Source organism: Symphalangus syndactylus, chromosome 2, assembly GCF_028878055.3.
Source record: "Symphalangus syndactylus isolate Jambi chromosome 2, NHGRI_mSymSyn1-v2.1_pri, whole genome shotgun sequence".
Classification (NCBI taxonomy): Eukaryota; Metazoa; Chordata; class Mammalia; order Primates; family Hylobatidae; genus Symphalangus; species Symphalangus syndactylus.
Genome location: NC_072424.2, coordinates 145,424,212 through 145,496,300, shown reverse-complemented (window position 1 = coordinate 145,496,300; position 72,089 = coordinate 145,424,212). Strand labels below are relative to the sequence as shown.

The window sequence follows — 72,089 nt, the reverse complement described above, 5'->3', positions numbered from 1 at the left end:
ACCCCATATTTATGATGCTGGTTTCTAGAAATATTTTATTGATTTTATTTTGTAATAAAGTTAGTGAATATTGGCAAAAACGTTGTAATATATTAAATGCTATGAGAAAAATGACCTACAATCTCATCACTCAGAATTATAAAATGGCAACATTTTGATGTAAGTTGAATGCATGTGTGTGTGTTATCAGGCACACACAGCGGTGCTCATGGCCACATGAAAGTAAATACTCATACATTGACAGTATTGCTAGAGGAAGGTGTACAGCTGAGGCATCCTGGAAAATGCTATTACATCATGACTTTTAATAGCTGTGTAACGAATAGCCCACCCCACGTATCCCAGGTGCAAGGGTAACATGGTCCAATCTGTTATCGTCAGACTTCTGCATTGTTTTTAATATTCCAGATAACTCCAAAATAATTATCATTATTATAAAGTAACAATTCTTTGTGGGAATTACTATAATAGAAAATTATGTTTTCAATGAAGCCTTGACTGTCCTGCCATTGCAGGCAAAGCAGGTGTGAAAACCCCGCCTGCTGCAGAAGGCTGGACTCCGTGAGCCCTTCCAGCTGCCCCCAGCGCTCTGGATTTTGCTAGCATGACATTCACCACACAGGATTGTTAAGATCTGGTAGTTATTTTCTTACTAGACTGTGAGCTTCAGGAGGGCAGGAATCCCATTCCTTTTTTCACTGCTCCCAGTGCCTGTCATGTAGAATCTGAGTAACACATGTTTTGTTTAACTCACAGGTGTGTTTGTCAACTATCCACTGAGGGCACAGCATGTTCTGGGCATTGTGCCAACTGCTGCAAACATGATGGGAAACGAGAGCATCCCTGCATTCTAATAGGGAGAGAGAACATTCACGTGCACAGACATGCACATGTGTATATATGCACATGCACGTGTATCCACACAATTGTGTATATGTTCACACACCTGTGTGTACACACCTGTGCATGTGTGTGCATGCACTCACATGCACACAGATACACGCACATGTACCCACACAGTCGCCTGTGACACACACATGCACGTGTGCCATGCACACTCACATGTGCACACGCATATGTACCCACACATGCATGCAACTCATACCTACACATATGCCCATGCACACTCACATGTGCACACGTGCACATATGTACACACTCACATGACACACACATACATATATCCCATGCACACTCACACGTGCACACACGTACATTCATGTGACACACAGCTTCACATGTGCCCGTGTGCACTCACATGTGCACACATGCATGCACACCTGCTCTGCCAGTGCTATGAGGTAAGATGCAGCACAGCAAGGGAACAGGCAGCAGCAGACCATGGGGCTGCCGTAGTGGGTGCTGAGGGCAGCTTCTCGGGGAGGTGACATTTAAGTGAGACTTAAGGGGAATGAGTGAGTCCGAGGAAGAATGTGCAGAACAGGAGGCAGAGCGTGGTGAAGGCTGGGAGGTGGGAGCATGGTTGGCATGCTGGAGCAGCAGTGAGAAAATCAGTGTGCACAGAGGGCAGGAGGGGCCAGGGTGGGGAAGCAAGCACAGAGAGGCAGGCAGACACCAGGTCATGCTCAGCTTTCTGGGCCATGGTGAGGGCTAAGAACTTATCTGGAGTGATAAGAAGCCATTGGAAAGCTTTAAGTAGATTAACATAACTAAATTTAAAATGTTAAAGGCCACTTGGTTGTTGTGTTGAGAATAGGCTATCAGGGAGTGTATCAGTTATCCACTGCTGCGTAACAAATAACCCCCAAATATAGGGCTTAACACAACAGTAAAAATTTGCTATGGACTGAATGTTCGTGTCCCCCTCCAACCTCACAATCATGCTGAAGTCCTAATCTGCCATAGAGGAGTATTCAGAGAAGGGACCTTTGGGAGGGAATCAGGTTTGGATGAGGCCATGAGTGTGGATCCTCATGACGGGTTCAGGGCCCTTGCAAGAAGAGGAAGAGATCAGCACTGTCTCTTCACCCTGTGAGGACACAGCAAGAAGGAGGCTGTCTCCAAACAAGAAAGAGAGCCCTCACCACACACAGATCTGCTGGCAACTTGATGTTGGCCCTCTCAGCCTCTACAACTGTGAGAAACAAGTGCTGTGGTTTAGGCCCCAGCCTGGTATTTTGTTCCAGCTGCACCCAGCTGACTGAGGTCCGTCGTCACCTTGCACAGCTTCTGTGGGCCAAGAATCCAGGAGCGGCTTAGCCAGACTGTGAGGGCTCAGGGTCTCTCACGTGGTTGCAGAAAAGACATCAGCCTCATCTTAAGGCTCAGCTGAGGCTGCAAGATGCCCTGCCACAGTGGCCCACCCACATGGCTGGTGGGCTGCTCCTGGATCTTGGCAGGAAGCCCCCGTTTCTCCCCACAAGAGCCTCTCCATGGGACTGCTTGAGCATCCTCACAACATGGCACCTGGCTTCCCCCAGGTACAGCAATCCAAGAGACCAAGTCAGCAGCTGCTGCTGTGCCCTGGGACCTGGTCTTGGGAGTCATCTGTCACCTCTGGGAGCTTCTGTGCCCTGGGACCTGGTCTTGGGAGTCACCTCTGCCAAGCTCCATTCATCACACACGAGCTCCAGTTCTGTGTGGGGCAGGCTGCACGTGAAGGAATACCAGAAGGCAGGGGTACTAAGAGCTGTCCAGGAGGCTGACCCCCACAGAGAGGGAAAGCAGGGGTGGGAGACTGGTGAGCAGGTGCATGCAGAGTGTGGCAGCAAGACCCAGGGTGGTGCCGGTGAAGAGGACAGGAGTGGGTAGTCTGAAGTCACCATGTGGAGGTCGAGTTAGCTGTGAAGTGTTGGCTGGGATTGATGTGGTAGTAAGAGAGCATCAGGGATGACGCCAGCATCTTCAGTGGTTGCCCAGTGGAAGGGCTATTTACTGAAAGAGGGAACTCTGGAAGAAAAGCACTTTTTATAAACCATTTATTTTTGTGGAACTATGTCTGTGTCCAGTGGTACTAGTTTTCCACGCAGATAGTTCATAACCAGGTCGAGTCAGGATAAGTATGCATGCTCCTTCTCTGAACACCTTCATCGTGGAAGAATTTGACTTGCTCAGCAGCAGGAAGACCAGGTTCTCACCCCTATGTTGTCCCTGCTTTGCACAAGCAGTTCAACCCCTTGCAGGGCCTCAGTTTTCTCACCAATAAAGTATTTTACTTTATTGTTCATTGCTGATAAGATTGTTATGCTTTGAAACCTATACTTGACATTATATGCATCTGTATACATGGAGCAATTAGATTACTAAGGCAGAAAAATGAAATTAAGCTGCTAAGAAACATTATTTAGATCTTCAAAATATTCTTATCTTTTGTATGAGCCTCTAATTTCAATCAATTGATAACAAAAATATATAGATCAATCCATGACAGTAATGAAATAAAACTCTAAAGAGAGGAACCAAGCTCTGAGATTTGTAGTTTCGGCCCCAGTTAAAGTAGCATCAGCAAAATGGGGGAAGGGGTGGCTCCAAAGTGTCCCCCTTCCCCTCCCAGAAACATCAAAAAACAAGCAGAGGCCTACAGCAACCAAGCAAATGTTGACAAGAAACAGCAACTTGAAAACAGGAAGAAAGCTCTTTGGCTGCTTTTCTCTCCCTGCGCCACCCACTTGAAGAAGAGGCTGTCCATGTTCCCAGTGTGGGAACCCAGCCCTCACTGTGGAGGGAGCAAGTGGGTCTTCTTCACAAATCACTGTTTCTGTGTGTTCTAACCTGTCCAGGGGCTACTGGAAGGATGAACACGGATGTTCTTTGTTTCACCTAAATAGGAACTGAGGCTGGAAAAGTGCAGGCATGAAATCTGGAGCTGAAAAGTGTAACAACTGAAATTAAAAATTCACTAGAGGGCATCAATAGCAGATTCTAGCAGCCAGAAGACATGATCAGTGAACTTCAGAGCCCTCCTCTGAGACGGCGACACCATCAATCCTCAGCCTTTTAGTCCAGGAAAATATGTCCTTAAGGGATCACCTCCCCAGGTGTCTGACGGGGGTTGCAGAGCAGCACCAAGGCCTGTGTGTCCATGGGCAGTGTGGACAAGCGGAAGAATTCTAAACTCCCAGAGGACACCTGGGGCGAGGCGAGCCCTGGGGGTGAGGGAGAAGGCAGCTCGGCCAACTTCTTTACCTCTTTTCCGTGCATCCTCTGCAGGCAGCTCTTGAAGGCAGGAGCTGAAGGCTTAGTGCTTTGCAGGACCAGCTGTGATGGTCACTGGCAGACAGCACCAAGGGACCTGGGCACAGGACTGAGGGAGGCCACTGTGCAGGGCTGAGGGCATCCCATGAGGGCCGCCTGCACAGGGGGTCCCTCACAGACCCCTCAGCCCTTAGAGTCCCAGTAGGAGGGTCTTCCAAAGAAGTGAGGGGAGATGCCAGAGGTGATGGTCAGGACATGCACAGCTCATGAGCCGTCACCACGGAGTGTACCTGCCGTTTTGTGGGAAGGGTGGCCGGTGCTCCAAGTGGGCTCCTCCCTGGCCACGTGTACCTCCATTTCCCCATCTGAAAAATGGGCAAGACAACAACAGCCCCTTCCTCACAGGGTTGTGGCAGGGATTATCCGAAAAGCACACACTGCCACTTGTAACGAGTGAAGGGGCCAACACACCACAAGCCATGGCTCCTCCAGCCAGCTTCCCTTCTGCAGGAAATTCACAGGAAATGAGACAAAGGAATCAACTCAGTCCCTCTCCTGCTTCCCAAGGGCTGCTCTCCCTGAATGCCGGTTATAATAAGATCGGTGAGTCCCCTCAATCACAGAAATATAAGAGACCTTTTGTTGCCATTGCTTTTGGTGTTTTAGACATGAAGTCCTTGCCCACGCCTATGTCCTTAATGGTATTGCCTAGGTTTTCTTGTAGGATTTTAATGGTTTTAGGTCTAACATTTAAGTCTTTAATCCATCTTGAATTAATTTTTGTATAAGGTGTAAGGAAGGGATCCAGTTTCAGCTTTCTACATATGGCTAGCCAGTTTTCCCAGCACCATTTATTAAGTAGGGAGTCCTTTCCCCATTTCTTGTTTTTGTCAGATTTGTCAAAGATCAGATAGTTGTAGATATGCAGCATTATTTCTGAGGGCTCTGTTCTGTTCCATTGATCTATGTCTCTGTTGTGGTACCAGTACCATGCTGTTTTGGTTACTGTAGGCTTGTAGTATAGTTTGAAGTCAGGTAGCATGATGCCTCCAGCTTTGTTCTTTTGGCTTAGGACTGACTTGGTGATGCGGGCTCTATTTTGGTTCCATATGAACTTTAAAGTAGTTTTTTCCAATTCTGTGAAGAAAGTCATTGGTAGCTTGTTGGGGATGGCATTGAATCTATAAATTACCTTGGGCAGTATGGCCATTTTCATGATATTGATTCTTCCAACCCATGAGCATGGAAGGTTCTTCCATTTGTTTGTATCCTCTTTTATTTCACTGAGCAGTGGTTTGTAGTTCTCCTTGAAGAGGTCCTTCAGCAAAGTCTCAGGATACAAAATCAATGTACAAAAATCCCAAGCATTCTTGTACACCAATCACAGACAAACAGAGAGCCAAATCATGAGTGAACTCCCATTCACAATTGCTTCAAAGAGAAAATACCTAGGAATCTAACTTACAAGGGATGTGAAGGACCTCTTCAAGGAGAACTACAAACCATGCAGCCATAAAAAATGATGAGTTCATGTCCTTTGTAGGGACATGGATGAAACTGGAAAACATCATTCTCAGTAAACTATCGCAAGGACAAAAAACCAAACACCGCATGTTCTCACTCATAGGTGGGAATTGAACAATGAGAACACATGGACACAGGAAGGGGAACATCACACTCCGGGGACTGTTGTGGGGTGGGGGGAGGGGGGAAGGACAGCATTAGGAGATATACTTAATGCTAAATGATGAGTCAATGGGTGCAGCAAACCAACACGGCACATGGATACATATGTAACAAACCTGCACATTGTGCACAAGTACCCTAAAACCTAAAGTATAATAATAAAAATTTTAAAAAAAGAAATATAAGAGACCATGGACCCCACAGGGCCGGTTCTCTGCTTTGCAGTCTTGCAGTGGGTAGCAATGCTGAGCACTGCACCGTGGAGCAGGCTGAAGTACATGCACACTGAAGTCAGGAAGAGGCTGATCTGTTCCTGGGATTCCTGGACTGAGCAGGATGAGGAAGGGACCACAGCAGAAGCTCCTTCCCACCCTCCCCACCCCCACAGGCCCTGCTTGGGAGTGAAGGGGTCACCGAGCTGCTGGGGCCCTGCTGGCCCCCAGGCTGGCTGGGCTGTGGCCTCTACTTGTGAGATCTCAGAGAGTGGGTCATTCATGTCACTATGGAGGGTGCAAATCTGCAGTGAATTGTGTGGTCCTCGAGAGCCTCCACCCCCAGATCACAGCGAGAAGCATGTTTGTTTGGTCCACTCACTCAGCTCACTGCAGCCGAATCATCTTCACTGTGTTCAGGTAGCACGGGGTCCTCAGGTAGATGCTCACCGTGTTCAGTAGCACAGGGTCCTCAGGCAGATGCTCAGTGTTCAGTTCCACCTGATGCATGGGGAAGGGGCTTCTAAAAGGCAGAGGGGTGGTATGGACTTGCCGGGGTCTGGTGTCTCTGGTCTCCCGGCAATGTCTTGCCAGCCCTTAAGCTCACCTGGGCATTCACGGTCAAGCACACCTGGAGGCCACATGGCCCATTCCCTGGTCCAGCCTGGGCCTGTGCCCACGGAGCCCCTGGCTGCAACCCCATTCCACTCAGACACTTGCCTCCCTGCTCCTCCCCTGCATCCTTTCTTCTCACAGCAGCTTTTCCTCCTCATGCCACCTCCATGCGGCACCAAACCTGGTGGGAGAGTTCCCAGCATCGCTCTATGCTTGTCTAAAGTCCACTCAGTTCTGAATCTTGAATTCTGAATCCAGAGTTACTACTTGTTTGGTTGCCAGCTGGCCCAGGGCAGGGGAATGCGTTCATGTGTTCGGGGGAGGAGATGGGGTCGCTTCACTCAGCCACAGTATGCGGAGTTCATCTGGGGAAGGAGACAACTTTCTCCTCAGTCTGGGAGTTTTCTGGGGGAAAAATGTTTTGTGCGTATTTTTCTTCGTATTGTAATACAATAGAAAGTCGAATACTTTTTTAACAACGTGAAAACTTCCGTCACGATACTGCAGGTGGATCTCTTGCCCTCTTCCTGCCTTTCGTTTGGGATGGCTCTCAGGAAGTCACGGCCAGCTTCACGTCTTTGTGCTGGGTAAACACGCAGGCTATTTATGTTGGCACCAGCAACCGCACCTGCCACAACCTCAAGTGATCGAAAGCCCTCTGGTTCTTCTGGGCACAATGCACTATTGACTCAAAACTCTACCTAATAGCACATCCTGCCTTGGTAGAAAGGAAAGCTCTAAAAGCCAAATTTACAAGCATGGATTGCTCAACTTCACGGGCTGTTATCTGCCCTGTACGTTAAAGAAGCTGGTGCCATTCAGCAATAGCAAGAACAGGATCCGTTTAAAAATCAAGCTGAAGAGTTTCAGTAAATAAATGACATTTTTAAACTAAAAATTTAGTAATAAAGCTTTTATAAGAACGTGCCCATCACATCACCATGCTTCTTTATCTGCCAGCAATTTAACATCTATGGCAGAACAAGGAAAATAATTAAAATAGTCAGGAGACATGGATTAAAATCTCAGCTTTGACTCTACCAAGCATTTGATCCTGGCCCTACAGTTTCTGTAAAAGGGGGTGATGGTGCCCACTTCCAGGCAGATGTGAGGACTTAAAGAGACGGAAGATGCCAGCCCCCGTCCCAGGGCTCAGCATCTAGAAGGTGCCCAATCTGTGTCTCCTTTTTAAGGTCTTAGCAGACAGAAGCTGTGGTCCCTGAGGAACTTGCATACCCCCAACAGGAATCAGCCTCCAATTCTAACTCACAGAGGAAGACGGGGACCTCAGGGTGACCAGCAGACATGATCCTGGGGGACCTCGGGGTGACCAGCAGACATGATCCTGGGGGACCTCAGGGTGACCAGCAGACATGATCCTGGGGGGACCTCGGGGTGACTGGCAGACGTGATCCTGGGGGGACCTCGGGGTGACCGGCAGACATGATCCTGGGGGGACCTCGGGGTGACCGGCAGATGTGATCCTGGGGGGACCTCGGGGTGACCAGCAGACATGATCCTGGGGGACCTCGGGGTGACCAGCAGACATGATCCTGGGGGACCTCAGGGTGACCAGCAGACATGATCCTGGGGGGACCTCGGGGTGACCGGCAGACATGATCCTGGGGGGACCTCGGGGTGACCGGCAGACGTGATCCTGGGGGGACCTCGGGGTGACCGGCAGACGTGATCCTGGGGGGACCTCGGGGTGACCGGCAGACGTGATCCTGGGGGGCCTCGGGGTGACCGGCAGACGTGATCCTGGGGGGCCTCGGGGTGACCGGCAGACGTGATCCTTGGGGACCTCGGGGTTACCGGCAGACGTGATCCTGGGGGGCCTCGGGGTGACCGGCAGACGTGATCCTGGGCTCGCGGGAGCCACAAAACTGCAGTCCTTATGCTTCTTTGGGAGCCAGAACCCATGGAGAATTTGATGAAAGTGCCAGACTCTATTCCCAGAAAACAATAATAATAATTATGATAATCCACACATCCAGAATGGGGAGCCTTAGAGACCACTCCCCACATGAAGGCTTACCCCTGGAACAAGCTCCAAGCCCTACCTTAGGGGGTTCACAGAAAGGTTCCAGAGACCACGTGGCCCGCCCCACCTCATTTACACGGTAAGCTGGAAGAGTGCTCAGGGCTAGAGAAATATCACGGCAGTCAAGATGAGATTCAGGCCTCCTGCACTTCATCTGTGGAGCAGGGGGAGGAGGAGGGAGGAAAACCATAAGAGAATGTTGTCGGCAAAGCCAAAGAGAGCCTGTTTCTGTTACTGGAAGGAGTGGGGGCCGCCATGGCAGGGCTGCTGGGAGCACTTGCTGAGCTCAGGGTCCACCCTGAGCCTGGCACTGCCCTCGCTGGGAGGCAGGGGAACCACTCAGACGCCGCCCAGCCCGTGTGGAGCAGAGACTGTAGCAAACACGGGACACATCGCCATTTACTAAGTAACTCATTACGCAAGCCGTTTAATAAGCGACATCAAGGAAAAGTTGCAGGAGCTATGAGCGTGTCTAACAGGAGATTCTGACCCCAGGGGGGTTTAGGGCTGGAATCCCCCTTACGTTAACCAACCCTCGGGAGGTCGCTGAGGACCTGGTGGGGAGCAGCTCCAGGGGGCTTCAGGGATGCCACATGGTAGGGTGAGGTCATGGTGGATTTGCAGAGACACTGCATGACAGGGATGGGACGAGGCCATCATGGAGTCGCAAGCCACCAAACATCTCACGTGCAAACACTCTGTGAGGTGTCAGGGGCACGACCGGGAAGAGACCCCAGGGTGCCTGACCCTGTGGTTTACAGGTGGATGTCAGGGGCAGATGTGCCAGGCAACCAAGGAGGAGGCCCAGGAAAGGGGTAGTGAGGAAGGCGGCATGAGCCGACTGCTTGCTCAAGTCGGCTTCCAGGGAAAGGGAGAGGCTGTGCCCGCAAGGGGGACTCATCGGCAGGGACCCTTCCCATCCTGAGGATGCCATGGCGGGTGGGAACCGGGCACTGAGGTGTGGAAAGCTCCTCTGAGGCTCTCGAGCCCCCAGAAGCTGCACCCCCGTTTTTCTGCCTCACCTGCTTGTACCTGGCTGCGGAGGTTCGAATATGTCCCCTCCAAGACCCAGGCATTGCCGATGTGATAGTGCTGGAAGGTGACTTGGCTCCAGGTCTCCTCCCAGTGAAGGGGATCAAGGCCATCACACAAGATGCTTCCTGCAGCCTCCAGCGCCCTCCAGCCTGCAAGACCACAGCCAGGAGGCCCTGGGGACGCCGGCGCCTTGACCTTGCACCCCCAGCCTCCAGAAATGCGAGGAGGAAACTTCTGCTCTTCACCCTCACCCAGGCTCGGGATTCTGCTGCGGCCACACAGCAGACTTGGCCACCAGGGCTCCCCCCAGACCCACTCGACCAGACGTTTCCCGGCTGCAGACTGCCCAGGGCTGCTGCAGAGAACCACGGCCCCTGAGGACACCACTCACGGCAGGGACGTCCAACCTGGCGGGTCCTCAGCCCGGTACACACACAGCGCAGCACGTCCCCAGCCGCCAGGCCTGCCGGCTTCTAACACTGAGGAGTCAGCCTCTGATTCTAATTCACAGAGGACACCTGGGACCCCTCCCTGCAGGGCGGCCTGGAGCTGACGGCGGCAGGGTTTTGGAGTTTCGGGAGGCGGGTCACATTTGAACTTGTGGGAACTGCACGGCCTTGGGAAACGACCTGTCTAGGAGACTTGCTCTCCTCACCCGTCAGATCACAACATCCCCCGTGGGGACTGAAAGAAAATGGGCAGCCCCTGGGCAGTGCCTGGCGGGAACAGCGGTCACCGTGGTGGACGCTCTGACTCCGGCCTCCCCTCTCTCCTCCCTCCAAGGCTCCGGCCCGGCTCCAGGTCCTTCCTTCCTGAACTTTGCACCTCGTCCTCCTCCCACAGCACGGGCCCTCCTTCTTCCCAGCAGCTCTGCCCCCGGTTCCAGGATGCCCTCCTGCCCACCAGGCCCATGTCTTCTGCAGGAGTCCCCCAACTCCGCCTTTCTCTTCAACACCAGCTCCCTGACCGCAGGGATTCGCCTCTTCTCCCGCCACAAACTCTCCCGGGGCAATGCCTGACCGTTTACTGCCCCCGTTCCCAAACCCTGTCTCCAGCCCAGTCCGTCTGCTGGGTTCCGTCCCAGGGCGTCCCCTGGTTGCACCCTGACCCCTCTCAACCACCTGGGGTGCTCGTCTAGGCCACAGCTGCGTTACCCCCTCCCTCGGCTCTGCTGAGGTCCTTATCTGGTCCGTGGCTTCAGAATCACCGCTCTGTTGAAAGTGGGGTCCTCCCGCCTTTCTGCTTCACGTGGAAGGATCAGCGTGTCTGAGCTTCCTGCCTTCGTGTCCTGATGGTCACTCACGGAGACCCTCCTCCCGCTCCTGCCGAAGTTGGACCCACCGAAGTTGGAGGCTGCCCATGTGATTTCCTTATTTTTAAACTTTCAGTGGCTCCCATTTTCTGGCTGAGGGGGGCCTCGCTCTCCGACAGGGCATCTCATCTCAGATGCCTGCGGCACCACTGCCCATCCCACCCGTCCTCTCTCCCATCCCACGGCCAGGCCAGGCACTCATCCCTCCGGCTGTCCTTCCCTTCCCACTCCCGCCGCCTCTCGGAAGCCCCCGGCGCGACCCCACGCGGCGCCCTCAGGAGCTTTCGTATCGCTCTGGACGCACCACCTGGAGAACGTGTGTGCGCGTCTGTTTTCCCGGCGCTGCCGCGAGCACCCAGCATTACGCTGTCACATGTTTTCCAGGCGCTGCCGCGAGCACCCAGCATTACGCTGTCACAGGGCGGGTGTGCTCCTCCACGTCTTCTATGACGTTTTGTTAACTTACATATTTCCCATGACATTAATTAGAGATTTAAACATGCAACAGGGATAAGACATCTACCTTTATAAATTAATGCCGAACTCCTAGATAAACTGCATTGGAATCCATCGCTGCTGTGGCTTTTCAGGGTTCCCCTTGTTTCCTGGGAGTAGGAAACGGTTCAGAGATGCATGGACACCGCTGGGGGCTGCGCCCTGGGCTTTCTGGAAATAGGCAGGTGACACCTCCCTCACACAGCACCGGGGCAGAGGCTCCCATTGTTTTCCATGTGACATTTCAAGTACAAATCTGCTCTTGTGGCTTAGCCTGAGGAAATTAAGTTTGCTCTTGTTAAGAGAAAAATAGACTTTGAGGGTGTTGGCATTTTTTTCCGTGGCCTATAATTAAAGATGCCTTAGGCTAATGCAGCACTCCCAGTGAGAGAGAAGCGCGGTCTTTAGAGGCCTGGGTGCTTAAAAACAAATTTCCGGTGGGATGATCATCTGAGCACTGCTAACAAAAGGCTCATTCTTAGTGGAAGGGAGCGGGAAGAGTAAACTGCAATTAACGATGCCCACGGTGGGGAGGGCGGGGTCCCAGGGAACGGCTTCTTCATGCCCACAGCTGCTGAAGTCCAGCGGTACCCAGCGTGTAACAGATGGCGAAACTCTGGGAAATTAAATACACGTGTAAATATTTTAAAGATAATTTAACAACAACAACAAAAAAAGCCACATAGCACTTCAGCCCCAGAAGTCCTCCAAGGACCAAAAGGTTGTCTTGAGGAGTCGGAAGAGGCACAGCAGCCCCCAAAGTCATTAGCCCCAGGCACTCCCCCCAGGGGTCACAGCCCGTCCCTCCCAACCTGGGACTGTGCAAAACCTGAACTTAGGGTGGGGGTGGGAAGGAGGTGGAATTTGCTTTTTATTCCCAATGGAGAAGAAAAAGTTAGTATGTATTCTAATTTTTTATAATGAAGGGACTATATCCTTCTGAGCAGTATCTAATCATATGGTGTGCCTGGGAAGCCTCAAAAGGCAGATTTCTCACCAGCCAAATGCTGGTATGGGGGTGTCACTGTGGCCCACACTCAGGACACAGCCATGGCCTGTCCGCTTTCAGCTCACAGAACACCTGCTGGGCAGAAACCCCAGGAGGATGGCTGCCCAACTTCTCCTCAAGGCTGTGAGTCCCGAACATCTTATGCTCTCCCCAAGAAGCCTCCCCAGGCACTAAATCACCCGAATTAAAGAAGGCTATTCATTAGGTGAATATATGATTCAAATTTATCCTCATATCGTTCCTATTTCTCCCTCTCTCTCATACACACATACACACACACACACACACACACACTCACCATAGTTTTGGTATCTGAAGGGGCAGAATGCCTGGACCATGCACACCTTGGAATAATCCTCCAGTTAAAAAAAAAACACACACACACAAAAAAAACAAGCGAACCCTCCCCTTTCTCTCCACAAGCCCAGTGATTTTAAACTGAAGAGTTCAGGGCTCCTGAGTCCGTGGCAGGCAGTGGCTTGAGCCCTGCGTGGAGCCTGACCCTGGAGTTCTGCCGAGGACCCGCCCAAGGGCAAGGGGCAGGGGCAGAAAAGCCAACTCGGCACATTTACATGAAGTTTTAAAACCAGCACCTTAAACACAAACTATTTACAATGTGGTGGCTCTTTTCGCTTCATCCTAACAGTTACCCCCCTCGAGCGGGCACAGGGGTAACCATGTGGCTTCCGGAGTCAACGCAGGTGCCGCTGACATCCAGCCCCACCTCCTGCGAGTTGCCTGCATGCCCCCAAGCCACCATGTCTTCCACTGTCACGGGGGACTGTGGAGATAATCCCACCTCCCCGAACCAGCATGAGCCCTCCACGAGAAAGTGACAGTGCCAGGCAAATGCCATGCTCTCGCTAAGTGTTGGCAGCCTTACTCTTGGCATTTACTGAGCACCTACAGCTAACAACATACTAAATGTCTCAAGGCCTGCCTCAACTATCACCTCCTCTAGGGAACCGGCTGTGCCCTGACCTCAAGGTCCGCCAGCCACCTGCCTCCACCCCATCAGTCTCCCTCCTGGATGGTGGCATGACTGCCAGCCTGCCAGATTCCTGAATTCCAAACCTTCCTACCTGCACCCGGCCCGGCCCCCGTGCCGTGGGACTGGAGCTGATTGAACACCTACAATGTGCCTCCCAACACTGGCTGCCAAACATGCAACGTTGAACAGAGCGCAGGACACATGTGGAGGCAGACCCTCACAGGCGGGACGTCAGGTGCACAGCGCAAGACACGTGAGGTGGCCGACACTCGCAAGCAGGGACATCAGGCGCACAGCGCAGGACACATGAGGTGGCCGACCCTCGCAGGCAGGGACGTCAGGTGCACAGCACAGGACATGTGAGGTGGCCGACTCGCAGGCGGGACATCAGGTGCACAGCGCAGGACACGTGAGGCGGCTGACCTTCGCAGGCGGGACGTTAGGTGCACATCACAGGACACATGAGACGGCTGACCTTCGCAGGCGGGACGTTAGGTGCATGGTGCAGGATGAGTGTGGGGTCAGAGCCTCACAGGAGGGACGTCAGGTGCACAGCACAGAAGTATGACCACCAGGAGGGAGTGAGGGCTGAGCGAGGTTCCGGAGCCAGCTATGCAGTGTAACCACAGCCTCGGGGGCTCAGGGAGAATGTCTAGAAGAGCCAGTGTGAAGTCTGGGCAGAACCCCAACCTGCAACACCCTCGCAAAGCTTCTATCACACCCCAGTCCATGGGAAGGGGCTTCTGCCCGGGTTTTATGAAGTGTGTCCAGCTCCATCCTGAGCCCCTAACACCAGGACAAATGCACCTGCCCGGGTTCCTGCCTCCCACCTTCCCAGCAAGTAGCTGGATTCCATGCCCATCCAGACAGCCGTGAAGCACCGCACACATACTCATCATGGGTCCCCACTCCCCAAAATTCCTGCCTGTGACAGCACATCCCCTCAAAGACAGTGCTGGCCCAGGTCAAGGTCAAGCCAAGGTGACATGGCCTTTGGACGTGGCTCCCCTCACCCTGGATGGGCACGCTGGGCCGAGGGCCACCTAACCTCACTGTCCTGCTGAGGTCCCTGGCCACAAGGCATGGCCTTCGAGGGGGGACCTCTGCTGAGTATCCACACCTGTGTGTGCCCCACGCTGCCCTGTCCACACCATACTCTGTAGTTACTTTTCTGTCTGCAGCACCCACTCGTGGGTAGCTGAGAGTGGGGAAGATCTGACCTGTCTTTGGTCCCTGATGCCTGGCAAGCAGCAAGCCAAGGGTGCACCCCATCTGTGTGTCAGCAATGTTGTGAGACTGTTAGCCTGATGTCATTTTGTACCCCCTAGACTAGGACATCCTGGTGCTCCCACCTGTGTACTCAGGAGGCACTAGTGCCTGGGTAAAGGGAGGGGGCACCGCTCAGCCGGGGAAGTCAGAACTGAACTGTGGTCCTGAGTGCGGGCACAGAACTCCAGGGTGGGCTTCCTGACCAGGGAAAGTGACTTCTCCCCTGGAAATGGCTCCCTTACACCAGAAGGACATCTGGCTACTGGGACAGACTGAGGGAGCACCAGAAATGCCAGGGAACTCTGTACCCAGTGAGAAGGCAGAGGAGAAGGGGCAGAGAGGACGGACTGAGGGGCTGCTTCTCCCAGGGCCAAGGCCTCCTTGCCAGGAGCGAGCTGGCATGGACCTTTCTGAGCCATCTTTGTCTATAAGATGCTGCTCGCAGGTGTCTGGAAACCTAAACGCCGTGCAGGACATTTCCAGCTCACACGTCTACACCGAAGAAATCACTTTATTTGGGATGACTTCTGGAACTGTATAAGCCTGGTGTGTAAACAACTTGGACTTTTCCAATGATCCTCAAATTACGGCATTTACTCCTTCAGTTCATGAGGCCATCCTCCACCCTCCCACTGAGGACACTGCCGACATTTTTCCTACGGATATTAATTATATGATTGGTGACCCAGTCCTGTGATTTCCACATCAGTGACTGGAAAAAGCAGCCTGGGGTGTCCACTCCATGCCTCTTCCCAGCAAGCTCTGAGTCTGTTCCTGCGGCTTTTAACATAATCTGACCTTCAGCTGCTCCCCCACCCATCCCCGTCTGCTGGCCATGCCCCGTGGAGGGCGGGGCGGACTCGAGCATGTCATGCCTGTCGCCAGCCTGAGATGCACAGGATTCTTCAGGATTGCACCTGCGTTTCTAGCTCCTCATTATTCTCCCTTCACCTGAAACGGCCTCCCCAGCTCTGCCCCTTCTTCACCAAGAACACCTAACACTGCGGACCTGGACTCATTCTTCAGACCAGCCCAGACGTCCCCCAATGTTCCCACCCCCACCGCAGCTCACATCCTCTGACAACAGCAAGCCCAGCTACCTGATGGCCCAGGAGGCCTGCCAAGCGTGAACCAGAGCAACGGGCTTTCTCAGGATGTTTCTGCAGCCGCAGGGCCCAGGCACAACACCCAGCTCCCAGCAGTCAATCAGCAAGAGTTGCTGAATGCATTTTTAAATTTGTAAATGTAACATAACATCTCATAAATCTTGAAAATAGATCATTTACAATAACCAATCAGGTGATCACCTAAACACAGCTAATATTTCTATAGGTTATTTTAGAATCATAATCTTTATATTAAGATAATTATATATTATCTTATTACATAATTATTATCCCTTTCACATAAAGTCTAGGGATAGATAGGTTTTTATGGGAAGTTGAATAAGAAACAAAAGACATTTCTTTCAAAGATTTTCATTCAAAAAAGAAAAAAAGTAGTGAATGAAATAATGAAACTGCCTCAAAAAGCAAAATAAAAGACTAATAGAAATTCTTGATTTTATAGGATGACAGATTAAAAAAAAAACTTGAGAAACACAAGCCCTCCCTCCACTCATGAGATGAAGGAGCTGGTGAAAATGGGCTGAGCCCAAATGGCCACTGGAGTCTGCGGAGAACACATGTGCTGACATCACAGCCTGAATTTCCACCACGGGTTTCATGCTCACTCCTGTGAATTTGCACATGTGACCGAGGAGGTAACATGAAGAGGTAACTGCCTGATATGGCTAGGCTTTGTGTCCCCAACCAAATCTCATCATGAATTATAGTCCCCATAATCTGCATAACCCCAATGTGTCAAGGGAGAGACCAGGAGGAGGTGATTGAATCATGGGGGCAATTTTCCCCAAGCTGTTCTCACAGCAGTAAGTGAGTTTTCATGAGACTTGATGGTTGTATAAGTGGCTCCTCCCACTTTGCTCAGCACTTCTCCTACCTGCCACCTTGTGAAGGAGGTGCCTGCTTCCTCTTTGACTTTCACCATGATCGTAAGTTTCCTGAGGCCTCCCAAGCCATGTGGAACTGTGAGTCAATTAAGCCTCTTTCCTTTATAAATTACCCAGTCTCAGGAAGTTCTTTATAGCAATGTGAGAACAGAATAGTATAGTAAATTGGTACTGGGAATGGGGTACTGCTATTAAGATCCCTGAAAATATGGAAGTGACTTTGAACCTGGGTAATGGGCAGAGGTTGGAACAGTTTGGAGGGCTCAGAAGAAGACAGGAAAATGTGGGAAAGTTTGGAGCTTCCTAGAGACTTCTTGAATGGTTTTGACCAAAATGCTGATAGTGATATGGACAGTGAAGTCCAGGCTGAGGTGGTCTCAGATAGAGATGAGGAACTTCTTGAGAACTGGAATAAAGGTGACTCTTGCTATGCTTTAGCAAAGAGATGGGCAGCATTTTGCCCAGCCCTAGTGGAACTTTGAACTTAAGAGAGATGGTTTGGGATTGGAACTTATGTTTAAAAGTTAAGCAGAGCATAAAAGTCTAGAAAACTTGCAGCCTGATGATGGGATAGAAAGTAAAAAACATTTTTCTGAGAAGAAATTCAAGCCAGCTACAGAAATTTGCATAAGTAACGAGGAGCCAAATGTTAATTGCCAAGACAATGGGAAAAATGTCTCCAAGACATGTCAGAGGTCTTCATGGCAGCCCCTCCCATCACAGGCTGGGGGGTCTAGGAGGAAAGAATGGTTTTAGGGGCTGGGCCTGGGGCCTTGCTGCTTTGTGCAGTCTTGGGACTTGCTGCCCCGCATCCCAGCTGTGGCTAAAAGGGGGCCAACATACAGCTCAGGCCATTGCTTCAGAGGGTGCAAGTCCCAAGCCTTGGAGGTGTACATGTGGTAGTGGGCCTGCAGGTACACAGAAGTCAAGAACTGAGGTTTGGGAACCTCTACCTAGATTTCAGAGGATGTATGGAAAGGCCTGAATGTCCAGGCAGAACTTTGCTGCAGGGGCAGGGCTTTCATGGAGAACCTCTGCTAGGGCAGTGTGGAAGGGAAATGTTGGGTCAGAGCTCTCACACAGACTCCCTACTGGGTCACTGCCTAGTGGAGCTGTGAGAAGGTGGCCACTGTCCTCCAGACCCCAGAATGGTAGATCCACTGGCAGCTGCACCATGTGCCTGGAAAAGCTATAGAAACTCAATGCCATCCCATGAAAGCAGCTGGGAGGAGGGCTGTACCATACACAGCCACAAGAGCAGAGCTGCCCAAAGCTGTGGGATCCCACCTCTTGTATTAGTGTGACCTGGATGTGAGACATGAAGTCGAAGGAGATCATTTCAGAGCTTTAAGATTTGACTGCTCCACTGGATTTCAGACTTGCATGGGGCCTGTAGTCCCTTCATTTTGGTCAATTTCTCCCATATAGAATGGGTGTATTTATCCAATGCCTATACCCCCATTTTATCTAGGAAGTAACTAACTTGCTTTTGATTTTAGAGGCTCATAGGCGGAAGGGACTTGCCTTGTCTCAGATGAGATTTTGAACGTGGACTTTTGGGTTAATGCTGAAAGGAATTAAGACTTTAGGGGACCGTTGGGAAAGGATGATTGATTTTGAAATGTGAAAGAGGCATGAGATTTGGGTGGGGTCAGGGGCTGAATGATATGGTTATGCTTTGTGCCTCCACCCAAATCTCACCTTGAATTATAATACCCATAATCCCCATATGTTAAGGGAGAGACCAGGTGAAGGTAATTGAATCATGGGGGTGGTTTCCCCCATGACGTTCTTGTGATAGTGAGTTGTCATGAGATCTGGTGGTCTTATAAGGGGCTTTTCCCCTTCACTCAGCACTTCTCTCTCCTGCCACCATGTGAAGAAGCCCCTTGCTTCCCCTTCATCTTTCACCATGATTGTAAGTTTCCTGAGGCCTCCCTAGTCATGCTGAACTGTGAGTCAACTAAACCTCTTTCCTTTATAATTTACCCAGTCTCCAGCAGTTCTTCACAGCAGTGTGGGAATGGACTCATACCCTTTCCAGGCCCAAGGACTTTCCAGACCTCCCCTTTCCTTCTACCAGTCACCTGCTAATCCTGGGATCCACCCAGTGAATCTTTTTTAATAAAATTACTGCCATGAAGCCAGTACAGAGAGGCAGATATGAGCTGGACGACTGTCAATATCAAGCTTTTCTTTTCTGAGAAACCCGGCGTCATAGCATTGGTTTCTAGCATATCATGCAATGAGCCCCTTTTACTAGATACCAATAGTAGGAAACTTACAGGAAGCAAAAGAGCTAATTTCATGGCACAAAATTATATGAAATAATTTGTCAACTAATTCAGTTTGTTTTGTGTACAACAAAACGAAAAGGTCTTGTCCCTTTGACAATCTCACTTGGAAATCCCGTCTTGTCCTATATAGGGAATGTGAGACTGACATCAAGAAACACAAATCCATCACAAGGTGATGTCAGAAACACACCTGCCAGGAGACAGGAGGCCGTGCTCCCATGGATGAGGGGAGGCAAGGCTGAGCTCACTCTTCCTGTCACTGAGAGTGGAAGTGTGGACAAATTGGCTCGGCAGGAACAGGCCACCATGAGCCAGATGCACTGTAGAACAGCTAGTTAGGGAAATGTTCACTTTAATGGAGCATTAATATTAATAGACAGGCCGGGCACCGTGGTTCACACCTGTAATTCCAGCACTTCGGGAGGCCGAGGCAGGTGGTTCACTTGAGGTTAAGAGTTCGAGACCAGCCTGGCCAACATGGTGAAACCCCATCTCTACTAAAAATACAAAAATTAGCTGGGCACGGTGGTGCACACCTGTAATCCCAGCTACTTGGGAGGCTGAGGCAGGAGCATTGTTTGAGCCCAGGAGGCAGAGTTTGCAGTGAGCCCAGATTGCGCCACTGCACTGCAGCCTGGGCAACAGAGCAAGACTCCATCTCAAAAAAAAAAAAGGTAACAGATGACAGAAATATTCCCTAGAGAAATGAATTCCTCCCTCGCAGAATGGGAGGGGGGAAGTGGCAGCAACAGTTTTCATGTTTTATCCTGAGTGAGTTCATTAACAACTCCTCAGCACTGACTGATCTAAACATCCACTTCTTTATCCAGGGGTGTGCAGAGACAATTTGGTGAATAGCCATTGCTTCAACTACGGGGCTGAAACCAGAACATTCTCTTGCATTTTTAGGAGAGGTTGAATAAACTCTGGGCAGGGGTTCATTCAGTTGGGGTGGGCCCCTTGGGTGGTGAGTTCCCCCCAGTCCAGGGCCGGACCTTCATCCTTCTGGTCTCAGAGCCTGAAAAATGAGCCCTGGAGTGGATTTGCCCCTCAAAGGCAGACTGGCATTAGCCCAACACAGAAGCCTGGTGTGGAGAACTGAACTCCAGAGGAATCCTTTGCACTTGGAGAAATAAAGCAGCCGCTCTTCACGGAAGGCAGCCATCAGAGCACGTCGGGCCAGAACACTGCTGGTTGTGCAATGAATCAGAGCTATGTGGAAAGTTCCATGATTTAAACATTTAGAAATAAGAAACACAATTCTCTCAAACTACGCAAAAGGCGGTGAGAAGAGAACGTAGTGCTTGATCCAGCCCATCTCTCCACGCCCACGCTGATGCCTGCTGCCGCCCTGAGCATCCCTGGCAGTCGACTGTGGCCAGAAGTCCTTTTTTTGTGCTTATTCTAACAATGTCATCCTGCCACATCCTCCCCCAAGTCTCTCCAAAAAGACAAAAACAAATACTCTTCCAAAAAGAAACATCTTGAACCATTAAAAAAAAAATGATCAGCAAGTTGGACGTAAAATGTTGGCACATACTTGCAATTAATTTGCCTGAGGGTTGGGTGACAGTGATGTCAGGCTGGGCAGCATTGACCTTTACAGCAGAGCTGTGCCTGGGTGGCGCCCCTGCCAGGGCAGGCTCAGAAGAGCCTCCTCACCCCCACCCTTTCCGTCCTTCCCTGAGTCCTTCCCTCCAGGTGAGCCTGTGCTCCGGGGTCACTCCAGTGCGCTCGGTTAGGTGACGGCCTAGCCTGGACCTCACACATCCCGGAGCCTGTGTGCCTCTTAGGTTGACGCGGCCTAAAGCTTTTCAGGCCCAGTGTCAGTACGTCCTTGAGTCTGACTTTCAAAGGCTATCCGTTTGAAACCCTGCCCCAAAGAGTTAAAGAAACCAACAACTAGAAGAACTTCTTGAGTTTATGGGATGGCAGATAAAAAAGGAAACAACTTACTGAAACGCGGCCACTCCCTCCACGTATGCAATGAAAGAAGTAGCCGAAATCAGCTAGAACCAAACGACCCACTGGAGTCCGCAGGGAATGTACTTGCTGATGTCACAGCCTGAATTTCCACCACAGGCTTCATGCTCACACCCTCGAGTTTGCACGTGCCACCCTTGAGGCAGCGTGAAGAGCTACGGGCCAGGCCCAGGGACTTGCCACCAGTCACCTGCTAATCCCAGGATCCAGCTCCCGAGCCTTTTCTAATAAACTCACTGCCGTGAAGCCAGCACAGGAAGACAGATCTGAGTGGATTCCTGTCTCCCTGGGAGTCGATTTTCAACAGCAAACTTTTCTTTTCTCAAAAATCCAGTGTCATAGTATTGGCTTCCAGTGCGTCAGATAGGGAGCCCTGTTTGCTCTACAAGGTCCTTGATTTCAGGACTTTCAAACGAGGCTCATCCTACAGGGATGTGGGGCCGTGTTCCCCTGAGTTCCCCCACAGTCTAGGTACTGATGGCAACTACTTGGAGGGGATTTTGGGAGCTGGTGGAAAATGTTTCTGTGTTCAATTTCCACATGAGGACGGAAGTATTATCCTACTGACGAGATGAATTTGTTCTCCTGCTGCTCTTTTGTTCCCTTTTTCTTCCATTTCCCCCAAGCACACAGCGTTGGTGATTTGCAGAAACACCCCTGTGCCAGCCTTACTGCCCCTGGTTCCAGTTCCAGCTCCACCATTCGTGTTAGGGCCTGAGGCAACCTCCTCCACCTCTGTAAGCCTCGTTTCCTCAACACAAAGTGAGAAATAACAGGAGTTTGGTTCTAACATGATTCTGAGGAGTAAATAGAAAAATTGCATGTGAACCACTGTGGACTGGAAAAGTCACAGAATCTATAAATTTAGAAGACAGAGCTTTACTTCTAAAGGAGGGTCGCCCAGCCTGTGGACCAGAAGCAAGGCCTCCAACCAAAACCAAAAAGCGAGCACTTCAGGAGAGGGAAGGAGGAGACAGGAATTCGTGCTGAACAGGCTGGCTGGGTGCACAGACTCACCAGGCTGCAGGAAGAGCCATGGATATTCATGAAGGCGGGGTTGCAAGCGTGTGCAGTTGGCTAACACGTAAGTTACATGAGACCCAGGGAAAACCCAGGCTTCAAAGTCCAAAAATCTCCAAGTCATAGCTTGGCCCCTCATATCTGTGTGATCCCAGGCAAGTTAGTCAACCTCTCCGGACCAGTTTCCTTAGCCGTAAAATCCGGGTGATACCAGCATTGTAGGCTGGTAATCAGGATTTAGATGAAGTGGATAAATACACCAATAAATGAATGAGCGCTCATCAAACTGTAGCTGGTCACTATTATCGGCAAGAGAAATGTGCGGGGCTCACAGGAAAGCTGGCCGCGCAGACCGTTAGCGCAGAGGCATCTTAGAAGCCATGACCCCAGCACGTTCTCCAGAGCATGACTATGGATCGCCTTCCACAAAGGCGCACCTCTAACCATCCTGCCAAGGCGAGGCCCGCTTTGTCCCAGGCACAGGCTAGAGGCCTAAGGCACGTCTCGGTGGAGGGACTTCCCTGGACTTGGGCCGGGGGCATGTGTGGCTCAGGCTGTCATGCCCGTAGGATTTACGTGACGCCAGCTCAAGTCCAGAAATGACTCACCTGCTTGCTGGGCAAATTCTGATTCTGTCCAAGTGGCCTCAGCCCTGATTGCAAGATACCAGTTTTAATCTGCACCTGCCCGTTGAACGGAGACAAAGCGTCGGCCAGGGGCTATTTTAGGGCCTCAACCGGGAGCTATTTTAGGATATCCACCGGGACCCACAGCCCACTGAAACCTGGGTCTCCCTGCAGGCAGGAGGCAGCCCCGTTTGTAGGACTCTTCTTTTGTGAATAGTTTCTCAGCAGGCATTCTGATTACGAAAGAAATCCCTTTAAAAGCAGAAAAAATCACATGCTAGAATTTCTAGGTATTCTCATCAACTCTGCTGGAGCAAATAGTTACAATAATTTACATATATTTAAATAGATTTAAGTTAAATACAGTTTAACAATTTTTAGGATTAGATTGGCCAACTCAGCTTAAAAGGCTGAATAGATGGAAACTATTAACAGTTGAAAATATTCTTAAATAATCGCTTAGCTGCTGTTGGGACTCAGAAGACAATCCCCCAAAATGCAGGCTTCAGCAGCGGCCTCAGAAGCAAACGCTTTCCCCCAACCTTCTCCTGCCCTCCCTGCCTCTCAGCCCCATTCTCCCCTGAGGCACCACAGAAACAAGAATCCCTGTTCCTCCAGGAGAGTCATAGGAACCAGGACCCCTCTCCCCAAAGCCAGCCATAAAACCTGGAAATAGGACTCCCACTTTCCTCCGCCTTTCTCTGTAAAAACTGGCCATGAGGAAATTATCGGACCTACCTTGTTTGACTGCAGGTCATGAGACCCCCGTTCCAGAGAGGGCCCCACCCCACAAAGGGAAGGGATGCTCCCCAGAGAGGCCAGGAGGAACCTGGACAGATGGGCCTTGCCGCCCCCTCGGCCTGCCTGCGTCAGGCCCTGCCGCCCCCTGAGCCCACCTGCGTTAGGTCAGGCCCTTTCTGTCCAGGCACGTTCCTACACGGCCGTCCACACTGCCTCGAGCGCAAGTATAGAGATAGCCAATTCCCCCGTGTCTTTGGGTCTTCAGTCTGAAGGCCTCTGTGTACAAGTTAATCAATGTGTATGCCTGTTCTCCAAGTCACCTGCCTTTTGACAGTTGATTTTCCAGTGAACCTTCAGAGGGTGAAAGGAGAGCTTTCCTTTCACTCCACACCTCAAAAGGTCCTTTTTTCCCCCAGGCCTGTTCTCTAGCTCTGATGCTGGGACTCAGAGGCTCTTTGTTTGACCCAGCAGGGCACGTTCCTCCAGGAGGAGGGAAGCTGGCACCGCACCATCCCCCTGGCCAGGTGGCCCCACAGGTGGTCCTCGCTTCAGCTGTGACTCCTCTCGAGGGTCCCTCCCCTGTCAGTTCAGTGGCAGTGGAGGGGTACATTCTCCCACAGTCAGGGGAAGCTGCTCATCAAAAATTCCCTCTGGCGTCAACCACAGGATATTTATCCACCACAGAAGGGAACAGAAATCAACCCCAGAACTAGGTACTGTGGGGGCCCAGGACGGCCTGACAGAGCTTCGGTGTGGAGGGAGAGTAGGGCAAAGCCCAGAAAAGTTCATAGGTAGAATTCAAATTCGTTGGCGATTAATTGGATGTAAAAGTTAAGAAGAGGAGAAGGTCCAAGCTAATTTTCAAATTGAGACTTCGGGCAAGGGGGAGAATTGTTCTGTGACCAAGCAATAAGCTATAGAAAGAGAAACGGGTTTAGATGGACAGTGGGCCAGGGAGAGGCGAGAAGGGTGATTTCCATTTGTAGGCAACACTGGTTTTGAGCTGCTTAAGGAACATCTGGATGAAGACGCACTGGAAGCCACTGGATTTGTGGATATTGAGCTCAGGAATGAGGCTGACCCAGATATACTGCAAATCTGCTGCACAAATATTTACTACACCGCAGGCCGGCGCTGCATTAGAAACACAAGAGCAGGCAAGCAGACGTTACTCTATGGGTCAGATAAAAGAATAACAACAACCACCGTTTCATTTACAGGGCGCTTATAATCTTCCCCCACTGGGCAGACTGCCTCATTATTTCACGGAAATCCTCCCAGGAACTAGCTGAGGTCCAAGACTGCTTTACAGTCGAGGAGACAGAGAATTGAAGTCATCTGCCCAGCACACAGTGAGTAAGTGGTAGAATGGGAAGCAGGTTCCCGATGGCCTGACCCCAGAGATGTGCACAGCGCTTGTGGTCAGCACCGTTGGATGCTCACGAGGAGTCCAAGCAGACAGAGACCGAAAGCTGCTGAGCTTCTCCACGTGGATCTGCTGTGGCCCCCAGGGGAGGGTCGGGGGGAAAGTTACTTATGGTGTGAAACCATCAGCTTCTCCTGGTTTGCGATTTGAATGGGCCCACAGGTCAGGGCATACTTAGAAAAAGTTGGGCCCGGCATAGTGGCTCACACCTGTAATCCCAGCACTTTGGGAGTCCAAGGCTGGCAGATCACTTAAGGTTAGGAGTTCGAGACCAGCCTGGCCAACATGGCGAAACCCCATCTCTACTAAAAATACAAAAATTAGATGGGCATGGTTGTGCGCATCTGTAGTCCCAGCTACTCGGGAGGCTGAGGCATGAGAATGGCTTCAACCCGTAAGGCAAAGGTTGCAGTGAGCCAAGGTCACGTCACTGCACTCCATCCTGAGCAACAGAGCAAGACTGTCTCAAAAAAAAAAGGAAAGAAAGAAAGAAAGAAAAAAAGAAAAAGAAGAAGTTTGACTGTAAGAAAAGAAGAGTTTGGGGGCAGCATAGATCATAACACTGGACCCCGGGGAGGTTTCTTTCTTTCTTTTAGAGGAAGAGATGCAAGCAGGTGAGAAGAGGAGCAATGGGAAGAGTGAGGGTAGAGACACAGAGGATGTTTGGTGGAGACAATCTGAGAAACTGGGCTCCAGGTGCAGGAGAGAAGGAGGAGCCTGCGTGGGGAAGGAGGCAGGAGGGTGCTGGTGCGCCAAGGGCAGCCGCCGGATGGGGCAGCCAGGCAGGGCTCTGGGCAATGGGGTTATCTTGCTGCCCTCAGTGTATCAAATAGCACTCAGGTTCCCCTAATGACAAAGGACAGATCAAGTTGTGTCAACCTAAAAAGCACACAGAGAGAGGCCCTCTAAAAGCAAACGTATTTATTCGGGGATAGGGCACTGCAATGGGAATAGCATGCCATAGTAAACTATGTGTGTATTCTAAAGGATGAAGGAAGACAGAGTTATTAAAGGAAAAATGAGAAGGATTATATCATTGTTTTGAGAGAATTCTCTTTGGCTACTGGGATCAATAAAAAGAGTGGGGCCAGTCCAAGGTTGAACAGGTACTTGCTGGGCAGATGTGCCTTTTGTGTAAGGTGCAGTGGGCCTTTGTGCAGGCTCGCATCATTCGTAGAGTCTATCGCGATTGTTTTCATGCTTAGGAACCCTCCTCTCATGGCCTTTTCCTGTTTTATTTGTCAGGGTTTTCAACACAAGTGACTCCATTTTAATTCTGGTAACTTTCACATTCCTCGTTTGATCAAGATCTTTCTCTGATCAACCATCCTGCAGTTAGGTTTTGATTTTCCCTCGGTGCCAAGATGGACCTGTCTTGATTTGGTCTGGTCTGCTTCTATATTGGAGGGAGTGATTGGTGACAAGGAGTCAGTGTTGAAATCCATTCAGCCACATTTGAGCAAGAAGGAAGGCCTGGAGGGAGTGGTCCTCAGACTAAGCCTGCTTGGAGTTCAATTATTTTAAGTTGTTATTAAGCTCAATTCCATCTGTTCTGTAGGTGTTGGCTATCAACTCAAAGTGCTGAGCCAGCATCCTTCTGTTAGGAGTTGTGCTTCTGCAGAAATTTGACAAGCAACAGACACAAAATGTAAAAAGGACAATAGAAAGTAAAATTAAGAGTAATCTCTCAAACCCAGGTTATATCATGGTTTTGAGACATGAACATAGGCTGAAAGGCCACCAATTAAATACTTTAAATGACCACCCTTCTGTCAAGTTAAAAAGGCATTAAGACAAGTAAGAGTGTCATTGCAACATAGAGTCTTGTTTCCATAATCTTAGGAAAGGCTATCTATAGTGTGAAACCATCAACTTCTGCTGGTTTGCAAAGTGAATGTCTCTGGTTATGGCATCAGGAGGTTTGGTGAATTTTTTGTTTGACTTATACATTGGGTATCAGACTTGTTCCTTTTTTTTTTTTTTTTTTTTTTTGAGACGGAGTCTCGCTCTGTCACCCAGGCTGGAGTGCAGTGGCGCGATCTCGGCTCACTGCAAGCTCCGCCTCCCGGGTTCACGCCATTCTCCTGCCTCAGCCTCTCCGAGTAGCTGGGACTACAGGCGCCCGCCACCACGCCCGGCTAATTTTTTGTATTTTTAGTAGAGACGGGGTTTCACCGTGGTCTCGATCTCCTGACCTCGTGATCCGCCCGCCTCGGCCTCCCAAAGTGCTGGGATTACAAGCGTGAGCCACGGCGCCCGGCCTTTGTTCCTTAAAATTAATCTAGGTTCAGCTTACAGGACTTCAGGAATGGTTTCCATTTCTAGTACATTTATGGAAAAAAATTGGATTGGAGGAACCTAGAATTTAGGATTTAGTCTAGTCTATAGGTAGAAACAAGAACTCTAAAACAATGCACAGAGCTATCATCTAATAACAGGTATATTGGCAGGTTTTCTCAGAAACGTAACTTCTTCTCTCTACATTAATCACACAGGAATCTCAGACTTTAAAATCTCTTGAGGCTAGAAAGTCAAACTAATACTGACTATAGATTCCACCTACTATCTCGAGGTTCCTGGGCCTGCCAGAAAGTGACAATTTTAGTGACTATAAGATCCTACTAACCCTTATAAACAGGCATTCTATGCACATCCCCAAATGTGATATTTCAGACAAAACCTTGGCAATATAATCAACGTTTTCAATTGTATCCTCTTGTCAAGGGAGAGTGAATTCATATTGAACTTATGCGAATAGCCATATTGCCAAAAAGTAATGAGAATAAGAATACATCCTGACAGTTTCCAATCCTGGCAGAATCAAGTAAGGAAAAAAAGGAAATACTTTCACCTTTGTTCACAAAAGTATGCTTCACCAAGTTACTATAAACTGTGGATAGCTTAAGAGAGAAAATTTCCTTAAGTCTGGAAAACAAAAAAATTTCCAGCAATGTCCCAGAGGAAAGTCATAGAAATATTATCTCCATCAGTTATTCAGCTTATGTGATTAATTCTTGTTCTGCTGGATCTCCATTGGCAGCTTCATGAACCCATCCATTTCCTCATTAACGTTCTAAAAAATCTTCAGTCTATTGATCTTAAAGTCATAAGAAAACTGTAATTAAGAGTACTTGTTAGAGTCTTTTCATGAATCTGACTGCAAATGCTTTCAGACAATAGCCAAAACAGTAACTGTGAATGACAGAGACTTAGAATAGCCATCCTTATAAAGCTGAATGAAAATTTACCATTATCAGAAATTGACAAGAAAACTTGGTTATTTTGTGGCACACAGCATAAAAAACGGAATTAGGACTTGATGATGTACTAGACTTCTCAGAGTGTTGTGCAATTTTGGAACATTCATATCAATAACATACCCATCAATGTAACTGAAGGAATCTCTAGCATCTCTCACCATCTAACAGTGCTTACCGCGTAATTTGCCAAAAAAGCCTAATCGTTTAATATTTCTGCAAGATGAGAGAGACATCTTTTTAGACTCCCTAAGGGCCTGAATGAACAATCTATAATTTTAGGTCAAAACTACTTAATTTAGAATTTTGATACTGGAGAAGCCCATCAAAGATACCAAAAATTTTAAGACATTTGATAAAAACAGAATCACAAGTCATTGTGGAAAATTGTCATTCATTTAACCCGCGTGATAGAGACTTTAATAGCAATACAGAAAGTTACATGGATTTATAAAGAAACCTTAACCCTTTCAAAGCACAGTTTGTCTAAGTAATCAAAAACCTAATAAAGACAACTGAGGAAATCATCTTGATAACATGTAAAGTCTTTGTTTCTTTAGGCATGTTACCAAAAAGTTAAAGAAAATCCTCCCACAATGTGATGGCTTCTCGGAAGCCCATTTTGATAAACTAAAAGTCAAACCTGATGGAAAAGCTACTTGAATTTAATAAGACACAGAAAGAGTGTGTGTCCAAGGTCATTAGTGACCATGGAACATGAACAATGTTGCTGGTATCGTGGGCACGGGAACACCTGGCCTTTAGTAACAGCATGATGAGCTTCCTGTTACACGGAACAATTCAGACGTACTGAGAAAAGCCAGGAGTTCAAGTTGTACTGAATTTATATGCCTTTCTAGGCTTTCAAGACAGAATTTTCAGTGTCAGGTTATAACAGCAGACAAAACCAGAGAAAAAAGTTATAGGAGCTGACAAAAAAATTAAAAGAGAGAGTCACTACCGGAGCCTTCTCAGTGGAGAAAGAGCTGAAGGCAATGGTGCATGGCTGGCGAATCACATACAGCAAGAAACGGCAGAAAGGAAACTTCTGAACATGAACCTGAGAAGCTTCCGGAGAGAAATTCCACCCTGAGAAATAAAATCATTATTCTCAGTGAGGAAAACAGCATTCCTAAGCTGAAGCTAGGGACATTAAATGGATCTCAGAAAAAAAATTGGCAGAAACAGTAACTAAAACAGGAAGAAGCTGCCCTTCAGGAGATGGTTGAAAATGTAAAGAAATAGACTTCAGAATTAGAAATCAAAACCTTTTGCAATATTTACCAAGAGCAGATCAATATTTTTGTTTAAAATCTTGTTGTTCTAACATGGGGGGGGAAATTTTAGCTTTAAACTTCCCCCTCATAAAAAAAAAAAAATTAAGAGGTTATTGGGTAGGAGAAAGGAGAGGGGCAGAAAAGAGAACTATTGGGTACTGGGCTTAATACCTGGGTGATGAAGTAATCTGCACAACAAACCCCTGTTATGTAACCAACCCTTCCATGTACCCCTGAGCCTAAAATACAAGTTAAAAAAAGAGACAGATATTGCTATGTTGCCTAGGCTGGTCAAGTTTTGTATCAGTGTATTTTTAATATCAAATCTCAATCTTTAGATGGACATATAAATAATTTTCTTTTAATTATAGCCAACTTGATTACACACACATTCCTTTCATAAATTTATCCTTCATGAACCATTTGTGACCTGCACAGACCTCCCACTATACACTTAGACTTTCTGCTCTGCACCATACGTCCTCTTTCTTACATAACCAGTTGTTTTACTTTAAGACAAAAATGCACCACTCAAGATTCTTTCTCCTACAAAATTACTCTCTATTTAAACTTTTTTTTACCATAAATACAATTTTATGCTTAAAACTCTTTTCATATCTTTGTCACCTATTTACCAGTTTCTGTCTTGCTTCTATTTTTTCTTTAATCCATACTTTGAAACAACCTTTTTAAATAAGCTCTGAATTAGACAGAATTGCTCTTTTTTCAATAAAAAACACACTTTATGCCTTCCTCATTTTTGTCATTAAAAGTACGTCTTAATTTTTGGCACACTTTGTATATAGAATCATATATATATGCACACACACAACACACACACGTACACACATAAATATATAAATCTAAATTTTAACTCTTAGTAACCTTAATTTTTAGTTAAAACCAAAGCAATTTTGAACAGTCTGTCCAATATTAACATTTTATCTCATCTGAGAATGACCCAGACATTTTATGGGTATCCACAACTTAATTTAACATGACATTAAGACTTTACATGCAAAGCTCATTCATAAATATTTATCCCATTTAAATTTACCTAATTTGTTTATTTTTAATGGTTTACCTATATTACTTATGAAAACTAAGGTATTAGACAAAGCTAATCATTTTACTATTTTCCTAGTAACCGTTTTTTTAGCCTATGAATATAACGTACTTCACCTAAGTAAGAAACTTAAAGTAAAATATATGGATATTTTGGTGATGACTCAGAAGATACAGCCAATTTTCTTAAATCAATAACATTATATTAGCCTTATTTATCAAAGAGTTATACAAACAAATATTATTCTGCTTTTAGGCTGAGTTTATAGTTTTATAACCTTGGTGTCAAACCGTGACACCTTAAGTGAAGACAAATATAAAACTCTCTGACCAGCAACCTCAGGTAAAAATGTGTGCTGACAATTTTAAAAACATTTCTATTTTTATTTTAACAACAATTTTAAAACCAGCTTATTTATCAGTTACTGAAGTCATGTGAACTAAAAGATACTTACGTTAATTACTATATAGTTTAACAACTTCTATGAGCACTTATTTAAGCCAAACTGAATAAATTTTCTTAAGGAATTTTTAGCTGATTATGCCAGATTTTACCATGTAGACGTAATATATAACATCATACACGTGGATACATGTAAGTACACCTAAACACACATGTACACACAAAGATCTTACAGTTTGCATTTTAGGATTTTAGTCATGAGATGGTAAACATACCAACTCATCAGTATAGAAAAGACAGTTAGACCCAAATTATGTTTCCGACAAATTGGGACACCTTCACGTGGCTAAACTTTTTTTTCCCTGACAGATAATCTAATGAAGGTGGTAGACTAACGTTTTGGGTAAAGCAGTTTCCATAGCAGCTTGACTTTTAAAGAAAACTTTGTTCTTTTTTGCCATTTGTTCAGTTTCAAATGAGTTTAGGGTTAAATTTTCAGTGTTTACATGTCTGCTAGGGTCGGCTGAATTATATACAATAAATTCTCCAAGTGGCCTTGGACTAGCAATAAATCTATCTTGTTTTACCAGTCTGGTTTGGTTGACTAGTCTTTGCAGGCAGGGAACCATTTTAGCAGAGTTTTTTTTTACTTTTCTGCCCCTTCATGGCGAGACAAAACAACTTTGATGCCAGACAGAAATATTTTTATATTTTTTCTGTGAACTCAAGATTTTGACCTGTTTGATCTTAGGGCCTAACTTTTATAAAAAATTTCTACTACTTTTTCTTTTGTAATGTCATTCCTTCAATTAACTGTTCCATTACTCTAAGCAATTGTTAGTCAGGCAAACCTAAATTTACATTTCCAAAAGGTGTCTTGGTTGTTGGTTGCCATGGAGGTGTGGTAATTTGTAAAGTCAGTAATTTGAAAGCCTGTTAAGACTTTTTTAAAACCTTGTCTGGCATGTCATAAGCAATGAATTTTATCTCAACATCTGCAGAAGAGTCAGCAAATGCAAAGCAGGAAGAAAAAAATGCGCATATATATATATAGAGAGAGAGAGAAAAGTTAGAAGACTCTACAAGTTAACTCTGTAGCTGTAGCCTGAAGGAAAAATGAGCTAATGAGCTTGGGGAGTTCAAAAGATCCCCATGGCCGGAGCGGTAGCTCACGCCTGTAATCTCAGCATTTTGGGAGGCCAAGGCAGGCAGATCACAAGGTCAGGAGTTCGAGACCAGCCTGGCCAACATGGTGAAACTCTGTCTCTACTAAAAATAGAAAAATGAGCTGGGCATGATGGCACGCACCTGTAATCCCAGCTACTCAGGAGGCAGAGGCAGGCAAATCACCCGAATCCGGGGGGCAGAGGTTGCAGTGAGCCAAGATTGCGGCACTGCACTCCAGCCTGGGCAATACAGCGAGACTCCATCTCAAAAAAAAAAAAAAAAAAAAAAAAGGTCCCCATGATGACCAATGATGTAAACACGTGCGCCGGGAAACGCTTGTAACCATTTGGAATCCCAGAAAGCTTGCTGGCCCTTAGTATTTGAGAATTCCATTTCATTTCTTCAAGAGCCAAGAAAGCCCATAGATCCTGTGGAGCGGTGTCAGGAGCTTGGGCCAGTGTCTTAGACGGCGGCAACTGCCGAGTGGCTTCTAGTGAGCCATCCCACACCCACCGTGAAGAATGTTTGTGTTTGCTCTGGGAAGATTTTTTAGAAACAATCAAGGGAAAAAGAGCCAAATTATTTACAGATGCACAAAACTAAACCAAAATGAGCCAGCGTCAGAGTGCTCACAAAATTCTAACCAGACACTCCGATCCAACAAAACATTACGTTGGGCAGAAAGAGTCCAAAGTCAATCCACCCAAGAAAACAAGAGCCTTGGAGGCAGAAGGTAAAATCCACAGGAAGCATGGCACTCAAACCAGAGGGGCACTGGCCTTTATACCCGAGAGAACTTGCCAAGAAGCCAAAAAGTCCCCCATTATCCCAGAAAGAGTGTGAGCTCTTTTATTTCAGGTGGTCTTATAACCCAACCAAATCCCAGACAGAGTACAAAAGCGTCTACCGAAATGAGGACGGCTCAGCCTGAGAGAGGACTCACCCAGGCAGAAGAGGTGATGGAATCCCCATGGAAACAGAGAGCTCAATGGGGTCCAGTGAGAACTGCACACAGGTCCAAGAACCAGCCATCCTTCTAATCGTGATGTTTCTTCAGCTCCTGCACTGCGCACCACCTTTGTCAGCCTAAAGAACAAACAGAGACAGGCTCTCTAAAAGAAAATGACATTGATTTGGGAAGAGGCATTGCAATGAGAATACATGTGCTATAGTAAACTATGTGCATATTCAGGGAGGTAAAGGAAGACGGAGGTTTTTAAAGGAAAAATGAGGATGGAGGTCACATCATTGTTTTGAGATAATTATTCTTAGCTACAAGAATCAATAATAACAAGGGTGGTGCCAGTCCCGGGTTGGACAGGCAGTTGCTGGGCAGATGTCTGTACTTTTGTGTAAGGTTGAGATGCTCTTGTATGAAGCTGTGGGTTTTGCAGAGTCTTTTGTGACAGTTCCTATTGTCAGGCATTCATACTTAAGAACCCTCCCTTTACAGCCTTTCCTGGCTCTATTTTTCAGGGTTTTAACGTAAGTGACTCCATTTTGATTCTGACAACTTTCACGGGGGAACTGTTTCTGAAGACACAACTTAGTGAGCAGGTCACTTCACGTGTCATCTCTGACCTTTGTCTGTTTAAATCTAAGCAGAACCACATGGGTGATTGGGAGAGACCCTGGGAGTGAATCCAGCTCCGGACTGTCACATCAGAGAAGCCCAAGAGTAAACCCTGTCCAAAGAAGGAGGGACCAGGGTGGCCTGGGCCTCCCTTGCCACACCCCAGGGATTCTGCAGAAAAATTGCAGGCCACAAACACCCCAAAACATGCGAGAATCACCAACACACCACTCAACCCACCTGGAAAATCACCAACACGCCACTCAACCCACGTGGAAAATCACCAACACGCGACTCAACCCACCTGGAAAATCACCAACACGCCACTCAACCCACGTGGAAAATCACCAACACACCACTCATCCCACGTGGAAAATCACCAACACGCCACTCAACCCACGTGGAAAATCACCAACACACCACTCAACCCACCTGGAAAATCACCAACACGCCACTCAACCCACGTGGAAAATCACCAACACGCGACTCAACCCACCTGGAAAATCACCAACACGCCACTCAACCCACGTGGAAAATCACCAACACACCACTCATCCCACGTGGAATTCATTTTCCTGAGACAGAGTGGTTCATGGGGACAGAGGACACACACTGGCCCTGCCGAAGCTTTATTTTTAAGTCAGTGAATCTTAACGTTCACCTGAAGAAAACTTTACATGTACTTCATTAAAGCCGTTAAGCTTTTCCAAAATGAGGATCTTTTTCTTAGCACACATTTCCTCCACCGTGGCGAATATTTTGTAAGTGCACCACACTCTGCCCTCCTGTTCTTCTTCCTCCCAGGCCGTAATGCGAACATCCAGCAATCTCACCTGCTCACATTCATTGCTCAGTGTTGAAAAGTGATAAAGCAATGTGTGATTGCCACCACAGGAGTAACGTGGAGCGGTGTCCTGAGATCCAAGCTACAAAAGGCTACATCGACCTGGGGTGTAGGGAACTCTGCATGGAGAAGCGACGTCTGTGCCAGACTTGGCTCTAGGAAGTCTCTGCTGGAACTCCTTGCTCTGTAATGTAACGGGCAATGCCCCGCATGGGTCGGGTTTCCCGTTTCAGTCCTCGTCCTGTGCCATCTGCTTCAGTGGGTGACACAGCCACATGCTAGCAGTGCAGGCTAAAGCCTGAGCATCAGCCTTGATGAGCGACTCAGGAAGTCCCCCGCTTAATGACTGTATTCAGGAAGCCCCCCGCTTAATGACTGTATTCAGGAAGTCCCCCACTTAATGACTGTATTCAGGAAGTCCCTCGCTTAATGACTGTATTCAGCACTTTCTATGAGCAACCCTTATACAAGCTTTGCAGATACAAAAGCTAAGAATGTCGACAAAATCATCGTCTTCGTAGAGCTTACATTTTCTCACCCCTGTGACTCATCGGTCCCCAGGTCCTCTGGACTTCACTTCCTAGGCCTCCCTCAAATCTGCCCCCACTCTTCAGCTCCAGGGCCACCCTGCAGCCTCCGCAGCAGCTCCCCAGGCCTCAAGGTCCCAGCTGTACCCTCTCAAATCCATTTCCCATGTTGCAGGAAGAGTAAACTTTCTGTACAGAGGCTTGTTCATGTCCCCCCAGTGCCTTCTCAATGAAAATCAGCCCTTCAGTGAACGCCCCCTGGGTACCCTGAGGCTGGTCTCCTGCCTACAGCTCTGGTGGCATGTCTTGCCCCTGGCGGTCCCGCCCCTGGCTGCTGTCCACTTCACTGGCCTCCTCTCTGTTCCTCAGATGCTCTGTCTCTTCCCATCCCAGGATGACCCAGCCCAGCCCATCCTCTTGCACCTCCTATAGGTGCAAGAGGGTAGCAACCTCCTATCCCTCGCACAGAGCCCCCGTCACCCTGGAGGGAGGCTGCCCCTGTTATTCACCCTCTATGTACTGAGCTTTGACAATTTGTCTAGAATGTCTCCTCCCATTAGACTGCACAACCACAGCAGCCAGGATGTCACCATTGCTTCCCTGGGGCTCAGCCTCGGGTTCCCTGGAAGAGCTCCATTAATATGTGGGTTATCGTTCTGTTCCCACAATTGTTGGAGTGGTCATCACCCCCCTCATCACTGCCTTTAGAAGCCATGCAACAGAGGATGGATACGCTAACGTGACTCCATCTGGGACCTGAATGGCCCATCTGACAGGTGGAGGCTGGGTGGAATATCCCTGGAAATGCTTTCTAACTTGCTTCCAGAGCACTCACCCCCGGCACATGCACCTCCCCTGCACCTGCCCCCAGCACACCATGTGTGTCTCATCCTGACTCTGATTCCCGCTGGCTCGGCTACTCTATGGCCCTCTGTCCTGGGATATCCTAGCTGAGTTTAAGGAGAAAGGTCTCCGTGAGGTGGCCTCTCCCTTCCTCTCCACTGGACTGGACAATTCATTTGGCTGTTTTATTAAAATGGTGATATGGTTTGGCTCTGTGTCCCCACCCAAATCTCATCTTGAATTGTAATCACCATGTGTCAAGGGAGGGGCCTGGGGGTGGTGATTGGATCATGTGGGCGGTTTTTCCCTTTCTTTTCTCATGATAGTGAGGGAGTTCTCATGAGATCTGGTTGTTTGATAAGTGTCTGGCATATCCCTTGCACACTCTCTCTCCTGCCACCTTGTGAAGAGGTACCTTCTGCCATGATTGTAAGTTTCCTGAGGCCTCCCCAGCCATTCAGAACTGTGAGTCTTGTGTTTATAAATTACCCAGTCTCAGGTAGTATCTTTATAGCAGTGGCAGAAGGGACTAATACAAATAGTTTTATCAGTTGTTTTCACATTATGGAGACATGACCTTGGGATGAGTCAAGACAAAGACTGTTGAGTAAAAAGCCACTTTACGTCCTCGTGCAGATTTGCCTGCAGGTTGAGGTCACAGGCAATGGTGCTCTGGGCCTCTGGCTTCACTTGTGCAGCATGGGGGACGGGCCATGTGCCTCATGTTGGGATTTACATAATCCTAAGAAGGCCACCCAGCTACGACAGACACCTGTGTGGGGCACTGAAGGCTGCTTCCCTGAGTTTGCCAGGGCTGTCCTCACACACGATCGCACACGAGGTGACTTAAACCATAGAGAGCCATTGCCTCACAGTCCTGGCTGCTGGAAATCTCAGATCAGGGTGTCGGCCGGGTTGGCCCCTTCTGAGCCTAGATGGAGAATCTGTTCCAGGCCTCTCTCCTTGGTGTGTAGACGGCATCTTCTCCTGTGTCTCTTCCCTGCATATGTCCAAATATACCCTTTTTATCAGGGCAGCAGTCATACTGGGTTAGGGTCTACCCTAATGACCTCACTGTCACTTGCTTACTTCTGTAGAGACCCTATTTCAAATAAGGTCACATTTGGAGATACTTGGGGTTAGAACTGCATCATATTAATTTTGGGGGCACAGTTCAACCCATCACAAGGTTGGCATAGTAACAGTAATAATACCTCAATGCAGGAGGGCCTGGATTTCAGCTCTGAGCTCAGTACCTCTGTCTCAGATTCTCCTATATAAAATAAGCCTAAATATATGTATTATATGCAATTGGAAGGACAGGGACATAAATGTTGCAAAAATGTTCTGAGCTGTTTGAAGCCCTGTACAGTCGTAAAATTCACAGCATACCTGGCTGCTTTGTGTGGTCCCATTGGCAGTCCTGGGTCTGTCCTGGACTTGGAATACAGAACCATGAGCCACAGCCTCTGGTTGAAGACCCCTGCCCACAGCCACCCAGGCTGAGTGGGTGCCAGCGTCCGAACAGGGCTCTCCAATCACGGAGCCCCTGCATGGCGGAGGGTCTGCCGAAGCCCCTGTGTGGCAGATGGTCTGCAGTGTTTCTTCACTTCTGCTTTTTTAATGAGAATTGAATCAAAATGAAAGGAAATTAATTGCATGACTGAGGCAACAAACCATCAAATAATCTTCAGCAGACTTTAGTTGTTGATTTATTTTTAGATAATTATTGATATGGGGACAGATAAAAAGACACATTTATCATAAGGAGCCAACATTAGGAGCAACACCAAAGTCAGGCAAAATGATCACAATGAAGTGACAAGGTGGCTCTTAGAGCACTTTGGTTTCTGTGTGTTTCATCCCACGTGCCACACCATGCCACGCACTGAGCCCTCCATATGGTGACCGCATGCTGTGGAGATTTGTGCACCCCACCCAGGGAGTGTGCAGGAAAGTCGAGCGCGAGGTCAGTTCTTGGATCCAGGATGATGACGAGGCCCAGCCCTCCTCACAGGAGCGGCAGGAGGAGTTTCAACATAAGATGCTAGAGAGAAAACATCCCTCATAAAACAAAAATGACGTAAGAGAATGATATGGTCCTGGTGGCTGAACGGAGTGACTCTCTTTCCAAACACTCTTCATGCTCTCGGGAACCATTAGTCATGGCCCATCATCTCCTGCGATCCACCCTTTAATTAAATTTGCTCTGCTGATGGCCTTGTTAGCAAACATGACAGCAGGTTAAAAGAGGGAAAATAATGATTAGAGAGTCCATGCTTTCACAGTAACCCAAATAAAAGCTTATATTTGGCAGAGAAGCTTTCACCAAATAGACAAGATCCACCTGACCACAGGAAGAGACGCACGATGTTGTTTCTCCTCCCTGGAGTCTGAAAAAATAAGACCAAATCCACAAAATGCCAAATCCTCTTTAGTATTCCACAAACAAAGGTGCCTAATTGCTACCTCCGCTGTCAAAACATACTCTGCTCTTAGTTTTCCAAGCTGTATTGTCACACATGTCATTTCAAACTCTGGAAATCCTCTATGACATGCACCAAATGGACCTACCCCATTCAGCTAATATTTCTGTGTAGCTTCTGTGTGCCAGGCCCTGGGCTACACTCTAGAAACGCCATGTTGAGAAGACAACACAGTCCCAGACCTCAGGGTGACACTTGAGTTGCAAACATCTCATCTTTAACGAGGGATCTGGGAGTGTAGCGCTGAAGGCTCAAAGCCTGACTTCCACCCCGGGCTCTGCCGCATTCCGGCTCTGCAGCTGCGGGCAAGATTCGGTCTCAGCGCCTCAGCTTCTTGGTCTGTAAAATGGGGATAATAGTCCCTGCCTCATAGAGTTACTGAGGGAATGGATGCGTTCAGACATACAAGGCACTTGGAATGATGCCTGATGCTTGCCAAGTCATGAATAAATATCAGTTATTCATCATCATCGTCATCAGTGCTGGTTTTCCAGCATCGTAACTCTTTTTATAATATTCAATGGAGTCCTGACAGCAAAGAAAATCTAGAAAGAAAAGCTGTACTAATATGGCTGAACAGAAATAATTTCAACACTTCATTTTAAAAAGCCAAGTGCTTTTTAAAAAAAACAGGCTTTATTTAGCTATCAAATGATTTGTAATCGAATTTGATTACTCATTTTTCCCATGAATGAGATAAACAATGCTTACTTAGAAAGCAATCTTAAAATTATTTGTTTAAAAATCTAAATTTCATCAAATAACCCTGGAAGTAACTCTCAAAATAAAATAAATTTCCAGAAACTTTTTACCATCCATGCAGAACTAAAGAAAGTATTCTCTCAATTATGCCAATTTATGTGTGATAAATAAATGGCAAGAAACTCCATGAAAATGTGCAATGCTTTTCTGACGTCTGCATAAAAAGTGATGGAGGGTGCTCTTGCAGTAAATAAATCAGCTTCTAGTTCCCCTAAGTGATAATGACAAGAGGCAGACAACCCTAGAATTAAGAACTTCGAATCACTGACCCCTGAAGAATTCACTGATACCTGAAGAATTCACAGAGCCCAGCCCATTTACCATGTTAGTCTCCAAAGCCCGGACGTCACCTATCCGAGGTCAGGACAGCAGCCAGCGGACCTCCCTGGGCTGTTTGGAGTTTTGCAGACAGTCCTGCAGGTCTTTCTAAAGCTCAGAGTTATCCTACATTCCTCAGTAGTGAGGGGACTTAGCCCAGTCAGAGTCTCAAAGTTTACAATTGTTTTGATCATATTTCTGGTGCTTACATGAAATTAATTTAAAAAGTACTGGAAAGTAACCCACAAATTTAGGTTTCCAAAGAACTGTACAGAAACTATTATATTTCAATCAACAAACTCACTGGAAGTTGGGAGTTTTACGAAGCACTTTGTTACATCAAAGCTGTTGTTGCCCCAGCCCTGTTTTCTCCACGCCGGCCTCTCTCCTGCCTCCCCGCCTGAGGGCACTGCCACAGAGAAGCTTCCTCAGTGCTTTGACCTCAGCTTGTCTGTGCAGCTCAGCAGCAAGCCTTTATCTGGGGAATCTCCAGCTGTCAGAGTGCCAGCCCTGGACACAACAAATGGGCGCCACAAGAACCAGCTGACCTACATATTCTAAAAGCAATGTGAGGGTTCTGATGTGTCGAGCCATTAAAAAGCCCTGTTTTCCATAACTTAGCCTTTCCCAGTCCTCACCATGGGCTGTTGAAATCTCTTCTTGCTCCAAACACCAACAGCCACGGTTGCCTCTCCCATCTCTCCAGGAGAATCTGCTGTGTGTGGTAGGTTGTTAGACGTTCTCCTCCCACCATCAGCCAGCGAGCCCCTCAGTGCAGCAGTGAGATTCTGCTCGCCTCTCGACACCTTTCTGTGTCAAATACAAGGCCCTGAGTCAACAAATACCAACTGACCTGAATTTTACTTAAAAACAAGGAGGCCAGGTGCGGTGGCTCAAGCCTGTAGTCCCAGCACTTTGGGAGGCCTCGGTGAGCGGATCACCTGAGGTCAGGAGTTCGTAGACCAGCCTGGCCAATATGGTGAAATCCCATCTTGAGAATCGCTTGAACCTGGGAGGCGGAGGTTGCAGTGAGCTGAGATGGTGCCATTGCACTCCAGCCTGGGCAACAAGAGTGGAACTCCACCTCAAAAAATAAATAAATAAATAAAAACAGGCCAACTCTTGACTGACCCAAGGTGAACCCACTCATTCCTTTTCCACTCCCAGTATCTTCCCTAACTCCCAACATTCCATGCTCCTCAGTTCTTCTGGAAAACAGAGACACAAAGAAAAAACTCAACCTTAGGAATAAGCAGAGGTGCCTCTGAGCTCAGAGGTCTAAAAAGAAAGTCACAAAAATGTGTAATATATCCAAGCAGAAAAGAGCCACTTTCATTCTCTGTGTTGGAAATACAAACATATAAGCACACGCTTGAATTTATCTTGTGTTAGACAAACGGAAGTGCACACAGATCAGTGTTTGTGAACACATCAACCTCACTAGGTCTGAGACGTGAGCCAGGCATTCAGCATCACAGCTGCACCTGAGGGAACCGCCCCACTGCTCACCTCCATCTAAATGTGTGTCCTGCTAACTGCAGGGCTGGAGCCATTTCAACCTGGGCAAGCTCAGATTTTCAGTTCAATCTGCACCAGCCATACCAAGAGATCATCACACTTTCCTCTTGAGAACGTGGAACGGTGGACAACTAGTCTTACCTGGAAAAAATATTTTAATATCTTTTATGTTTGAGTGATCAGGAGAGGCAAAGAATAGGGCGATTCTAACAGTGAGGGCAAGAAGATTGCCTGATGCATTCAGTAGCTCGTTCCTTTCCTTTATTCTCATTTGAAGGGAGCTTTTTAGATGGAGCAATAATGTATTTCCCATAGTCTTTTCAAGTTTCCATCCTGACTGATGGAATTTAAGGTGTTAAAAAGCATTCTCTAATGGTTAAAACATCACCGAGATCAGAGCACAAATTACCGCTTCTGCCCAGAAGGGTTAGCTGTGTTTAACCTGTGAGGCTTCAGTCCTCACCACAGGTGGGGCGGATAGACCCTCAGAGGCAGGAAAACCACAGTCATAATTGAGAACATGGCGCATACCCGTGCGGCAGGAGGATGCTGTGTTCTTGGAATTGGGATTGACATTGCCTGAGACACAAAGAACCTCCTCGTTCATATTCTAACGACATTCACGGAAAATCAGAAGCAAAGTTGCCAGGCTGAGGAAGACTCGTGGTGCAGGACTCAAAGAGAACTTCGAAGCTGTCTTGAAAATAAAAATAATTCCTCATCATTGCTCAAATAATTGATACACCCTACACTTCGGTTGTCAGTGTTCAACGTGGGAAAGCAGCAGGCACCAAAGGCAGTCTTGACCGAAACAAGTACCCAGCCCGTGATTCCAAAATGAAGACCTGACCCCAGTGTCAGGGCAGAGCTGAGGCGGGCAAGGGTCGCTGGGGGGCCTGGCAGGGGCTGCCCCTTCCACCCCACACCCAGCGAAGGACCTGCCAGGCTGGGGGGAAAGGGGGGCACTGGGGACACTGTGGGAAGGAGGAGCATGGGAAGGGGAGAGGTGCAGCCCACCGAGGAAGCCGCCCCGTCGGGGGATGGGAGGATGGCCAGGGTGACAGTGAGGCTCCTCACAGACCAGGTGGAGTTGCCATGTGTCATTGATTATTAAACCCACGGCATTCCCAGCATTCTGGCCTCTCTAGAGTCAAGCTGCTTGTTATGGACGATGGGGAGGCGGTCGTGACTGGACATCCTTGCCTCCTCACGAGTGACCTCGGCCATGCTGCCGTTACCGCCACTGAGCCATGGGCTTTGCCTGGCAGAAGCCTCAGCCCGCAGAGGAAGGGGCCTCTCAGGCACTCAGCACCTCGAAGACCAAAAAGAAGAGCCACCGGGTGGGGCCCAGCACCAGGCACCTGGGCTGGAGCCTCTGGGATGAAGACTTCTGCCCTCCGGGCGCTCCAAGGTCTTGGCCCCAAGTTAGGAACAGGTGACATGGTTGTTACCGTGTAACTCCTTCGCCAGACAACCACGCCCCCCAATGCTTTCACCCACAAACCGCACCAGACAACCACGACCCCCAGTGCTTTCACCCGGAAACTGCATAAGGTTTAGGAAATAAAATGTAAGTCCTGGTTGTTGGCTGAAAGCATTCGGTGGACGCCACCAGGTAAGATCGAAGAAAGCAAACATCAACACATGCGAAACTGTTGTCAGGGCGGGAAGGAAACCCTGGAGGCCAGGTGGGTGCTCTGTTAAGAAGTGCGCGTCGACCAAGCCTTCAGGGACACAAGGACTGTGTGCAGACACCACCCCTCACCCAAGATGACCCAGCCTCCCAGCTTCCCAGACTGTCCCTGTTTTAGCACCAAAAGCTCCTCCGTCCCAGGCAATCCAGACGGCTGCTCACTCCATCATCAGTAACTTTAAGGAACGAGGACGGGGTCTCCCACCATGCTTCAGGGAACCCTTCCATTCCCACCACTACGGTTTCCTTTTTATGCATTCACAAGGATGACATCTGACAATCTAGGCCCGAGTTAGCCCTTACTCCTTCTGTAAGAAAAAATTTAAAAAGTCTAAATGGTAAGAAAGATTTGACTCGATTTAATTGGCACCATTTTTTGTAATGAAATAGGAAATTGTGGTGTCTACCTCCCCATCGATGGCTCTTAGATGCAATCGTATGTAGGACTCACTCCAATTATCAAAGTAATTAGGGGCTGAGGAAGAAAAGACTCCTCCTTCAGAGCTTTCAATATTTAATTGAATATTTTCCTTTAGTCCAGGAAAGGGGGCACGATAAAAATAACAAACGTATCAGAGAGGAAGAAAAGTGAAGAGGTTGAACAAAAGAAGGTCGAGGGGAAAAATGCATTTTCCTATAATAACAACCATGACTAACATTAATACAGCCCTCTAAGGAAGGCACTATTACCCTCCTCATTTTATAGATAGGGAAACTGAGGCACAGAGGAAGTAAGCCACTTGCATAAAGTCCCAGGTCTGAACGAGATTGGTGTCACACACAGGCTGCGTAGAGCCAGTGCTCTCAACCCCAGGAGTTCACCCCAAATGGCCCAGAAGAAAGTGTTCTTCCCCACGCCACTGGCTTTGTCCTGGAGGAGCCGCTGAGCTCACCTCGAAAGGGAGCCTCCTCCCTGATCACGGAGATTCCAAATCAATATTCAACCAATTCAATCAATACTTGTTACAGGAGAAAGCAGAGCGAAGCTTGCAATTGTCTCTCTGTTGTGTACCAGATGCTCTCCTGACACTCTGTGCAGGCCTCACAGCCACAGTGGAGCAGATGCTGTTTGCTCTCTTTGCGTATAAACAGACTGGAGAGGTTAACTGGCCCAAATTTACAGAGGTGCTGAGTGGCGGAGCTGGAATTTAAACTTAAATCCATCTTGGCAAAGCCCAGATCTTTACATCACATCAGTGGTCTTCAGCCGGGGTCTTCAAACACAGCACTCAAAGTGATGAGTGAGAAGATAATCACGTGGTCGTGCGTGGTGGCTTACACCTGTAATCTCAGCACTTTGGGAGGCTGAGGCAGGTGGATCACCTGAGGTCAGGAGTTCAAGACCAGCCTGACCAACATGGTGAAACCCCGTCTCTACTAAAAATACAAAATCAATCAGGCATGGTGGCACATGCCTGTAGTCCCAGCTAATCGGGTGGCTGAGGCAGGAGAATGGTTTGAACCCAGGAGGCGGAGGCTGCAGTGAGCCAAGATTGCATGCACCACTGTACTCCAGCCTGGGTGACACACTGAGACTCCACCTCAAAAAGAAGATAATCATGTGTGTGTGCACAGGTATGTGTGCATGTGCGCACATGTGTGTGTGTGCACGCACGTGTGCGTGTGTGTGCACCTGTGTGTGTCTATGTGTGCGTGTGTGCCTGTGTGCTTGTGCATGTGTGCTTTGTGTGTGTGCACATGTGTGCGCATGTGTGCATGTGTGTGTGTGTGTGTGCATGTGTGTGAGTGCACACGTGTGTGTGTTCACTTCACTGGTAGTTTTTTTTAAATTAGTGATTATAAAGATGAAACTTTTGATGTAAACATTTACAGACATTTTAATAGACTGGCTTTTTAAAGTCAGTGTTAAATTTTTTTTTTAAGTCAGTGTTTGTCAACATTGAACCCATTTTAAGGGGATTCAGCTTTGAGACTCCAGGCACCATTGCACCTGCCCCACGTGCTGAGGGCTGGCATTCAACGACTTCTTCGAGTGTTTGTGCAACCAGCCCCACCATGCCAGGGAGAAGACAGACACGGTGAGCACTTCCGGAGCTCCACCTCTTCGCCTCTTGGGAACACTTCATTTGGAGAATCAATAAAATCCAGCATTTTGCACCTACTTCCTTTACCAAGCCCATGCTTTGGCAATGATAGGAGAGGATTAGGTGCTTTTGTGGAAAACTGTTTGCTTAATCAAAAACAAAAAACAACTAGATTACTAAATCACTTCGCGTCTTGCTGGGCGGCAGAATCTGTCACATCAACGCCAATTTATTTTTTCCAGAGGGCAGATGTGTCCATTTCAGAAGCGCTGGGATTTGGTTTTGTCGCTTTCTTCTGCCCTGTGGGGGCTGTTGCTTTAGCTGCAGAAGCTGGAAACGGGTCTAACCCATCCCTGTGGTCACGTAGCAGCCTGCGGAGTCTTGGCTCCGTGGGACCCTCTGCTTGGCGACCCCTTCCTGCTTGAGGGAAGATGACCAAATTAGGAGCAGCTGCTTCCACTTCCAATGTAACAATGTAGGAACACGTTCAGCCCACTGTGTTTCACATGCCTGGGTGAGGTGTGTTGACTTAGAAATCAAACAGTTTCTCCAGGTTTACCAAGGCTCCTGAAAATGTGAGTGTTTAGCAACCATAGACATCTATTCTCTAAAAAGCACGCTTCACTGCCTTTAAAGGAGACCTCTCTTTTGAAGTCTCTGCAGCTTTTATTCTAGGTCGTCATGCAACACTGTTGGCGAGACCTCGGGCAGGTGGGTAGGTCCTGCCTTGAATACCAGAGCTGAGCTCTGGGAGCAGGGGCAGGGGGGACCCCGGGCCCTTCTCTGGGGGAGTGGAGAGTGGCAGCCCGTGCTGTGCTGGCTACGCACTAGTCAGCACAAACCCGTAAGTGAGAGATTAGCCGTCTGACAGCAAAGCTGAAGAATAAATCTCTGGTGTTTACAAGGACGTTTTAGAACAGTGAGTAATGCAGAAGTGTCTGCTCCTCTGAGTCAGGAAGACTGACCCGCAGGGAGCCACAGCTTACAGACACGAAAGCAAAGGACCATTAGCAAGCACGGATCAATACTGCTGCTGGATGGGCGGCTTGTCCCCGGGTGGGGTATTTTTTTTTTTTTTTTTGGCAACGCCTGGCAAGAGCTTAAAGCAGTCACAAGAGAAGATGGCTTCATTTCTGCAAGTGCCAGAAAAGGTGCGTCAAGTGAGTCAAGTTTAAAATCACACCGAACGTACGCTTCAGGAAGTGACTGTTGTACTTTGTAGGATATTAGCCTCCTCTCGGTCTTCTAAACCCTTCCTCATCAGGCCACACTCCAGCTGTGTGAGCTGCAGTCAGACCTCATTTTAGCCTGGGGTTGAGAGTGGGCTGCCAGACACTCTGATAACCTCCACCTGCCGGGGGCCACCGAAACGTGGAATTGTTGCTACTAATTCAGTGTGTTTTCAGTAATGTGAGTCTGGCTTATCCTACTGTACATTTCCCCCTGGAACTGCCATTTTACACTGAAGAGTCTGAGGCCTAACATGGCAATGACTATGGAATTCATACCTGGAGCGAGTAGCGTATCTGCAAGTAAAGCCCAGGGCTCTTGAGGGACGACATTCTCCTGGGACTCATCTCATCTGGGCAGACTCCAGGGCACTGATGCTGTCGGAGGGTGGATGAATCTCCATGACCGTTCTTTGGGGTTGACAGTGATGTATGTGTTGTTAGGCCCAAGGGCTCTCTGTGCACATGGCTTAGAACATCTGGACGGTACATGCATCAAGCATCCGGGCTTCTGAGCAAGGCATACCTCCTGGTCACAATGTCGGCAGGCACCATGTCGGCAGCCACCCTTCCCCGTCACCTTTGCCGCTGCCCTGCCCTGTGTTCGTGGCCTTGCTTTTCCTCTGCCCGGGATGTCCTTTAATGCAATTGCAGGTGCTGAATATAGACCGGAATTGCTTCCCCAAATCTCATGACTTCACTTTGCCAAAAGGAGACAGAAGTGGAGATTGTAATATCACTTCTCTAGGGAGGCTGAACCCTCTGCCTCCTCCTATAAGAAAGGCAGACATTTGCAAGTCCATGAAAGCTATTTAATTCATTTTGAGAAGTTGAATTGCTTCCTGAAGTCTCATGACTCTACTTTGCCAAAAGGCAGCAGAGGTTGGCAAAAGATGAATCATTTCTGTGTATTCAGCTGGGGCAGGACGGAGGAGGAGTCCTGATTTGAAGCATTTGTCAACTTTCAGGGTGCAAATTTTTCTCTCATGACCACTTCAAGCTACCTTAACATCAGCCTCTCAAAATTCCTGAATGTTTAGCTGATAGGAGCCTGCTCCAGTGCACCTGACTGCACTGACCCAGGAACATGGTACTCCAAAGGCAGGCTCCTCCACCTGCCAGCTGCCATGGACGGCTCCTACGAGGCAAGAACTGCAACACAGCGTGTGTACTGGGAGGATGTGAGAGGCAGCAACACAGCGTGTATACCGGGGGGATGCGAAATGCAGCAACACAGCGTGTGAACTGGGGGGAAGTGAGATGCAGCCTGGGTGGAGCCCGGGAACTCAGGGCCGAGTCCAGAGATTGGTCTCGCCACATGAGCATTTGATAAACAAAGTCACACTCGGCTTACCGTGCACGTGGGCTGTTTGACCAACACAATCAGTGTCCTGTTTTCCTGTGAATTATCATTGAATTCTGATAACATAATTATTTTACAATCTTTTTTTTCTAAAAATGATATTCATCTTCAAAGAGAGCAAAATGAGATCACAAAAACATAGAAGACGCCTTCTTTATGTTGAATATCACCAAATAAAAGGCGTGCTTGGCCCTTATTTTAAACCACAAGGAGTACGTGTCCAAATCCTGATGGACGTTTTCACTCTGCTGTATGAATTCTTCAGGAGTTGATAATGAAATTAGATCACTTCATTTGAAACATCTTTCACAGACAGCAAAGCAAACACACTGATTTTTTTTTTCTTAATGGAATGTATAATGTGCTTTGTTAAAATCAATTGAAAACATCTATGTTTACAACATATGAGAAGACAACATGTGTTCAAAACACGTGGCAAGATGTCCTGCCTCCTGCAGTGGAGCTTCTCACCAGACACCGAGTGGGAAAGACTTTGAGGAGGAGAATGAGTCACTGTGACTCTGGTGAACTGTGCGAGGCTGGAAGAATGTTTGGGAGTCCTGGGATCCATCTCTTGCCCAAACACTGAGTCACTGTGAGGCTCTGGAAAAGGGGGCACACATGCCACTCTGTCTAGTTTCTCCATCTTCCCATGGGCCATGGTCATCTCTGTTCACCCAGGTTAAGGAGCAGAAGGTGGTGCGCTACAGAAAATCCCCAAAACTCACTGAAACTGGAGGCCCTGCCACCCATGACTGTTGTCAGGGGCCTGGACAAGGGAAGCTACTAAGGTGAGGACACAGCCCACTCTGAGCCTGATTCCCGAAGGGGCTTGGCTTCTGTAGGACTTAATCATTGGAGGGAGTAACACAGTGGCAGCCATACCCCAGACCCGTGAGAAAGAAAAGAAAATGCCTCTGTCTGTGGCTTCCCCAACTTCCCACAGAGGTTGCAGTCATACAGATGAACAGCTCAGCATGTCAGTACTTGCTTTGAAGAAATGGGAAGAGTTCTTGCACCTGAAAATCACCCAATCCCCCAGTTACCATCGCACTGGCCCGCCATGCAAACCCTGCAGTTACCATCAAACTGGCCTGCTATGAAAAATCCCCAGTTACCATGGCACTGGCCCTCCATGCAAACCCTGCAGTTACCATCAAACTGGCCTGCTATGAAAAATCCCATTACCATCACACTGGCCCTCCATGCAAATCCCCCAGAAACCATCCAGCTGGCCCACCATGCAAATCCTCCAGATACCATCCAGCTGGCCCACCATGCAAATCCCCCAGAAACCATCCAGCTGGCCTGCCATGCAAATCCCCCAGTGACCATGCACTGGCCTGCCATGCTGTCCCATCCTTCTGCCTTGTGCATGCCCACACTCACCTGCTGTGACTTTTTCAGCCATAGGTGCTGCCCTGCGCGCACACACTCACACACTATAACTTTCTCATTCATGGATGCTGCCTACACACTCTGCACTGTGTTGAATTAAGTTTAGCCTAAAGCTGCCTTCTTACACATTTTACATTTGGCCTGAAGGTTTCTGTGTACACAGTGAACTGTCACCTAACTGGACATGGAAACAGACCTAACCTACTCTTGTACCAATCACTGAGTTTCAGCCAATCACAGGCAGCAAACTGTTCGAACTGTGTTCAAAAAGGCAAACACTGAGCTGTAACCGACCAGCTGTTTCTGTTCTTCCTCTCTGTTTTCGGTGCCTCACTTTCCTTTTTTGTCCATAATTTTTTTTCCACCCTGAGGCAGTGCCAGAGTCTCTCTGAGCCTATTCTTGATCAGGGGCTGCCTGATTGGTGAAGCATTTTTGCTCAATTACTCTCTTAAATTTAATTTGTCTATGATTTTTCTTTTCTTTCTTTTGAGACTGAGTCTCACTCCTTTGCCCAGGCTGGAGTGCAGTGGCGCTAATCACAGCTCACTGCAGCCTCGACTTCCCTGGCTCAGGCGATCCTCCCACCTCAACCTCCCAAGTAGCTGGGACTACAGGTGTGTACCACCACACCAGGATAATGTTTTTTTAAAAAAAAATTTTTGGAGAGACAGGTTTTTGCCGTATTGCCAAGCTGGTCTCCAACTCCTGGGCTCAAGCAATCCTCCCGCCTCAGCCTCCCAAAGTGCTGGGATTACAGGCATGAGCCACCGTGCCTGGCCTTGTCCAAGGTTTTTCTTTTAACAGTTGTCTCGCAGACATAACACCCATAATTAGGAACATCATTCTGAAGCACAAAATCCAATTATATGAAGTGGAACTTAATTGGAAATAAGACGTTCATTATAATCTTACTGGGATATTCTGGGCTTTTTTACAATGTGGGGTTTGTGTGCTTAGGAGGCCATATTTTTTCTTTTTCTTTTTACACAACTTGCTCATCACTAACAGAATGGGCCAGAACCGCTGTGGTGAGAATCGTGTCACGAGGGAGAGATGCTTCATTTTTCCACTAGAAAGAAGTTCTCAAGAGAAACCACATTCACTGCCATCTAATCCACGAGCACACGTGTCATTTCATTGTAGTAGGTTCACCACTGCAGATGATCAGCTTAACACTTTGCTGAAAGGCCCTGTATTACATACACATCAGTGGTGCCTCTGTGGAAACAAGTCTACAATATTTGTAAGAATTTAAAAAACACTGCATTGCTCTAGCAAAGCCTAGTGACCATAGCAGTGACTTTTGTTCTGACAAGCAAAGAAAGAGACTTAGACATCAACGTGTAAATTGGATCCTACCTAATACGCTCCCTTCAAGTAGTTCTCCCAGCTGTGAGCAGGAACCACACGCTGTCCATTCACTAGAATCGCTGTCTTCAAGGACGGCCCGAAAAGCTAGTCACTTGCAGAGGTTCATGGAGCATCCGTTCCAAAGCTCGAGGTCAGGAACTCACTTCTTCAAAGCTGAAATGCTCTGTCTAGTGCTGTGTGGTCTTCGGGCTATTCATTAGCAAGCGCATGCTGTTCTGTGGGGCCAGGGCTGGGCGTTTCCTCTTCAGTGTCATGTAACCCTGCTGGGTTTCAAGATTCTCACCTAGAAAATGAAGGAGTCATTTTACATGGTCTCTAGGATTCCTCCTACCACAATTTGATGAAGTTAAAATTCTGTCTGAGAAAATGCAACTGATGGTACCTGAAACAGGCAGCAGGTCATGATCGTGGAGCTGGGGTGACACATGAACACCAGTGGTGTTTTCTGGCATGGAGTGGGCCTCGGTAAGCAGGCCGAGGATGGGGAGAAGAGACACAAAACCTCCCTCAACACGCCCCTGCCACTGGCGCTTCTGCCAGCTGAAGAGAGGGCATCGCCTCTGGCAACAACACCTGTGATGTCATGGATGCTCCTGAAAAGATAACCCCAAGAACCTCATCAAGTAATCTGAGCAACTCTGCCAGGAAAACCGCAAAGAAGAGAAAGCAACCCACAAGACAGCAGTGGAGCCGGAAGACCCTCCAACATGTGTTAGAAATCTTTCAGCTTGGGGTCCCCACATAGCTGCAAATTCTCTGCTGGTCGTGCTTCCCATCTGAGGTCATAAAATCCCAGGATGAAAGCCAGAGCTTTGATTGATTGCCAAGCTGAGATGATGTGGAATTCAGTAAGAGAGCAAACATTCCTTTCCTTGCCCTAAACATCCAGGGCAGGACAAATATTTATAAGATTTAGCACTTAGCCCATTTCCATGGCTCAAGATGCATTATGTCTGTCCCAAGTAAGACCACACGTTTCTTTGTGACATTACTAATTCGTGGGAGCCCTATGAAGCTGAAGTTTAGGGAGAGACGATGACCCATGTCGTTGGTGTGAAATGATGTGACCCACTATTATGTTGCATGGTCTAGACCCCAAATCCAAGGTCTAATTCACCATTCACCTCCATTCTGGTTTGCCTGGAAGCTCTCTGCCAAGCAACAGAGCAGGAGCGAGGCAGCGTTCCCTGCCTCCACTTCCCAGTGTGTAGAGAAGGAGGCCACATGTTATCATAGCCCACCTGCCTTTGAGTTTCTACACTTTGTGTTGTTATTTCAAACAAATTCTGCAATAAACATCTCTGTGCAAATGGGCTGAGTTGCTGAGTCAAAGAGCAAAAGCGTTCATTAGTCTAAAAGATATTGCCAATTGAGCTCCAAAAATTAGGCCAGTTTACCCTCCCCCAGTGGTAAATGACAGTCCCTGCTTGCACCTCCCCTCGCCAAGTATGGGAAGGGTTTACCTCTCTACCAATGGATGCATGAAGACTGACTTGACGTCATTTGAACAAACTATCCTTAATCATGTGAGGTTCAGTATATTTTTAAATATTTAATGGCTCTTGGTCTCTTTCTCTATCTTTGGCCATTTTTCAATATTTCATTCCTTACTATGTATGTGTATTGGAATCATAAGTCTTTTATTTTCATATTTGTTAAAATAGCTTTTGCCAGTTGAATGTTTGCGTTTGACTTTGTTTACACACTTCTTCCTGTCAGGAATGTTTTTATTTTTATATGGTAAATGTCGTCAACTTTTTTCTTTTATGTTCTTTGGGATTTGGGTCATACCTTCCCTACCCCAATATTAATCGTATATTTTTTGTTTTCCTTCTAGGATTTTATGGTTTCATTGTTAAAAGTTACACTGTGATCCAGTCGGACTTAGTTTTGGTGCAAGGAATGAAGTATGCTGAGGCATTATCGGAACTATAACATTCACTTCCTGCAGTTGTAAGATTGTCAAGAAAACTGTGAATTTTTGAAAGGAAAATACCAAGAAACTACAGATTTTCTATCATAGATTTTTTTTCCCTTTTAACCAACTCAGAGAACTCAATGAACAATTCCCTCCTGCTAAGAAAACTCCTATCTACATGGTACCCTGGGAGATGCGGGTCACCCGCGTACGGGACTTAGAGCTGTGCCTGGGCAGGGATCTGCGCCCACGTGGCACCCAGGGCACGACAGAGGCCTCAAGACGCCCGCTCCTCAGCTCGACGTCCAGCCTTGCCTCAGGGTGCCATCCGCAGGCTCAGGCTGCCACCTGCTGTGTGCACAGGCAAAAACAAGCCGAACCAAAACAGGTTTCGCCTAGAACACCTTTGACTATAGACAGCAATCATCACTACCTCTAAGGTTTTGTCCTGCTTTGTTTTAATTTTTTTGCAGTAAGAACACTTAGCATGGGCTCCACCCTCTTCACATAACTGTAAGTGTTGACATCACGGTGCTATTCGCTCTGGGGACAACGTTGCACAGCAGAGCTCGGAGCGTGTGCACTCGCGCCCCTGACACTCACTCCCAAGGAACAGCAGCCCCGCTCCCCTCGTCCCTGCCTGGCTCCCACCGTTCCACAGCTGCCTCTGTGGCTCCGGCGACTCTAGGGGCCTCATGCAAGAGGAATCACACAGTGTTGGTCTGTTTGTGATTGGCACATTTCACCAAGCGGAAGGTCCTCCAGGTTCACCTCTGCAGGTGACATGGGTCAGAACGGCCTTCCCTTTTACGGTCGAAGCATATTGCATTCTCTGTCCGCACGTTTTCTTTATCTAGTCATCTGTTGACACAGGTTGATTCTGTATCCTGGCCACTGTGAACAGTCCCACGTTGCACATGGGAGTGCAGACATCTTTCTGAGATCCTGATTCCCATTTTTTGGATAAATTGGAACCTTCGCACACTGTTGATGAAGCCACTGTGGGGAGGGCGACATGGAGGTTCCTCAAAAAATTAAAAACAGAACAAATGATCCAGCAACCCCGTTTTTTTGTATTTTGAAACCTACGATGTGCCAGGCACTGTGGTAAAAACCCTCCCGGCTCCACAGCAACCTCTGTAGGTGGGTTCAATGGGGACCCGGTTCGGAGTCCTCAGAGACTTTCTGCAATGCCACAAAACCCTGTATTTTAACATTTAACACCATGTCAAAGGACACAGAGATCCCGTTCCGAAATGGAAATGCTGAGGAGAAAATCGATGTTTGAGTGAATCTTGTCACCAAGGGGAATATCACCCTGCGTCAGATGAGCAAGTGCCCCACCCAAGTGTAAGGACAGATGCGCAGGTATTAATTCTCCCAACAATTCCTCATCGCTCAATTCCATGTCTAATCTGCTGTAAGACTGAGATGTTTTAAATATCCTCAGAGAGAGGCTCACAATTCCATAATCTGCTAACCCCCCAGCAAGACCTCCCTCCTGACACTGCGATGAAGTGCGCGGTGGTGGTGATGAGAATGCAAATGATGATGGTGAGAAAGACGGCTTCTGTTCATTGAGCGCTCTCACAACCAGTCGACATATACTGTGTCATTTAAACCTCATAACATCACTATGAAGGAGGTAGCCTTATGACTCTCTTCATTTTACCAATGAGGAAACTGCCGTAAAGAAATTAAGACCTTTACCCTGAGATACACACATCTAGGAGTGACAGCAAAAGGCTAGCCATTTTAATCATTCTTTTGCCAAATTTAATCCTGGATATCGTATGCTTTCCATAGATGTGTGGCTCAGAGAATAATGAAGCTTCAAATATTAAACCAATGAACAAATTATGGAAGATATTTTTTCAAAGCAAGACAAAAATTACAGAATGCCCCTCAAAGCCAAATGTGAAAGGCATTCGTACTTCTGTTACTTAGGGTGATTCACACATTGTTCTCCAGAAGAGACATTTGGAATTTCATTCTAGAATGCTTCCCTAGTCTTCTCCCCATTTCAAAGCACAGCACATAACACGTTTCTTAGTTCCACACCCCCTTCAGTGTGAGAGGCTTATAGTGTACTATGTCTCATCTACATCCGCCACTCCATCTGGTCGGGAGAAGCCACTCTGTTTGAGGTGATTTGTTTCGACAGCCATGGGACATGCATCCATTAGGGCCAGGTCCGGGTGGGGCTGGGGCCAGTGCCTTTTCCATGCTCCCCCAGTGATTCTGAGATTCCACGTGGAGACTCCAGGGCTGGGAGGCCTCTAAGCCTGTCTTAAACTCATATGATCCACGTGATTTGGAAAGGAACGTGATATTCTCGACTTGGTGATGAAAAAGCACCTATGACAGGAACCCGTTTTTGGAATCTGTATTTCTATCACGTCACTTTTTAAATTTTTAATGAATTTATTTATTTTTGAGATGGAGTCTCGCTCTGTCACGCAGAATGGAGTGGAGTGGTACGATCTTGGCTCACTGAAACCTCTTTCTCCCGGGTTCAAGTGATTCTCCTGACTCAGCCTCCTGAGTAGCTGGGACTACAGGCAAGCGTCACCACGCCCGGCTAATTTTTGTATTTTTCTATTTTTAGTAGAGACGGGGTTTCTCCATGTTGGCCAGGCTGGTCTCGAACTCCTGACCTCATATCACGTCACTTTTGACTTGTGTTGTTTGTGTTTCTCTCGCCTCCTGCTAGACTTTAGGCTCCTGAACTCTGAAGTCGGCAAGACTTCCCATGTGCTCTGTGCATGTGCTTCAGATGCAGCCGGCACTCACCACACGCGTGTTCAACACGACAAATAGTTTAGTGTCTACCACAGGCTGAGCATCCTGAAAATTCAAAATCCGAAATGCTCAAAATCCAAAAATTTTTAAGCACAGATATGCTGCCACAAGCAAAGAATTCTGCATTGTCTTCATATGACAGGTCACAGTCAAATCACAGGTGCAAATACACCGTTTATTCAGCAAGGGGGTTCCAGCATACGGTCACCCTTTAACCAAGCCCAGCACTGTCGGTGGGTACTGAAGATGCCACTGTTCCCTGCGGCTGCTGTCTGATGGCTGATGCTACCGTGCTGCTACTAACCCCGGACTCGTTACTCTTCACTGTTTTAATGGGATGGAGTGTTCCTTACTGTTATGTACTCTGTGTAAGTAAGCGTGAGGAAATGACTGCTTATTGGTAGCCGATAAATTCAGAGTCAGGAGTGATGGTGATGTGAAATATTCCCAGCTTATCCGTATATGTGGCTGAGATAGTGGCACCTTTGCTTCCTGATGGTTTGATGTACATGAATTTGGTTTATGTCTCAAATGATGTAAAATGTATAAATTTGCCTCTAGGCTATGTGTATAAGGTGTACATGAAGCGTGCATTTGGGCTATGTGTACACAGCGTACATGAAGCATGCATGAATTTCATGTTTAGACTTGTGCTGGACCCTCAAGATATTTTACTATGTATATGCAAATATTTCAAAAGTCTGAAATCTGAAACACTTACAGTCCCAAGCATTTTGAATTAGAGGTTCTCAGCCTGTATGAGGTGGGATTGGAAGAACGAGCCCCGGATGTTCTGCACACCATTTGGGAAACCTGATCTTCCACGACAGAAACCACCTCCCTGAGTCTGTGTGAACCTCTGGTAGGAAATGTATAGATGAAGAAAAATAGATGCAGTGCTTTTCGCATGTGGTTATCAAAGCTTCCACCCAGTCCACCCAGAGAAACTGGGCAGTCCTGCCAGGAACGCCCATCACATCCACCCCAGAAGAGCTCGGTTTCCTGCCGCCCACATGTTCCCAAGAGCCAATGCTCTCCAGCCCCTAGAATCTTTAATTAGGCTCTCTAGATTGTCACAGGAAGAGTGATTAGTGGGGCCACCTCCCAAAAGATTCTCAGTTCTCAGTGGGAATCCAATACTGTATATTTACATTTGGGGTGGGAAGGAGATTAGGTTAACCTCCTTTGATATTTTCACTTAATCTTCAAAGCAATCACAGTATTATTAGATCGTTCTCAAGATCACTGCTTTGCTGTTCTATTTAATCCAAGCAATTTGATTAATGGAAGGGTTTAGGATGGTTTAGGGCCTGCTGTGAGCCAGGCTGTTCATTTAGCGAGTGGAGCCATAATGATATGCCTGCCAGGGCCGCAGCACTGGGGACACTTCCTCTCTTCTCAGTTCCAAAGCAGGGCTTCTCAATCCTGTTTGGATTATTAACTAGACAGGAGTCTTTTATGGAGTTGATATTTTTTGCATATTCAGAAAAAACGGATCACCTTTGGGGGCTGCATTGCCATCAGGAAGGTGCAGAAAGAGGCCACTGCCATCAGGAAGGTGCAGAATGAGGCCACTGCCGTCAGGAAGGTGCAGAATGAGGCCACTGACGTCAGGAAGGTGCAGAATGAGGCCACTGCCATCAGGAAGGTGCAGAATGAGGCCACTCAGGCATCCTCAGGCATCTTTCCTTGGCACCGTGGTGAACCTGCCCCTGAATAGACCCCCATCTGAGATCAAGGCTGCTCTGGCTCAGCCTGATCTTGTTGTGCAAAAGCCCCAGCCCAGTTGGAAACTCCACACTCTCCAGAGCTGTCTCAGCACAAGAGCACTGCCCTGAGGCAGGAGAATTGCTTGAACCTGGGAGGTGGAGGTTGCAGTGAGCCAAGATCATGCCACTGCACTCCAGCCTGGGCGACAGAGCAAGACTGGATATCTCAGGATAAAAAACAAAAAACAAAAATACAAGTGCCCTGTTGAAGGACATGGTCCAAGTAGGAGCCATTATCTACTGACTGAGGAGCCCTTGGGCCCTGAAGGAGCAGCAGAGATACCTAGTAGTTTCGAGCCTTGGGTGAGACTCAGAGACGTGCTGGCTTCAGGTGTGACCTGGCACATTCCCAGCTGTGGTGGCTACAGGGCGAGACTCCTTCTGCTTGAGAAAAACAGAGAAAAAAGTAAAGGGGACTTTGCCTCGCACCTCAGGTCCCAGCTCAGCCACAGTGGGACGGAGCACCAAGCAGGCTCTTGGAGTCTCAATTCCAGGCCTTGGCTCTCAGGCAGCATTTCTGGACCTATCCTGGGCCAGAGGGGAGCCCCCTGCCTAGAAGGGTGAGTGCCAGGCCAGGCACCATTCACCACAAGCTGACTGAAGAGCTCCTGGGCTTGAAGGGAGCACAGGCAGCAGCCTGGCAGTATTCCCGTGGATCTGTGGTCGTGGTGGCCATAGGATGTGGCTTCTCTCCCTGCAGAAAGGGCAGAGAAGAGGGGGAAGAACTGCATCTTGTGTTCTGAGTGTCAGCTCAGCCACAGCAGAATACAACACCAGGTAGACTTCTAAGCTTTTCTTTTCCAATCCCTGGCTCCTGGACAGCATCTCTGAATCTGCCTGGGGCCTGGGGGAACTCATTGCCCTGAAAGGAAGGACACAAGCCTGCCTGGCTTCACCACCTGCCGATTGCAGGGCCCTAACACCTTGAGCAAACATAGGCAGTAGCCAGATAGTGGTTATAACAGGCCTTGGGCAAAACCCAGTGCTGTGCTGGCTTAAGGTCTGACCCAGTGCCGTCCCAGTGGTGACCCAGTGCTGTGCTGGCTTAAGGTCTGACCCAGTGCCATCCCAGTGGTGGTAGCCACAGGGGTGCTTGTGTCACCCCCCTCCCAGCTCCAAGTGCCTCAGCACAGAGACAGAGAGACTCTATTTGTTTGGGAGAAGGTAAGAGAAGAGAATAAGAGTCTCTGCCCTGGTAACCAGAGAGTTCTTCCAGATCTTATCCAAGACCACAAAGGCAGTACCTTTGTTGTCTCTAGACAACAAAATCTATAATAAATACCTATCTCTTCAATGCCCAGACACCAGTGAACATTCATAGGCATCAAGACCATCCAAGAAAACATGACCTTACCAAACAAACTAAATAAGCCACCAGGGACCTATTCTGGAGAAACAGATATGTGACCTTTTAGAGAAAGAATTCAAAATAGCTGTTTTGAAGAAACTCAAAGAAATTCAAGATAACACAGAGAAGGAACTCGTAATTCTATCAGGTAAATTTAACAAAGAGATTGAAATAATTAAAATTATTAAAAAGATTCAAGCAGAAATTCTGGAGTTGAAAAATTCAATTGACATACCAAAGAATGTGTCAGAGTCTCTTAATAGCAGAACCAATCAACCAGAAGAAAGAATTAGTGAGCTTGAAGACAGGCTATTTGAAAGTGCACAGTCAGAGGAAACCAAATAAAAGAACAAAGAAGAATGAAGCATGCCTACAAGATTTAGAAAATAGCCTCAAAAGAGAAAATCTAAGAGTTGTTGCCCTTAAAGAGGAGGTAAAGAAAGAGACAGGAATAGAAAGTTTATTCAAAGAGATAATAACAGAGAAATTCCTAGACCTAGAGAAACATATCAATGTCCAAATGCAAGAAAGTTATAGAACACTAACCAGATTTAACCTAAAGACTTCCTCAAGGCATCTAAGAACCAAACTCCCCAAGGTCAAGGATAAAGAAAGGACCCTAAAAGCAGCAGAGAAAAGAAACAAATAACATACATGGAGCTCCAATGCACCTGGCAGCAGACTTTTTAGTGGAAACCTTGCAGGCCAGGAGAGAGTGGCATGACATATTTAAAATGCTGAAAGAAAAAAATTCTACCTTAGAATAGTATGTCCAGCAAAAACATCCTTTAAACATGAAGGAGACATAAAGACTTTCCCAGACAAACAAATGCTGAGGGATTTCATTAATACCAGACCTGTCCTACAAGACATATTAAAGGGAATAATTCAGTCAGAAAGAAAAGGATGTTAATGAGCAATGAGAAATCATCTGAAGGTACAAAACTTAGTGGTAATAGTAAGTAAACAGAAAAACACAGAATATTATAATGCTGTAACTGTGGTCTCATCTTAAGTAGAAAGACTAAAAAATAGATCAACCAAAAATCATAACTACAACAACTTTTCAAGACATAGACCAGACAGTAAGATATAAATAGAAACAATAAAAAGTTTAAAAGTAGGGAACAAGATTAAAGTGTAGAGTTCTTATTAGGTTTCTTTTTGCTTGTTAGTTTGTTTGTTAATGCAAGCAGTGCTAAGTTGTTATCAGCTTAAAATAATGGGTTATAAGATATCAAGCCTCATGGTAACCACAGATCAAAAAACATACCACAGATACACAAAAAATAAAAAGAAAGAAATTAAATTATACCACCAGAGAAAGTCACCTTCATTAAAAGGAAGACAGGAAGGAAAGAAGAAAAAGAAACTACAGAGGAGAAAACAAGAAAGAAATGAAACAGAAAACAACAAAATGGCAGGAGTAAGCTCTTTCTTATCAATAATAACATTAAATGTAAATGGACTAAACTCTCCAATCAAAAGACAAAATTGGCTGAATGGATAACAAAAACAAGACCCGATGATCTGTGGCCTGAAAAAAAAACACACTTCACCTATAAAGACACACACAGACTAAAAATAAATAGATGGAAAAAGATATCCCATGCCAATGGAAACCAAAAAAGAGCAAGAATAGTTATACTTACATGAGATACCAAGTAGATTTTCAGACAAAAACTATCAGAAGAGACAAAGGTCATTACATAATGATAAAGGGGTCAATTCAGCAAGAAAATATAGTAATTTTAAATATATAGGCACCCAACACTGGAGTACCCAGATATAGAAAGCAAATATTATTAGAGAAAAAGAGATAGACCCAATACAATAATACCTAGAAACTTCAACACCTCGCATCCATCATTGGATAGATATTCCTGACAGAAAATCAATAAAGAAGACACTGGACTTAATCTGCACTGAAGACCAAATAGATCTAATAGATGTTAACAGAACATTGCATCCAAAGGCTGCAGAATACACATTATTTTCCTCAGCACATGGATCAGTCTCAAGGATAGATCAAATGTTAGGTCACAAAACAAGTCTTAAAACATTAATAAAAAAGGAAATAATATCAAGCATCTTCTCTCTGATGACAATGAAAAAAACAGAAATCAATACAAGAGGAACTTGGGAAACTATACAAACACATGGAAATTATACAAACACAATATGCTTCTGAATGACCAGGGAGTCAATAAAGAGGTAAGAAGGAAATTCAATAATTCATTCCTTGAAACAAATGACAATGGAAACCCAACATGCCAAAACCTTTGGGAAACAGCAAAAGCAATACTAACAGGGAAGTTTATAGCTATAAGTGTCTACATCAAAGAAGAAGAAAACTTTCGTATAAATAACCTAACAGTGCACCTTAAAAACTAGAAACGCAAGAGCAAACCAAACTCAGAATTATAGAAAAGCAATAATGAAGATCAGAACAGAAATAAATGAAATTCTAATGAAAAAAATGCAAAAGATCAATGAAACTAAAAGTTGGGTCTTTGAAAAGATAAACAGATTGACAAAACTTTAACCACACTAAGAAAAAAAGAGAGAAGAGCCCAATAAGTAAAATCAAAGATGAAAAATGAGACATTACAATTGATACCATGGAAATTCAAAGCATCTTTAATGGCTACTATGAGCAACTATATGCCAATAAATTGGAAAATCTAGAAGAAATTGATAAACTCCTAGATACATACAACCTACCAAGACTGAACCATGAAGAAATCCAAAAGTTCAACTAACCAATACCAAGTAATGAGATTGAAGCCATGATTAAAAGTCTCCCAGAAAAGAAAAGCCCAAGATCTGATTATTTCATTCCTGAATTCTACCAAACATTTAGAGATGAACTAATACCAATCCTACTCAAACTATTTCAAAAAAGCAGAGAAGGAGGAAACACTTCCAAACTCATCATATGAGGCCAATATTACCCTGATACCAGAACCACACAGACAGATTTAAAAAAAAATCTACAGGCCAATATCACTGATGAATATTGAGGCAAAAATCCTCAACGAAATATTAGCAAACCAAATTCAACAACACATTAATAAGATAATTCATCATGACCAATTGGGATTTATCCCAGGGATGCAAGGATGGTTTAGCATATGCAAATCAATCAATGTGATACATCAGATCAATAGAATGAAGGACAAAAACTATATGATCATTTCAATTGATGCTGAAAAAGAATTTGATAAAATTCAACTTCTCTTCATGATAAAAACCCTTAAGAAATTAGGTATAGAAGAAACATACTTCAACATAATGAAAACCATATACAACAGATCCACAGGTAGTATCATACTGATTGGGGAAAAATTGAAAGTCTTTCCTCTAAGATCTAGGACATGGAAAGGATGCCCACTTTCACCACTATTATTCCACATAGTACTGTAAGTCCTAGCTGGAGCAATTGGACAAGAGAAAAAGATAAAGAACATCAAAATTGGAAAGGAAGAAGTCAAATTATCCTTGTTTGCAGATGATATGACCTTATATTTGTAAAAAAAATGAATAAATAAATAAATAAACTCCACCCAAAAACTATTAGAACTGATCAAAAAATTCAGTAAAGTTGCAGGATACAAAATCAACATACAAAAACCAGTAGCATTTCTATATACTAATAGAGAATAATCTGAAATAGAAATCAAGAAAGCAATCCTGTTTATAATAGCTACAAATAAAATTTAAATCCTAGGGATTAACTTAACTAAAGAAGTGAAAGATCTCTACAATGAAAACTATAAAACATTGACGGAAGAAACTGAAGAGGACACACAAAATTGAAGGCTATTTCATGTTCATGGATTGGAAGAATCAACAAGGTTAAAATATGTATACTACCCAAAGTAATCTACAGGTTCAATGCAATCCCTATCAAAGTATCAATGACATTCTTCACAGAAATAGAAAAAAAAAAACTAAAATTTTTATGGAATCACAAGAGACCCAGAATAACCTGAGCTATCCTAAGTAAAAAGAACAAAACTGAAGGAATCACATTATCTGACTTCAAATTATATGATAGTACTGTGGTAATCAGAATGGTACTGGCATAAAAATAGACACATAGACCATCAGAAAAGAATACAGAACCCAGAAACAAATCCACACACCTACAGGGAACTCATTTTTGACAAAGATGCCAAGAACATACATTGGAGAAAAGACATTCCCTTCAATAAATGGTGCTGGGAAAACTGGATATCCATATGCAGAAGAATGAAACTAGACCCCTATCTCTCACCATATGCAAAAAAAAAAAAATCAAAATGAATTAAAGGCTTAAACCTAAGACCTCAAACTATGAAACTACTAAAATAAAACCTTGGGGAATTTCTCCAGGACATTGGTCTGGGCAAAAAATTCTTGAGTAATACCCCACAGCACGGGTAACCAAAGCAAAAATGGACAAATGGAATCACATCAAGTTAAAAAGCTTTTATGCAGCAAAGGAAACAATCAACAGAGAGACAACCCACAGAATGGAAGAAATTATTTTCAAACTACCCACTTGATAAGAGATTAATAGCCAGAATGTATAAGGAGCTCAAACAACTCTATAGGAAATAATCGAAATAATCTAAAAATTCTATGAAAAAGTGGGCTGAAAATCTGAGTAGACATAGAAAAGAAGACATACGAATGACAAACGGGCATATCAAAAGGTGCTCAATCAACATCATTGATCATCAGAGAAATGCAGATAAAAACTACAATGAGATACCATCTCACCTCAGTTAAAATGGCTTTTATCCAAAAGACAGGCAATAACAAATGCTGATGAGGATGTGGAGAAAATTGAACCCTTGTACACTGTTGGTGGGAAAGTAAATTAGTAAAACTACTATGGAGAATAATTTGGAATTGCCTCAAAAAACTAAAAATAGAGCTGGCATAGGATCCAGCAATCCCACTCCTAGATATATACCCAAAACAAAGGAAATCCGCATATCAAAAAGATATCTCCGCTCCCATGTTTATGGCAGCACTATTCACAATAGCCAACATTGAGAAGCAATCAAGTTGTCCATCAGCAAATGAATGAATAAAGAAAACATGGTACATATACACTATGGAGTACTATTCAGCCTTAAAAAAGAATGAGATCCTGTCATTTGCAACAATGGATGGAACTGCAAGTCATTATGTTAAGTGAAATAAGCCAGGCACAGAAACACAAACTTCACATGTTTTCACTTATCTGTGGGAGCTAAAAATTGAAGCAATTGAACTCATGGAGATAGAGAGTAGAAGGATGGTTACCAGAGGCTGAGAACAGTAGTGAGAGGGTGGGGTGGTGAGGCAGGGCGAGTTGGGATGGTTAATTGGTATAAAAAATAGGAAGAGTGAATAAGGCCTAGTATTTGCTAGCACAACTAGTGACTATAGTCAATAATAATTTAATTGTACATTTTAAAATAACTAAAGGAGTGTAACTGGATTGTTTTTAATACAAAGGATAAATGCTTGAGAGGATGGATAATCCCATTTACCCTGATGCGATTATTACACATTGCATGCCTGTATCAAAATATTTCATGTAACCCATAAATATATATACCTACCATGTACCCACAATCATTAAAAAATAAAAAATAAAAACAAGGGTCCTATATTCCAGGAGAGAACCCAATATTTGAAAGAAAATAATCGAGAATATGAGACTTGAAGAATTATTCCGAGCTTTGAGGCCACGTAGCTACCTGGCTGCCTCAGAAGAATTCACTCTGTTGTGCAGCAATCTCTCCCACATGTTCTCAGCATTTGGGATAGACCAGTGAACAGAGCAGTCATATCTGCCCCTTGGAGCTCCGTTCTAGCAAAGAAAGAGAAAATAAACAAAGATGTAATAAATAAGCAAGATTATGATCAGAAAATGGCAAATAATAGAGTAAGAAGTGATTTTCCTGCCTTTCCTGCACAAATTGTACTTCAACATAACCAAATAACCCTGGATGATGACCCTATTTCTTTTTTGAAAATTAATACCAGCTAATAATGGTGTTGAAGGAACAACAGAAATAAAAAATGTCCACTTCTAATTTTAAAAATATCAATTCATCTATAGATAAAACCACTGGACAATAGGTTGACACAGAGCCTCATAGCAGAGAGCTCCGGCTGTCCCAAGAGCCCAGTGCCAGCCTCAGCGTCCCTAAGAGTGGGCCTACCCACCATAGGGTGCTTCCACCCTGGTGCAGGGGAAGATCACAGCCCCACCAGGAGGTGTTCTTGTCAAAATGTTCAGCCCAAGTCTCATAAAGCCTTTAGTGCTAACTTCCAGAAATGGGAGTTACAGAAATGAGGGATAGAGGAACAAGCTAAATGACACCAAAAAAGGGAGCAAACAGAAGGATCCAGAAAGTGAGAACTTCCACAGTACAATTGACCAGTTATCAACACATGCATGGCATGAAAAAAAGGAGAAAAGGGTAGGGCAGCTCGAGAGGAAAAGAGACTTGTAAGATTTCATGGTGAAATGCACCTGAGGGCTGTCAACATCCAGACAGTTTTCAGCCAAAGATGTGTGGAACACACTGTGATTGAAAAATGAGTTTATTACTTCCTGCAGGAAGGGTGACCTCTCACTGGTTGGGGGGTGGGAGTGTCTCAGTGAAAGAGTGTTAGAAATAATCTGTCACAGGATGGGAGTTTGCTGGAGTAATCTGGGGAGGGTCTAAGGAAGATGAGGCCCCTCCCTCCTAGGTTAGGTGCTGTCAGGAAGTGGGGGCAAGTCTATGAGTTGGGGGGGCCAGTGAACCTCCTCCTAGGGAGGGCAGAGCGGAGTAAGGATAAGGCTGGAGCCGGCACTCATTTAATCAGAAAGGAGCATTTGATGTCTGTGGGTTGCAGAGTAGCCGGGCCTCACATGGGTTTCTGTGAGCCTCTGCCTATCCACCAAAGCAGCAGGTTCAGCTGGGAGCTCCGGGGCAGCTCCTGGGTGCTTTCAGCTGCTTTTGTTCTTTCTCAGTATCAAGTTTAAAAACTGAATACAATCATTAAAAGACACTTTTAGTTCATCTAAAAAGATAGATTATGGGCCGGGCACAGTGGCTCACGCCTGTAATCCGAGCACTTTGATAAGCCAAGGTGAATGGATCACTTGAGCTCAGGAGTTTGAGACTAGCCTGGGCAACATGGCGAAACTTAGACTCTACCAAAAATACAAAAACAGCTGGGCGTAGTGGCGCATACCTGTAATCCCAGCTGCTTGGGAGGCTGAGGCAGGAGAATTGCTTGAGGCTGGGAGGTAGAGGTTGCAGTGAGCTGAGATCACGCCACTGCACCCCAGCCTGGGCAACAGAGTGAGACTCTGCCTCAAAAAGAAAAAAAAAAAAAAGAAAAGAAATACAAGAAAAGAAAAGGTTGATTATGGATGAATTACTAGATATAAAAGAATTGTTGATAATGTTACCAGGTGTGATCATAGCAATTTGTTTGTGTAAGAAAAAGTCCATGTGTTTTAGAGAAGCAGATGGAATTACATGGCAGTAAAAGGACACAGGATCTGAGATTTGCTCTAAAATGCTATGCAATAACAAAAAATATGGGTAGATGAAGCAAATGCGGGGAAATTGTGTAGACTCCGCACCCCCAGAGCGTGAGCTCTTTCCTCAGGAGGCTCCCTAGCCCTTGGGGGTGGGGGGCACCCTCCCGAAACTCTGCCAGCCATTTTTCACATTGAGGGCAGGGCCATGCTGAGGCCTCTTGGGAGCCGCAGACTGCAGAGTGCACCAGCCGCCTTCTGAGAGTGAATGTGACGTTGGCTCAGCTGAGTGCCTGGTGGAGGACACAGAACCTCTGGAATCTGGGGCTGGCCCCTGTGCCACTCCCTGCACCGCTCCCTGGGGGTTCACTGCCTGGTTACTTTATCCCTCTGTGTCTCAGAAAGACAAGAGGGGGATGAACTGACCTCTAGGTTCCATCCCCGTGTTAGGTTTCTATCATGGGTTTCAGGCCTTCCTCACTACTGACAGAGAGCCTTTGCTTGGGCGCACTTTAGTTGGGCTCCTGAACCTTCTAGGCCCACCACCGTGCACCTCCTCGCAAGGTCCAGTTTTAGTAAGAACCCTGCAAAGTCAGTTTGGCAAGAGCTTCCCACTCCTCTTATCTGATCACCTTCAATATCCAATCTGTTTCCTCATCATACACCTTCTCCCAAGTGACGTCTGATCACTCTGCCTGGACTTCAGCAAGAATCCTGCCGGGTCAGTTTAGCCAGAATCCCCTGACCCCTGATGTCTCCTCTCAGGCACTTTCTATCCTGGGACCACCCCACTGCCTTTTGGCTATAAGTTCCCACTTGTCTGTGCTGTGTTCTGAGTGGAGCCCAATCTCTCTTCCTTACTGCAAGCCCTGTTGCCGTGGTCCCTGTACCTGTGGTCCTGAATGAAGCCTTCCTCACCACGCTTCAACAAGTGTCACTGAATATGTTTCATTCAACACTACTAAGATTCTCTTTAAAGAAAATACTGAATTCATTTCCAGATCTTTTACGTAGGAATATGCCTTCAGTCTTACATTGTTCTCGTCTCCTGATTACTTCTGATTTTTCCCCTCTTCCTTCTTAGACGTCCTGGTCTGGCAGTGAATTCTGCAGATGGTGAGGGTTAATGCCTCCATGCACATAACTGTTTCATCTCCAAATGCAAAGGTTTTGCCATGAATCATATACACAAATGAAGCAAGGAAAAGCAATAACATATTTTAAATGTTTTAAAGTGGAAGCTTAAAAGTCACTTCTGACACTTATTAAGAACACATGAACTTTGAATAAATGACAAATTCAGCAAAATTGCATCCAAAAGTGTAACCCCTACGAAGCCACCATTCAACACAATTTATGTGTGGTCTTCTGTGGTAGGTGCTGGGTGTCCAATAGCAAAAGGGATGGACGTGATCCCCCAGCTACACGTGTGAGGAGAACGTGGTTTGAAACAAGGAAGAAACAGTAAGGAGGTGCCCGACCAGCAAACGGGCACATCACAGAGCTCAGGTGCCCAATGAGCAAACGGGCACATCACAGAGCTCAGGTGCCCGACCAGCAAACGGGCACATCACAGAGCTCAGGTGCCCAACGAGCAAACGGGCACATCACAGAGCTCAGGTGCAATCCTGAAGTTGGGAAGACATGGAAATATGTGTTACAAGGGAGTAAGCAGCCCAAGCTCTGTCGTGAAAGGCTCAGTCCAGCTGCATGAAGGGTCAGGAGGGGCGTGTCTCAGACAAGGATTCCGTAAGCTCACAAGCCACAGTTGTAAAGAGTTAGAGCCATTTGACCCAGCCATCCCATTACTGAGTATATACCCAAAGGACTATAAATCATGCTGCTATAAAGACACACGCACACGTATGTTTATTGTGGCACTATTCACAATAGCAAAGAGTTGGAACCAACCCAAATGTCCAACAACGATAGACTGGATTAAGAAAATGTGGCACATATACACCATGGAATACTATGCAGCCATAAAAAATGATGAGTTCATGTCCTTTGTAGGGACATGGATGAAATTGGAAAACATCATTCTCAGTAAACTATTGCAAGGACAAAAAACCAAACACCGCATGTTCTCACTCATAGGTGGGAATTGAACAATGAGAACTCATGGACACAGGAAGGGGAACATCACACTCCGGGGACTGTTGTGGGGTTGAGGGAGGGGGGAGGGATAGCATTAGGAGATATACCTAATGCTAAATGACGAGTTAATGGGTGCAGGAAATCAACATGGCACATGGATACATATGTAACAAACCTGCACATTGTGCACATGTACCCTAAAACCTAAAGTATAATTAAAAAAAAAAAGAAAACAAACAAACAAAAAAAAAGAGTTAGAGGTTTTGAAAAGAAAAGCAAATGAGCCGCACTCTCTCCTTTCAAAATCTTGACAGATGAACCTTTATAATAACAAAATTTTTAAAAAGTATTTAAAGATATAGGTTTCATATAATTAAAACGTTGACAAAATACTAAAAATGACTGAATTTAGTTATTATAGCATAAATCTAAATATTTTGTTGAGCAGTTGGTGATATTTGGATAAACATGGGGACAGATAAACATAATAATTATATATTTATTCTATACTCTTTCTTGCCTTTCTTTCAACAAATAATAATTCAGTTGCTGTAATTAAGATGTTCACACAATCTATGTTCCATTGAGATTGACAACACATTAGACAGCATTTATGGAACCATTGTAATTCTAGATGGATTTTGCTAATTATCATAGAGAAAGGGTGCTCTGTTGAAGCAGTAGCAACTGGAATTGTCAGTGAAATTATTAAAGCAATACAGTCAGGTGCCACCTCCTGTTTTGGTGGCGTACGGACTGCATCTAAAACAGCGGTCCCGTAAGATGATACGCCGCGTTCTACGGTCCCTTTCCTATGTTCAGATGCGTTTAGATACACAAGTACTTACCGTTGCGTTACAGTTGCCTACAGTGCTGAGCAGCCACACACTGCACAAGTATGTGGCCTGGGAGCGATGGGCTGCACCGGACAGCCTAGGTGTATAGAGGGGGCTGGGCCTCCAAGGTTTGTGTAAGCGCACTCCATGGTCTTCCCACAAAGACAAAATTGCCTAATGATTCATTTCTCAAAGCATATCCCCATTATTAAGTGACTCCTGACTGTATTTAGATTGAGAGATACACAATTTTTTAATTTTTAAGATAATTGACATAATAATTTTGCATATTTATAGGACATAACATGATATTTTGGTACATGTATACATTGTACAATGATCAAATCAGGGTAATTAGCATACCCATTATCTTAAACATGTATCATTTCTTTATGATGAGAACATTCAAAACCCTCTCTTCTATTTTGAAATGTACACTGTTAACTCCAGCCATCCCACCATGTGACATCAGAACTTATTCCTCTGAACTGTAGTTCTATGCCCTTGTCAATCTCTCGCCATCCTCATTCCCTGCAACCCTCCCCACCACCGTCCCCACTCCCTGCAACCCTCCCCCCCACCGTCCCCACTCCCCGCAACCCTCCCCCCCACCGTCCCCACTCCCTGCAACCCTCCCCACCACCGTCCCCACTCCCCACAACCCTCCCCACCACCGTCCCCACTCCCCGCAACCCTCCCCACCACCGTCCCCACTCCCCGCAACCCTCCCCCCCACCGTCCCCACTCCCTGCAACCCTCCCCCCCACCGTCCCCACTCCCTGCAACCCTCCCCCCCACCGTCCCCACTCCCTGCAACCCTCCCCCCCACCGTCCCCACTCCCTGCAACCCTCCCCACCACCGTCCCCACTCCCCGCAACCCTCCCCCCCACCGTCCCCACTCCCTGCAACCCTCCCCACTCCGTGCAACCCTCCCCACACTCTGGTAACCACTCTTCTGCTCTCCACTTCCATGAGAACAACTTTTTAGCTTGCACATGTGACTCAGATCATGTGGTATTTGTCTTTCTGTACCTGGCTTATGTCACATGACACGATGTCCTTCTGGTTCATCATGCTGCTTCAGATGACAGGACTGGAGTCTTTTTACGGCTGAGTGGTGTTCTCTTGTCTGTACGTATCCACCACATTACCTCTGCCCACTCCTCCAGTGTTGGACATTTGGGTTGATTTCGTGTCTAGGCCTTTGTGAGTGGTGCTGCGGTGAATGGGGCAGTGCAGGTGTCTCTTTGACGTGCTGACTTGAGTGGTGCCCAGGCTGTGGCCTTGTGTGGGAGAGACTGGTCTGTGAAGGAGAAGTGCGTCACTCAGTCCCAATCGCCAGGCTGTACCGAGGACCTGCCACCTGCTCTCGAGGGTCATAAACCTCCCCTGAAATAAAGTCGTAACACCACAGGGATTTCAAGGGAAGCTTGGGTCTTCCTTACTCACACACTGCTATGCGTTGAGTGTATGTGTCCCTCCAAATTGTAGATGTTGGAACTTAAGCCCAAGGTGATGGTGTTAGAAGATGGGCCTCTGAGGCGGGGTGCGGTGGCTCACGCCTGCAATCCCAGCACTGTGGGAGGCCGAGGCGGGCGGATCACGAGGTCAGGAGATCGAGACCATCCTGGCTAACACGGTGAAACTCCGTCTCTACTAAAAATACAAAAAAAAATTAGCTGGGCATGATAGCAGGCGCCTGTAGTCCCAGCTACTCAGGAGGCTAAGGCAGGAGAATGGCGTGAACCCCGGAGGCGGAGCTTGCAGTGAACCGAGATCGCGCCACTGCACTCCAGCCTGGGAGACAGAGCGAGACTCTGTCTAAAAACTAAAAAAAGAAGAAAATGGACCCCCAGAAGGGGGTTAGGTCATGGGGGCTCTGCCCTCATGGGTGGGATCCGTGCCCTCGTAGGAGGGCCTGAGGGAGAGAGTGCGCCCCCCTCTGCCCCTCCACCTGCTCTGATGTCAAGACACAACCACAGGTGCCAGCTCGGAAGCAAACAGGAGCCCTCACCCCACACTGAACCTGCTGGCACCTTGATCCCGGACTTCTCAGCATCCAGAACTGTGAGAAATCAATTTCTGTTGTTTAAAAATTACCCAGTCTAAGATATTAGGAGTGGAAATGGATGGAGACATACACATCACTTACTTCACTTCCCTCACACTCAACCCTGTATGACTCCCACCCCTGCACCCCCGAGTCTCGTACATACACCCAGGCTGGGTCGGGCTTAACCCACTCACTCCTGCACCCCCGAGTCCTGTACATACACCCAGGCTGGGCGGGCTTGACCCACTCACCGTTCTGGCCCAGAGTCGGAGAAGCAGGGACTCTCAGGCTCCAGCCCTGAGATCAGGCCCAGCAGCGGGGCTGCACGGTCATCACAGGGACTGATGGGGCCTGCCTGACCACCAAGTGGCTGCATCTGATGGCTGGAAGTCCACGCTGGAGCACCTCCTTCAGATCACCAGCCACAGGGCTCCTCTTCTGCGCCAGCATGCACACCCTCCTGCACACCCTCCTGCACACCCTCCTGCCTCCCCTGCTCTCCTTTCTGCAGAGATTTCGCTTGCCTCGTCAGGAGGTGAGGAATGGAGGATGTGACCATTCCTGCAGGGACTGCTTCTGGCCAGGGGGGTGGGGGGGGAGCACAGCTGCAGGATCTCGCACCAAACCACTGCTGGCCTCAGGTTAAAAGCAGTCTGTAAAGCGATTTGGGTTCTTGCCTAATCCAAAGCTCTCCAGGCTTTGCCAGTGTTTAGGAACAAACATGGTCATGTGAACAGCAGTCATTGGAAATGCACCTGCCCTATCCCCAGTGGCTGCAAAGCCCCACCCCGGGTGCTCCTGGGTCCTGGGACGTGTGGAGAGAACACGTGCAGGTCAGCCCTGCAGGTGTAGAAGCTTCTCCAATCCCTGCGGCCTCGAGCCAGCGGCTGCAGTGTCCACCCCTCACTCAGTCCACGTACCAGCAGCTGCAGTGTCCACCCCTCACTCGGTCCACGTACCAGCAGCTGCAGTGTCCACCCCTCACTCGGTCCACGTACCAGCAGCTGCAGTGTCCACCCCTCACTCAGTCCACGTACCAGCGGCTGCAGTGTCCACCCCTCACTCGGTCCACGTACCAGCGGCTGCAGTGTCCACCGCTCACTCAGTCCACGTACCAGCGGCTGCAGTGTCCACCCCTCACTCGGTCCACGTACCAGCGGCTGCAGTGTCCACCCCTCACTCGGTCCACGTACCAGCAGCTGCAGTGTCCACCCCTCACTTTGTCCACATCCCACATCCCAGAGCCTCTTGGGGACGCAGCTGCACATTGGCCTCTGTCCAGAGTGTGCAGGAGGAGAGGAGAGTGACCGGTTAGGGGGCTCGGCCCCTGTGACACCCTAGAGAGGTACCTGAGGCTGTGCTCCACCACGCTTTCCAGGGTTCAGGGCATTTTCTAGGATGGGACTTTGTGTCACCTTCACCCCTCTTTGCTTAGCATCTCAGCCATGTGTCCAAAGGACAGACGGGGGCTGGATTTCCACCCAGTGCCTACTGGTTCAGGGGCATCTGGTCAGAGACCTCAACGTGTCACTGAGTTCTCCAAGCACGTGACACTCAGCAGCCAGCAAGGGCTTCACGGACCCAGGGGCAGCCAGCAGGGGTGTGACACTGGGAGGAGGCCATGCCCGCAGGGACTCCAGCTCTGAGTAGCCAGGAGGAACCTGCAGTGGACTCCT

The 72,089-nt window shown here is 47.1% G+C and overlaps 1 long non-coding RNA gene across 1 annotated transcript; it reads right to left on the bottom strand.

Annotated features, from left to right (window-relative positions):
* Positions 1 to 20,487: 20,487 nt before the first annotated feature.
* LOC129463627 (uncharacterized) lies at positions 20,488 to 34,864 on the bottom strand. The gene is made up of 3 exons (XR_008651250.2): positions 34,503 to 34,864; positions 33,040 to 33,182; positions 20,488 to 21,911 (listed from the first exon to the last, which is right to left on the bottom strand). It is a non-coding gene; the product is annotated as an uncharacterized lncRNA (long non-coding RNA).
* Positions 34,865 to 72,089: the final 37,225 nt, after the last annotated feature.